This window comes from Zingiber officinale, chromosome 6B, assembly GCF_018446385.1.
Source record: "Zingiber officinale cultivar Zhangliang chromosome 6B, Zo_v1.1, whole genome shotgun sequence".
Classification (NCBI taxonomy): domain Eukaryota; kingdom Viridiplantae; phylum Streptophyta; class Magnoliopsida; order Zingiberales; family Zingiberaceae; genus Zingiber; species Zingiber officinale.
In genome coordinates, this window is record NC_055996.1 from 114,482,283 (window position 1) to 114,539,762 (window position 57,480).

Below are 57,480 nucleotides of genomic sequence, written 5' to 3' on the forward strand. Positions count from 1 at the left end.
AATGCCAAGACCTCAAACATTACAAGAACAACGGGTCAGTAAGGAAAATTTTGAATAAGGTTAGTAAATTTAATATTTACATAAATAATATGTTTAATCATGATAATATTTCTAAGAATTTTTATAATAATGTGCATGATAATTTTAGTATTTCTAAAAATTTTGATAAAAATTACGTATGATAATTTTTACCTTGTTGCTTTCATCAAATACCATATTTATGTTAATCATCACCTTATTTACCTTCGGATCTCGAAGCTTGAAACATGGAATCCTTTTCTGATAACCTAGAAAAATATACTATCTAAACTTTGCATCTAGCTTTGACATGTCTTCATTAGAAACATGCATGTAGGATGGACATCCAAATACTCTCAGACTAGAGTAATCAATAAGATTTCTCATCCATACCTCCTTTGAAACTTTGTCATCTAGTGTTGTCTCGGTGATCAAATCAAAAAACATGTCATGTTTACTATCTTTGCTAAGAAGTTCTTCACAATCCCTGTATTTAACCTGAAATATCGAGCTCTCTCGATTATTATCTTGTTCATCCTTTCTGCTACATCGTTTTGCTGTGGTGTCATATGAATCGTGAAGTGTCTTTTAATTCTATGTTGCTTACAAAATTCTTGAAACTTTAAATCTATGTACTCAGTACTCAGTATCATTATCTGATTTAAGACATTTGATCTTCTTTCAGTCTAGTTCTCTATTCCAGTTTTCCATATCTTGAACTTTAAGAAAGTTTCTAACTTGTGAAGCATGAAGTACACAAACTTTTCATGAGAAATAGTCAATGAAACTCATAAAATACATATGTCCTCCATGTGATGCTACACTAGTCGGTCCCTAGAGCTCTATATGAAAATAGTCTAGAGTTCCCGCCGTCTGGTGTGTAGTCGTCTTGAATTGCACTCTGCTTTATTTTCCAAGAGCACAATATTTGCAGAACTCAAGTTTGCACATCTTAATACTTTTCAATAAATTTCTTTTATGAAGATCTAGCATCTCATGCTCACTCATGTGACCTAGTCTCATATGTCACAAGACTGTCTTATCTAATTCAAATTCTATAGCGGTAGCTCCACCTACAATTGTAATATCGAGCAATCTATAGATGTTCCTTGCTAGTTTATGTTCCTTCATCACTATCAGAACATCTTTACTGACTTTTATTACTTAGCTCACAGATTGTAATAACAACCGCTATCATCCTACATGCCTAATGAAATCAGGATCTCTTTAGATATGATACATGTTTAACATCTCCCAACGTTATGATCACACTATCAAACATCCTGATTCTAACCTTTCTTATTCCAATGACTTTACACGATGCATTGTTGCCCATCAGAATATAACCAAAATTTACCAACCTTTAGGCATCATGTGAGCATGTTGAATCCAAGATCCAAGAATCTGACAATTGCTCTGAACTAGACAAAACAGAAAGCATGTCACCATCCCCACTCTTTGAATTTTCTTCTTCTACAATATTTGCAATCTTCAATAAACCGTCTTTACTCTTTGAGTGACTTGCTTTTTTCCTTGGATGATATCTCTTAAAGTGACCCTTTACTCTGCACTTGGCCTTACTCCTACCACGTTCCTGGTTACCTCTCACCATGAGTCTTTCACTTTGAGATGTCGCATCACTAACTTTTTTTTGTTGATAAATTTTAAAAGAGCACATGTGACTTCTTCTAGTTTGAGGGTTTCCTTTCCTTACATTAGAGTCATAACCAAAAACTTGTATGTAGGAGATGACAATAAAAAATTCAACATAATTAGCGTCTCGTTTTCGTTTTCGATTTTCATATCAACCCATTTCAAATCATTTACGATTTGATTGAAAAGGTTAATATGTTAGCTTAGATCTGTGCCATTTCTACTTAAGATAGAGCTATTTTGTCAGAGATTTGAATATATATCGATTTTTAATTCTTGCTAAACTTTCATCGGTGATTCCTCGTCCATAATATAATACATCACATCATTCGTTAGACAAAGTCTAATCATTGTTATCACTTTTGCTTGTGTAGTTCCTCCCAATCTGACCTTTTCATCGCTTCTAATTTCTTTGTTTCTTTTTGCCTAGCACCTTTATTATGTTTTGTTGCACCAACATATCTTTAACCCTCTCTTGCCACAAATTGAAATTTCTAGTTTTGTCAAATTTTATCATATCAAATTTCACAGAAGAGATCCCGAATATAATGTTTTGATTCTGATACCAATTGTTGAGATAGTACCACAACAAACAAGAAGAATCACTGAAGAAAAAATCGAAGAGGAAGATGAATTGAGAGAGGAGAGCAAACAACAACGAATTACCTGGTTCAGCGATGTATCTATTCCACAAATAGCCAAGAACTCTCTATTAGAATTAGGTATAGATCAATTGCAATTATTCTATTTATACAATCCAAGCTATACATGATAGTTTTGATCTTAAAATACCATATATTACAGGAAACACCATAAAATCCTACAAATCCTGCAACTTCTCGACGCCTCCAGCACAAGGCATAGCACGGTTGTGTCCCTGACCATACCCGTGCCATTGGCATGCTTGAGTCAGCTTAGAGTTCCAGAACGGGGCATGCCCGTGCCATGGGCATGTCTGCTCCAATAGATCTGGACGCAACTAATTCGTGTCCGGTGGCACAATCGTGTTTCTTTTTGCACTCGTCGAAGATCTGTATGGCACGGGCATTTCAGCTCCAACAGATTCGGGCACGATTAGGCTGTGTCCGCACGACCGTGTTTCTTTTTGCACTAGTTGAAGATCTGTATGTGACATGCCTATGTCACGCCCTCGCTAAAATAAGCACACTTTGAGTGTGCTTCCTAACACGCGCGGTCATGCCCGAGTTCGACTGCATATGAGCCATCTTCAACCACCTGCTTCCCGTTTGAACCTTATCTATTATACCTATAGTGGTTAATGAAGCTTCGAAAGAGTAGAGAGATAAGGGAGACACTAAAAATTCAGAGAAACAAAAACTGAATGCAATTTTAGTGTTGTATATAAATCAACAACTTAATCCTGGGTAGCAAGGTAGGGTGACTCAGGCATGACGTGAGCAAGTCAATATGATCTTTTATAATAGAATGCTTTAATACTTGCAAACGTAGAGAGAAGCCAAACATCTCGCTCTCAACCGTATTATTACAATGCAACGTACTGAGAAATCGATCTAAACAAGGCCTCAAAAAGACGAGAACAATTAGGAGGAGAGTTTTATATATAGTGGCAGCAGCTCTTGGAGCCTAAAAAATGGGTAGATTGTTCCTTCCTCAAAATCATAATGTTTTCCGTGGCCGTGCCTTCCATGCTTAGGTACACACGCCGTCGTTTCCTCGATCAATCTTCAAAAGTAAGCTGCGAACAAGAATATGAAGATTTCAGTGCTTCTCTGCATCCTCTCTTACTTCCTCGCCATTGTTGGAGCTCAGCAACAGCTTACCAAATTAACTGCAGGTCTTTTACGCATTAGATTTTTCATTCCCTGGTTAATTATTATTAGTATTATACAAAAAAAAAAAAAAAGTCAAATAAATTGTTGGGATTTATTTCCGACAGATTGCGGCTTGGATTTGAAGGCTTTCCCTTACAGTCCCGTGGGCGAATGTGTTCATCCAGAGTCTTGGCAAGTGAGAGTGTGGAACAACGTCAACACCACCCGATGTTGCCGCCATGGCCTCAATTTCTTGTCGAGAGCCGTCGCCAACTCCTCATCGCCTGACCAACCCATTCTTCTGGATTCGCAGCGGTGGGCCGAATGCACCGCCCTCCTTTCTCTCCGTGTCGATTCCTCCTTGACTTCCTGTGGGTTCGACCAACTCCACCAACCGAACTCTGCTTGCGCCGCCCTCACTCCCTCCTCGCTTACCGACATCGTTGCCCCTGCTTTCGACGTCATCGCCACCTGTTCGGAGATCAATCCTGTAAACTTTCTGACCGCTTGTTCGAACTGCACCGATAGTATCTCCGACGCGATACAGGCCGTCGTCAAGCATTTCAAGGTTGATGACAATGACAGCGAGAAGGCAGTTTGTAGCGTCGCCACCGTTACAGCAGTTGCCTCTTCTAGGATCGCCAACGACACTTGGACTGATGACTACTACCGGTGCTTGGCGGCCATGGATTCCCAAGGTAGATTTTTGTTTCGCACATGTGGACAGTTCCTGAGCTTTCGACTTCTGCTATCTAATTCAACAAGTTTTTCTTCTTGTTTCCTTTTAGATGACACATCGGCGAGTAGAAAGCGTAAGTGCCATGATTCACTGAGAGTCTTCCTCGCCATTATCATCGCATCTAGCAATTAATTAACTGTTCTCGTGCGTTTGGATTTCTTGCTTGCTCAGGTGATTTGGTCATATACATACTGGCGATCCTGATTGCAGTGATGGCGTTTTCCCTTCTCATCGCTTTGTACAGGATCATTAAGACTAGGAAACGGCGCGAACACAAAAAAGGTACTCAGGCGTGCTCATTCGGAGATTAGGAACATGGTTAATGATACAAATAGATGTTCTTAAGGTGCAGGCAGCGATGCAGCAGAGAAAGAGACCAGCGCATGGTCCGGCCTCTACCGATTCTCCAAAGCAGAGATTGAGAAGGCAATCAACTATAGCAGTGACGGATTCCTGGGCGCAGGCAGTGCAGGCCGAGTCCACCAAGGTGTGCTTCCCAGCGGGCAGCTCGTGGCGATCAAGCACATCTACACCGCCGCCACCAACCTCTTGTTCACTCGGGAAGTCGAAGGCCTCTCCAAAGTTCGACATCACAATCTCGTCTCCCTCCTCGGTTACTGCGATGAGAATGGGGATAGGTTTCTGGTCTACGAGTTCTGCTCCAATGGCAACTTGGCACAGAAATTGAGTATAGTCCTGCCATAGCAGTTGTTCTCAGAATGCATGGCGGAGCGGTACTGACTTGGTTTTCCTGCAGGAGGAAAGAGTTGTCTTCCGTGGGAAAAAAGGGTTGAGATATTGAGAGATTGTTCGGTTGCGCTGAGGTTTCTTCATACCCACCCTGACGGATGCATTGTCCATAGAGACATCAAGGTGGAGATTTTTCTGGAGCTTGTTGGATGGCAAACTTTCTAGTTGATTGAATTCGGTCTTTTGTGTTTGGTTTTCAGCTCACCAACATTCTCCTGACGGAGAAGATGGAACCCAAACTTTCCGACTTCGGCCTGGCGAAGATGGTGGGCATGAAGGAGACCCAGTGCTTCACTGACATCAAAGGGACCATTGGCTACATGGATCCGGAGTACATGTCGAATGGAAACCTCACCTGCGCCAGTGACATCTACAGTTTCGGAATTGTGATTTTGCAAGTTTTGTCAGGGCGCAAAGTGATCGAACTGAACACCCAGGCACGAGATTCTCTGACCAGAGCGGTATGAAACCAAAGTAGCATCGCAGTGTCTAATCTGTCAGCTGATCTGCTGATTGCTTGAAAACTATGCGTACAGGCCAGGGATGCGTCGTCAGGGAAGCGGCCGCTCACTGACTTTGTTGATCCGTGCCTCCAGGGACAAGTGAACTTGGACGACTTCAAGTCGATCTTGCGCGTCGCTGTTCTCTGTGCGTCAGGTTCGAGCAAAGGGCGTCCACGGATCAAGGACCTTGTTGAAGAACTAGAGAAAACATGCAGTAACACACAGAACAAAATGGTTGGATCAACAACGCTCTGTCTTTCTTCATTAAAATTTCTATTATTTCTACTGATATCTGTGTGATGATGGATTACTATGCAGCTTGAAGTAAGCAGACAATATCAATCTCCAGAAGTAATTGAGGTGGAGAAGTGATACAAGTTTTATTTTAGTAAAACATTGGTTTATCATGAATCTAAGATCATGCTGTTTCTTTTGGATAGGTTTGAGTTAGATTGGAGTGCCTTCGGATGAAGGAACGAATAAATGGAGGAAATCAGTGGAATCGCGCTTCCAGGGCTGAATTATATTCGTAGCTGAAGTTGAAGTGACTAGTGCTGTTCTTTTTGTTGGTAACAAAATTAGGTTATTTCTGGCTTCGTTGTCTGTGAATAGATGATTGAACTTTGATGATTAGGGTTTGATTTCCACTTTTTTGTTGTTGTGCTACACAAGTTTACAGTCTTTTGATGCATGGAGTAATCTTAAATTATACAGGTGTCTTGTTTCATATAAAAGAACATGTGAATAGTGCGTACAGACGATCATGCATCTATTGATTTGTTTAATGGGGTAATGTAATTTTCATTTGTATTATAGGAGGAGCCTTCATTTAGTAGATGTTTTTATTTAATTAAATTAGAGAATAACTGAAGAATTGGATGATGGATCACACATCTGATACAGAGAAACTTGTTTAGATTTACATTAGCTTGTCGTACTACATATCATTACTTCGAGATCGATAAGACATGGTTAACTATACACATACCTTGCGTTTAAAACCTCAAATATTTACAAAATCAAACTCGACTCGAGACTGGTGTTTCGACAGCTTCAACAGCTGGGATAGGATCATCACTAGACATCGGTGATCGCTAAGGTACATAACGCAATTCGGGACTAGATGGCAAATTTACACAGGCAATCAGGTCAAGATTTTTTGTTAGAAGAGCTCAAGCTAAAGCTGGTGCAACATGATGCTTCCCAGGGCTGCTACAAGCAAATCCTTCAATTCTCACCTTAGGACTGCCCCCAACTGAAGAACCACATGTTGGTGAGCCTCTCTCAAGTCTTCCAGCTTGCATCACACTGGGCGAATTGCCGATGGAAGAAGCGAAGGACTGGGATTGTACGACAAATTGGGGGTCATGGATAACTGGATTGTTGGCACGCACGGGAGGAGAACCACAGAAGAATCCATCATTGTCCCACTCATCCTGCCAGCAAATAAATATTTTATATTGTAGAACAATTACTAGAAAGGAAAGATTATGCAACAACAGTATGAGTTAGTTACCTGGTAGAAAGGAAAGATTATGCAACAACAGTATGAGTTAGTTACCTGGTTCAAAAGATCAAGAATCTCAGCAGCACAATCCATCCTGTACATTGGCTTCACACTGCAAAATAAAATAGCATTATCATCTGAAAGCTTTCCACTTTATAATCATTTTTTTCCTTTGGGAAAGTAAAACAATGATTGTGGAGTTTAAATAAAAAACAAGAAACAAACACAAGGTAAAATGAAGTCAATTTTCAAATTGATTAACTCAAACAGGAAGATATAAATATTTTTTTAGGAATTACATGTACTGTTTGATTCATATGGAAAAAAAAACTCCATATCAATATTTTATCTTATGGATTTAGCCTCTTCAATTACTAACACAATTCATAACAAATAAGCAACGTCACAGAGAATGAATCATCAGATGCTTAACATTTAAATTTTAGACACTTCTATATCACCACTCAATGCGCTTACAAATGGAAGTGAAATTCTGACTGAAATGTGAAGTTCTGTAGGGATGTATGTGAAAAAATTTGTCTTTGTAGGAAATTACCACAATTCACAAACTCTATAAAATAAAAGATGAATATTTCCCATAAATTGATGCTGTTACAAGATTCAAATTCTATTAAAAGTAGGCTAAAATTTGTTGCACATGATCATCATGTAAATCGTTATATACTAGAAGATACCAACTTTAGAAAGAACAAGCAACCTAATAAATTAATATATTTTAAACTCACCCCTTTGACTTTGAACTAGCTCTACTGAGAGTATTAGTTAAGCAAGACACTCTTGTAGGTCGACAAGGTTGAGGACAAATAACTTCAGATTTTGAAATTGGTTGGTTATCAATTTGCCAAAACCTTGATTTTCTATCAGAAATTCGATCAGGATAAAATTGTCCAGCACCATTAACTCTTCCTGGATAGTTCTCCATTTAAATGTTTCCTATATCACAAAACAAAGAATTATTTGACTAAAAAAACCACATGAAATGATATTGAAAACTTGTAACAAAATCTTACAGATTAAATGACACTATTAGCGCACAAAATATCAAGAGTTGTAGTTAACTTTGCTTGCCACTATTTTTTTTTTTTAAGAAATAGCTTTATCTTGTATTTTCTTTCAACTTGAAACATACATATTCATTATCAATTTAATCCATCAAAATCAAGGCTTAAAGGAGCTTAGCCCAGCAATAGATGATTTAGGACAGTATCATGATTTCATTTTCTTAGCTTGTGTTATTTTAAGATTTTTCAACTAAAAACCGTGGATAAATGATATAATTAATGGAACACTGTTCTTGGTAAACCAGGCTACAGAAGATTTCCCACCAAAAAAATACATCAAAACATCTTCAATAAAAATTCTCACCTAGTTCCAGTCAAAGATAGGACAAAAAAATTAATTATTCTATCAAGCAAGTCAAAAGATGATAAATAGATTAGTTGATAAATTAATTAATTACTACATATAGTACATCAGCTAACTCAACATAGGCGTAGAGATAAGATAAACTATAAATTAGGTAAAGAAACTCACACAGGCAGAAAACCTATCCACCTGTTTATAAAATTTTCACATAAAATAAACATCAAACTTCACTTTGTAAGGAAAAAAAAAAAATACAAAGACAACATCTTGTTCTTAATAATATACTGCTTATTGGAAATTATTGGTCTGACCCAAAAGTAGCAACCACTTAATTCTGACACAGACTATTACAGCTACTCGTAGCATGAGCCTTAGGAATAAAGAACAACGCATAGCCACTAGAAAGTTAGTTTTTTTTTTTTGTTATGTAAACCAATTTCAGATTTTTAAGTGAATCATCTGGCAGTGGAATATTGAATTATCAATAGAGTAGAAGATCCAAACTAGGGATCAGTCCTGTAGGTAACGCTAAGATTAGAAACATATCAGAAACTCTAAAAGAGTAACGCGAGATTTGAAACAACATAACAATTAACATATCGATAGCGGATCCGAGCAATTTTTGTCAGTATGCAATAAAGAATAACATGTATTCACCGCAGCTCGAATGCTCACAAGGAGAAAAAGAAGGCTCCCCTTCTATACCTTAATATCGAACCCAAACGCCTCCGTAACGCCAGATCTAGCTCTTCTTAGTCACAAAATCAGCAGATCTCGAGCCGCTGCCCGAAATCCCAACAGGATCTAAGAAATCGTACTGCGAAGATACCGATGCTCTTCATCGCACCCACCGAGAAGCCACTCGCAGGGGAATAGAGGGAGGGGGGAAGCTGGAAAAGCGTGAGGGAAGGAGAAACGAGGAAAACCTTCCCCTACTCCTCCTTCCCTTCTCTCTTCCTCGTCGCCGCAAGCGACGCCGAGATGCTCTCTCCCGTCGCCGCCTGACAACACCCGCAATGAGAGCCCCTCGTAGGTTATGCTTCTTCATATTCAAACAATCTCATAAATCTCTAATTTTTAACCCCGTTTTTAATGACAGTATTTGTGCTTAATTAAACTCGATTCGGCCGAGTCGGGAAGCGACTCGGTCGGCCACCCTGTTAGCCACGCGCGCGTGGCCGCGATACGATGATTCCACCACGGGGCCGTGCTCCGCCGTTACTTTTGATCAACGGCCGTCTCACCCCATTCTAACTGCTTTCAAATTGGGAGACGGTACGAAAACGCCGTTACATAAGCGTCAACGGAAAGAGAGCGCAGAATTGAAGAGGGAGAAACCGTTTGTGTTTGACTCAGTTAATTGGCGTGTATCCAAGAGTCATTAGGACGAGCAACAACTTGAGTGATCCGGTCTGCCAACTGTGTGAATTGATTATTGATAAAATGATAGGAGTGTTGGTGGAGAAAGAATTTGAGTTGCCAGTTGTGGACCTTAAGCTAAAAGTAGTGGACCTATATCTATATAGATAGAGTTAACGGGAATATTAAAATGAAAGTCAAGGAGAAGGTATCTAGCATAAATATTTTTAATATAATATTCATAATAATGAGATGTCACTTCTTCTAGACAGAGGAAGGTTCCATTATATATATATGTCAATAATAGAACATTCTCTGATAACTTTTTACAATTCTATGATAATATTATCTCTTAGAGGGAGTTCGATCGGCCTGGAACCGATTGAATTTAAGCTCGGAAACATGCCTATGTAAAGAGCGGGAAGCTGAGCCCAGTAGGGAGCTGAGCCCCATAGATCTGACCGACTCTGTTGCCGCTCGAGTTTATGCTGGGAGTCTGGAGCCCTACTTTTGAGGAGTGGGAAGTTGAGCCCTATAGATCCTGTTGGCTCTATGGGCGCTCGAGTTTATGCTAGAAACTTTGCCCATGAGAAGTGGGGAGCTAAGTCACGTAGGTTCGGCTAGCTCTGTGATCGCCCAATTTTATGCTAGAAATCCTGTTCATAAGAAGTGAGGAGTTGAGTCCCGTAGATCCGATCGGATCTATTACCGGTTGAGTTTATATTGCACGAGGACCGAGGAGCTGAGTCTCGTAGGTCCAGACGGCTCTGTGGCCAGCCAGGTTTATGATGGGAGTCTTGCCCATAAGAAGTAGGGAGCTGAGCCCCGTAGATCTGACGAACTCTGTGGTCGCCCAAGTTTATGCTGGTAACCTTGCCCATGAGAAGTGAGGAGCTGAGCCTCGTAGGTCTGCCCAGATCTGTGGCTGCCCGGGTTTATGCTAAAAGCTCTGTTCATGAGGAGTGAGGAGTTGAGTCTCATAGGTTCGACCGATTCTGTAGCTGGCCGGGTTTATGTTGGAAACCTTGTTAATCAGTGAGGAGTTGAGTCCCGTAAGTCTGGTCGACTCTATGGCCGCCCGAGTTTATACCGAGAATCCTGCTTCCGAGAGGTGTTTTGTTCAGATACGTACACCATGACTTTGACTACAACCTCACCTTGATTTTGACTGTCACGTCATCTTGACTATCAACTTCACATTACCTTTGGAGCCATTCATAACATGTCATATCATAAGGCTCTCTTTCAAGTCAATTCGAAGGAGACGCGAGTCTCACTGACTAGACAATCTATCATAAAGATTGTATGGCTCCCGACCACAAACTTAGACCATGGACTTGTTGCATAACATTGATCGAGTAACTATGGCGATACCGAGCGAGCGATAGTAACAGTGCCGAGCGAGTAGTGAAAACGATGTCGAACGAGCGACGAAAATGGAGAATGTCGAGCGTGAGGCGATTTATAAGTGTCGAGCGAGCAAAAATTTATTGATGAGTGTCGATCGGCTGTGTATACGAGTGTGTCAAGCAGGCAGTGATTTATGAGTGCAGAGCAGGCAGCAATTTGTTGATGAGTGTCCATCGGTGGGTATACACGTGTGCCAAGTGGGCAACATGTGATGATGAGTGTCAATCGGGCGGTGATATGTAAGTAGTGCCTAGCGGATGACGATATATAAGGAATGTCGAGCGGGTGACGATTTATAAATACCGAGCGGGCGACGATTTATTGATGAGTGTTGATTGGCTGGGGATACGCGTATGCCGATTAGGAAGAGATTTATAAGTATCGATCAGGCAGCGATTTGTTGATGAGGGTTGATCAGCTGGGGATACACATGTGTTGAGCGGGCGGTGATTTATGAGTGTTGATCGGGCTGCGATATGTAAGTAGTGCCAAGCGGGTGACGATATGTAAGTAGTGTCGAGTGGGCGACGATATGTAAGGAATGTCAAGTGGGTGGTGCTATGTGTTGAGTGTCGAGCGAGCAATGATATGTGATGAGTGTCGAGCGAGCGTAGATGGGTACCGGTCAAGTGGGAACCATGTTCAAGTAAATGGTTGCTGGGAGTCATGCCCAAGTGAAAATGCTGGGAGTCATACCCAAGTGAATTGATGTTGAAGGCCATGCTAAGTGAATTAGCACTAGAAACCATGCTCAAGTGAATAATTCACATGAGTCATGCACGTTTATAACTCGCAGCTTGGGTGAGAGTTTGAGACATAAACGCGAGGGCAAGATCACTTATAACTCGGCCGAGCAACATGAAAGTCTTGGGCATAGGCGCGAGGGCATGCTCGCTTATAACTCGGATGAATGACACGAGAGTCTAGGACATAAACACGAGGGCAATCTTGTTTATAACTCAGCCAAGCGGCACGAGAATCTAGGACATAGGCGCAAGAGCAAACTTTCTTATAACTCGGCTAAGCGGTACGAGAGTTGAGACATATACGCGAGGGAAAGCTCGCTTATAACTCGATCGAGCAACACGAGAGTCTGGGACATAGGCGCGAGGGCAAGCTTGCTTATAACTTGGCCGAGCGACACAAGAGTCTGAGATATAGGTGCGAGCGCAAGCTCGCTTATAACTCGATGGAGTGGCACGAGAGTCTAGAATATAGGTGTGAGGGCATGCTCGCTTATAGCTTGGTCAGGTGGAGCGAGAGTCTGGGACAGTCGATCGGATGGTCGTTGGGCACCTGAGTTGTACATGCTTATGACTCGCCTCTGGGGCGAGAGTTTATGGCATAGCCGCAAGGGCAAACTCATTTATAACTTGACCGAGTAACGCAAGAGTCTAAGACAACCGACCGAATAGTCGTTGGGTGCATGAGCCATACAGGTTTATAAATCGGTCGAATGACACAAGAGTCTGAGATTAAACCTTGGATATTGTAGCTACACAACATTGGAGGTACGGTGTAAGATTTGAATGCCTTGGAGAGTAGAGGCACAGTGTATGACTCGAATGCCTTGGAGAATGGAGGCATTATGTTGGAGGCACGGTGCATGACATGAATGCTTTGGAGAGTGGAGACACGGTGCATGATCCGAATGCCTTGGAGAGTGGGGCATGACATTAGAAGCATAGTGTATGGCCTTATTCCTTGGAGAGTAGAGGCACAGTGTATGACCTGAATGCTTTGAAGAGTAGAGGCATGACATTAGAAGTATAGTGTATGACCCGAATGTCTTGGAGAATGGAGGCACGACGTTGGAGTCATAGTGTGTGACTCGAATACCTTAGAGAGTGAAGACACTGTGTATGATTTGAATGCCTTGGAGAGTGGAGGCACAGTACTATAACCTTAATTCCTTGAAAGGTAGATCCGCTACCTTAGCGGCCCCCCTAGTGCCGGCCCCACGGATATGGAGGAAGGTTCATGCAGGTACACAGGTCATAGGCGCATGGCGGGGTAAACCCCAGGTCGTCAGTTCCTGAGAATCGACCCCTGACCATTACGCCAGAGATACCATGCGCCCACCGTCTGCGCTACGCCCTGGGGGCAACCTTAATTCCTTGAAGAGTAGAGGCATGGTGTATGACCCAAATATCTTGGAGAGTGGAGGCACAGTGTATGACCCGAATGCCTTGGAGAGTGGAGGCACGGTGTTAGAGGCTAATGTATGACCCGAATGCCTTGGAGAGTGGAGACACAATGTATAACCTAAATGTCTTAGAGAGTGGAGGCACAGTGTATGACCTAAATGCCTTGGAGAGTGGAGGCACGATGTTGGAGGTACGGTGTATGACTCGAATGCCTTGGAGAGTGGAGTTACAATGTTTGAGGCATGATATATGACCCAAATACTTTGGAGAGTGGAGACACGGTGTATAACCCAAATGTCTTGAAAAGTAGAGGCATGGTATATAACCCAAATGCCTTGGAGCTAAGAGCCACAATGTTTGACCTGAATGCCTGGGAGCTGGGAGGCACGGTCTATGACCTGAATGTCTTGGAGTTGGGAGGCACGATGTATAACTCGAATGCCTTGGAGTAGAGAGGTATAATGTATGACCCAATTGCTTAGGAGCTGGGAGGCATAGTATATAACTTGAATGCCTTGGAGCTGGGAGGCACGGTGTATGACCTGAATGCCTTGGAGCCGAGAGGCATAATGTATGACCTGAATGTCTGGTAGATGAGAGGTATGGTGTATGACCCGAATGTCTGGTAGATAGGAGTCATGGTGTATAACCCAAATGCGTTGGAGCTGGGAGACACAATATATGATCCGAATGCCTGGGAGTTGGGAGGCACGGTGTATAACTCGAATGCCTTGGAGCTGGGAGGTACGGTGTATGATTCAAATGCCTTGGAGCTAGGAGTTGTGGTGTATAATCTAAATGCCTTGGAGCTAGGTGGCACGGTGTATGATCCGAATGTCTTTGAGCTTGGACTTTTGTCTGTGCTAAAAAATAGGGATATATTTTAAATTTTAAAGTGAAAAAAATCAAATTTTAAACTTATCTGTCGACTTGAGCGAATAATCTCAAGTTGTTAAATAGGGATGAATAAGCTGCTTGGGATTACTGAGCTGCCGGTTGGAGCTACCAAGTGAATGATAGAATGAAATTTATCCCAAATGAAGATGCCAAAAGGATTTGCCGAATGAAATTGCCACAATTTAAAATTCCTATAACAGGAGCTATTTGGGAGCTATCGATCAGATTGAAAGTTTGGTCCTTTGGGATTTCTGATCGGATGCTCATTTTGACTTTTGCTTATCGGACCTGCTTTGCCAGTTAGATGTGTCCCTTTTGATTTTTCTGATTGGCTTTTACTTGGAGATGTCGACCAGACTTTACTTGAAGATGTCGATCGGTTGCGCTTTTGGTCAATTTAGAGAATCTGTTAATTTTGACCAATTTAGAGATTTAGCCGATTGATATTTCTTGATGGGAAATTTATCTCTTTTGCATGTGGTTTTGATGACAACTCAGATTTTGGGGCAACCCTCAGCAGACATTCATAAAAATGCTAAGGGGAACTCAAACGGTTGTTTTTACTTGTATCTTTTCTTAGACATAGGAAATTCCTCTTCCAAGGCAGCAAGTGCTCAGTGCGGGTGAGAATCCGCGGTCTGTTCTTTAGACAATGCTTGCACCTTGGCCCTTAGAAATAGCTTGTACTCCTCCGGTGTCAAAGTAACGTTGATTTTACCAGCTGCGCCCATCTTTACATTCTAGAACGGGTGAATATGTTCTCACAGACGGTACTAAATTTGATCCTGTCTGAAAGTTGAGTGGATGGACAGCTGGTGAAGTGACAGGAGTGTTGACAAAGGAAAGACTTTGAGATGGGAGTTGCAGACCTTGAGTTGGAAACTGCAAAACTACTCACACCACAAACAGGGCCAACAGAAATGTTAGAGCGAGAACCAGGGAGGAGGTTATTAGTGCAGACACTCTGACGCTCAAGTCAGAACAGTAATCGAGTAAAATGGAGAAGAAGGTTAATAGTAGAACAATAAATGTAGATGCATGGGCGTGCGTGTTGGAATAGGTTAGGTCGGCAAGAGGGGAGTGAATTGCCTGTTAAAAATAAAATGAACTTTTCTCGTTTTTTCAACTCTAGTTAGTAGCACAAGTCTACCAAACAGAATAATAAAACTGAATAAAAAGTAAGAGGGCAATCTATTATTTAGTTACAACCTAGGTGGTTGTTAATCCAAGGTGTTGAACAAAGTTCCACTAGAAAATCCTCCTTTGTTGAAGGCGGAGTAGCCTCTTACAAATGTTTACATCTCACAGAATGATTAGGAAGTGAATACAAGACTTGTAAATCAGTTGTTATATTTTTTCTAGGTCCAGGGGTTCTTTTATAGCCCCTCAACAAACTTATTCGAGGCTAGAAGATGCCTTCAATAGGGTGGAAGGCGCCTCCAGCGTGGCAAATCCTATCCGTGCGAAGATAAAGTTTATCTTCACAAACAGTCATTGTTTGAAGGCGCCTTCAAGGGGTTGAAGGCGCCTTCCATAGAGGCGCGAAGGAACCTTCAAGGGTTGAAGGCGCCTTCCTCCTGAAAGGTGCGAGGGTGCCTTCAATACCGTTGAAGGCACCTTCAGCAGTTGCTACCGAGCTCCAAACTTCTCCTTTTTCTCTTCCGCTGCTCTGCTCGCTTGGGTGATTTCGGTCATCCTGAATAGGGCTCACCCGAATCTATTTTCTGACCTTCTCCTCAAATAGGCTTCTTCCCTGGCTTCTCATCCCTCGAACATCGTGTACACCCTTCTCGTCTACCGATATATGTTGGTGTAATATCCTTAGGTCAATGTTGACCTGGTTGACTAAGCTTGAGTTGACTCAAGCTTGAGTCTCGATATTTGGGTTTCAATGTTTGACAATACATGAAGATTGCATATGCAATCGTCCATTTGGGGAGATTATTGATACAATTTCCCTCTGGTCAAGATTGACCAGTTAGATGTGAAGAAGAGTCAAGTAGGTCAAAGGGTTGACCGGATACTTGACTAGGAAAGTCCTAACTGGAGGTGAAATACCTAGTGAGTGAAACTAGGCAGTTGGAAAATCCTAGTGAGTGAAGCTAGGTGAAAGTAGGGGTGTAAATGAACTAAGCCGCTCGCGAGCTATTCGAAGCTCGATTCGATAAAAGCTCGTTTGAGCTTGTTTAATGAGGCTCGTTAAGATAAACAAACCAAGCTCAAGCTTCGCAATATTCGGCTCGTTAGCTCGTGAACGCGTTCGTTAAGCTCATTAAGCAACTTTTAAATAAAAAAAATAATAGTTTTGATATTGAATTTATAGATTTTACACTCTACTTATAAAAAATATGGAAAAAATATATTAAATTTATTTATTAGAATAAAAGTATAAATTTTAATAATAATATTATAATTTTATCTAAATATATAATTTAGTTTTTAATGAATATTTAAATTTATGATTTATATTTATTAAGCTTGTTTGGGCTCGATAAAAGCTCGAATAAGCTCGTGAGCCATGAATATATTCGTTAAATAAAGCTCGAGCTCGGTTCGATTATAAACGAGCCAAGCTCAAACATTCAAGAATTCGGCTCGGCTCGGCTCGATTACACCCATAGGTGAAAGTCCTGGTGAGTGAAGCCAAGTAGGTGAAAGTCCCAGTGAGTGAAGTCGAGCAGTGGGAAAATCCTGGTGAGTGAAGCCAGGTGAAAACCCTAGTGAGTGAAGCTAGGTGAAAGTCCTGGTGAGTGAAGGCAGGCAGATGGGAAGTCCTAGTGAGTGAAGCTAGGCAGATGGAAAGACCTGGTGAGTGAAACCAAACACGTGGAAATCCAGGTGGGTTAAGGTTGACCGGACACCTAGTATTGAGAAGTCCAAGTAGGTCAAAGGATTGACCAGATACTTGGTACGAGAAAATCCAGATGTGTCAAGGATGAACGGACATCTGGTGGAAGTCCAAGTGGGTCATGGATGGCTGGACACTTGGCATGAGACGGTAAATCCAAGTGGGTCAAGGTTGACCGGACACTTGGCATAAGGTGAAAATTCCAAGTGGGTCAAAGGGATTGACCAGACACTTGGTGAAGAAGTCCTAGCAAGTCAAGGTTGATCGGATGCTAGGCATGATGTCCCAACAGGTCACGATTTATCAGATGTTGGGTTTTGGGAACCTTGTGTAAGGGATCGGTGGCCGGCTAGAAGGGGGGTTGGATAGCTAGGTCACCCCCAACTTTGATTTCTTCTCTACACGGTTAGTTTGCGCAAGCGGAAATGAAACTAAAACAAGAAAGCAATGAGTAAGAACACAAACGCTAACACGATTCTTTTACGTGGTTCGGAGATTGCTTGCTCCTACTCCACGGCGTGTCCTTGAGGTGGACGAGCCCTTGATCCTTCGGTGGATCAGTCCCCGGCAATCTCCGGCTAGAGCTTTCTCCTTCTCGGTGGAGCAAACCTCTCACAAAGGATCTCTTCCTCTTTACAATGATGAACTTAGGTTTAGGAGGAAGAGAGTAGGCTTGGAAGCTTTTGGGCAATGACAAGGAGTTATTCAATAAGCATGAGTAACCTCCTTCAAGCCCCAAAGCTTCCCTTAAATAAGAGGAGAGAGTTGATCATCATATCAACTCATCTCGGCACCAGTCGACTGCTAAAACATGCAGTCGACTGGTGTTACCGTTGGAGGTAGCCAACGGCTACTTTCCAGCACCAACGGTTATATACCGATCATGCTAAAACTAGCAATGATCGTGCAATGATCGCGAAACCTTGCGATCGATCTACACCGACCGAACGAATGTAACCATTCTGTCACCAATGATCAAGAATGATCGCACTACCGATCGCTAAACATGCGCCGATCACACAAGATCGCTACAAGATCGCTACAGTAACGCTACAGTACTGCTACAGTAAACCCTAGAATTTATGTTTTTACTCCGAATACAATCTCTCGTGTACTCGTACCCTCACCCTTACGACTCTTTTGACGCTTCCTTTGCAGCTTTACCAGAACCTTCAAGCATACTTTCTTTGGCTCTCGTCCCTCGGATGCATTCAAGCCTGCGGCTCGTCCCCAATGTCATCCTTCGCGTATGCCTCGAAATTGCTTCCCTCGGCCTTTGTCCTCGCTGCCTTGTCCACGGTCCCTCGGATGCTTCATCCTTCACCGGACCCGAAGCCATTAACCTGAGTCACATGTGTATCTTGCGAACCTGCACAACTCAAATACACATATCAAATACAAGGATGAACCTAACTTAAACTCTTTGATACACACATCAAAACTATGATCGTACCGATCAAAACCTAGGTCGATTGCACCAACAATCTCCCCCTTTTTGATGTGTGGCAATATGTTTAAGTTAGGCATAAATATCAACATGAAAATTAGAAGCAAAGCATAATACCCAAGCTCCCCCTTAACATATGCTCTCAACCATAATTTTCAAGTTTTGCACATAGTTAGGTTTTTAACTTAAACCTTTGCATTTCTCCCCCTTTGACACCATCAAAAATTGTACCAAACATGTATACATACTATGGTATCAATGTGGACTTAAAAGTACCCAAAACCAGCTCTTGAAAGTGCTGGAAAACAGCTACCAGTCGACTGCTATCTGTCGCAGTCGACTGGCACAAACCAGCCCGAATTTCAGCATTTTACAGCCAACTTCAGAAATGCATAGAAAATTCTAGAAAATTCGAAAAATCATGAAATTTTGAACACATATTTCTTATAATGTTATTTAACAAGGAAAAATATGTTTTCATGAAAATTCATCATATTTTTGAAGTTTTGATAAAAACTCAAACACTTTAAAAATCAATCAAGTTTGTATCAATTTGAAACCTTGTTTTGCAATCATATGTTTCAAAATAGCTAAACCACAGTAAATAAAACATAGAATTGTTTTCAAAACATTTGAAATGTCCAACTATGATCTATGGGCAAGATGTCCATTAATTAAACATTTGCTTTCCCCATAGTTGGTCTATGATCACTAAAAATTGATACATTTCATAACTCATCAAAATGCCATAAGCATATGTGAATTATTTGTATCATCCTAGTATCTCACATTTATTGTTAGAAAATAATGCAAGTCATTGTGAGATAAAGGTAATCTCTACTTAGCCCTTTTTATCATGAATTTCTATCAAGGCTAAGTGCTCCCCCTTAAGGTCTCAAGTCAACCAAAAAATTGGAATTATGATTTCTATGGTTGACTTGACCTAAAATCCTCTAACCCTTGAGGATTGATTTTGGCACCCAATAGAAGTTCTCTCTAATTGGGTTGACCAAGTACTCCTTAGGGATCCATTTCCTATCTATGGTCTTTGTCTTTGATTTCCCCCTAGCAAGTAGACAATGATAAGTCTTTTCATTATTGGGTTCATTGTATCCTAGCCCATTTTTCTTAAAACTTGCCCTTTGGCTCCCAATAATCATGTTTAAGGTATTTGAGCCAATTTCAAATTTTCTAAGGGCTATGGTGAGGTATTCTACTTTTTCCCTTAATTTCCTATTTTCCTCTTCTAAACATGAATCATTTGAACTTGTAGAGGAAGCATGCAAATCATCATCCCTAATAGGCATGGATTCTAATTTTTCTTTAAGCATGCAAATGTCATTTTTCAAGGATTTGTTCTTTCTTTTTGCCCTAAATAAATCATCATTTGTGCTTGAAATAATTTTAATTAAGACATGAGGAGGAAGATTATGTACCTCACTTACCGAGATGTCCGAATCCGATGTTTGACCTCCCCCTTCACTTGAGCTCCCCTCTTCATCTTCACTTGAGCTCTTACCCTCTTCATTTTCGGATGAGGTGGAGGCTATATCATCAATTCCCATTAGCGCGAAGTTGACTACATGGTGCTCTTCTTCCTCCGATGATGATGAAGGATCATCCCATGTTGCTTTTAGGTTTTGAGCCTTCTTCCCCTTTTCTTTTGTCTTCTTCTCCTCCCTCTTCTTCCCTTCCTTCTTCTTCAAGAGAGGACAATCATCTCTTATGTGTCCTTCTCCTTGACAATTATAGCAAATGATCTTCCTTGTCCTACTTTTGCTTCTAGTACTTTTCCTAGCACGAGATTTGTTAGAAGAAAAAGATTTAAATGCCTTTCTCATCTTCCTTACCATATATGCCTCTTGATCGCTATCCATTGAGGCACTTGATTCTTCGGAGTCGGAAGATGGTGTTGATGAAGATTTCTTCTTCTTCCCCTTTCCCTTGTTTGCCACAAGGGCTACTCCTCTTGATCTATGAGCTTCTCCATCTAATCCTTCAACTCTTGTTTCATGAAGCTCCATTGTTGAGAAGAGTTCATCTAGAGAGGATTTCTCTAGGTCCTTTGATATGTAGTATGAATCTACAATGGAGCTCCAAGTTGTGGTTCTTGGGAAAGCATTTAGGGCTTTCATCATCATGTCTCGATTTGAAAGTGTCTCACCTACACTTGTTAGCCCATTAATAATTTCTTTAATTCTAGAATGTAAAATTGATACCTTTTCTCCTTTCTCAAGCTTGATATTGTTGAGTTGAGTTCGAAGGAGGTCTCTTTTTGCCAATTTTGCTTCCGATGTCCCTTCATGAAGCTCCACTAGCTTTTCCCACAAGTCTTTGGCACTTGTATAGTTTCCAATTCTTGTTATTTCTTGTTGTGGAAGAACATGTAGTAGGTGATGCATTGCCTTAGAATTTGCTAGATGCTCTTCTTTTTGTCTTTTTGTCCATCTTGTTATGTCGATTGTCTCATTCCGTTCATCCTTAGGTTCTTCAAAGCCACTTCTCATGATTAGCATAATGTCAAAATCGGTATTGAAAAATACCTCCATTTTCTTCTTCCACCATGAGAAGTCCCCTTCGAATTTTGGTGGATGAATGTTTGAGCCGGCCATTTTGATGAAGTGCTCTTCTCGGCGATTAGTCCGTTGAAGGGCGTCCTCGCTCTGATACCACTTGTAAGGGATCGGTGGCCGGCTAGAAGGGGGGTTGGATAGCTAGGTCACCCCCAACTTTGATTTCTTCTCTACACGGTTAGTTTGCGCAAGCGGAAATGAAACTAAAACAAGAAAGCAATGAGTAAGAACACAAACGCTAACACGATTCTTTTACGTGGTTCGGAGATTGCTTGCTCCTACTCCACGGCGTGTCCTTGAGGTGGACGAGCCCTTGATCCTTCGGTGGATCAGTCCCCGGCAATCTCCGGCTAGAGCTTTCTCCTTCTCGGTGGAGCAAACCTCTCACAAAGGATCTCTTCCTCTTTACAATGATGAACTTAGGTTTAGGAGGAAGAGAGAGACTTGGAAGCTTTGGGCAATGACAAGGAGTTATTCAATAAGCATGAGTAACCTCCTTCAAGCCCCAAAGCTTCCTTTAAATAAGAGGAGAGAGTTGATCATCATATCAACTCATCTCGGCACCAGTCGACTAGTGTTACCGTTGGAGGTAGCCAACGGCTACTTTCCAGCACCAACGGTCATATACCGGTCGATTGCTAAAACTAGCAATCGACTGGTGCAGTTGACTGCGAAACCTTGCAGTCGACTGATCTACACCGACCGAACGAACAGAACCATTCTGTTCGCGCCCAGTCGACTGCGCAATCGACTGCACCAGTCGACTGCTAAAACATGCAGTCGACTGCTACAATACTGCTATAGTCGCTACAGTACTGCTACAGTAAACCCTAGAATTTATGTTTTTACTCCGAATACAATCTCTCGTGTACTCGTACCCTCACCCTTACGACTCTTTTGACGCTTCCTTTGCAGCTTTACCAGAACCTTCAAGCATACTTTCTTTGGCTCTCGTCCCTCGGATGCATTCAAGCCTGCGGCTCGTCCCCAATGCCATCCTTCGCGTATGCCTCGAAATTGCTTCCCTCGGCCTTTGTCCTCGCTGCCTTGTCCACGGTCCCTCGGATGCTTCATCCTTCACCGGACCCGAAGCCATTAACCTGAGTCGCATGTGTATCTTGCGAACCTGCACAACTCAAATACACATATCAAATACAAGGATGAACCTAACTTAAACTCTTTGATACACACATCAAAACTATGATCGTACCGATCAAAACCTAGGTCGATTGCACCAACACCTTGGACTTGATTTAAGCAAGTCAAAGGTGGGTCAATCGATCAACCAATCAATTGAACCATAGTCCAATCGATCACTTGATCAATTAGATGTGTGTCGTGAAGAAGGTTTGGCCTAATCGATCAATCAATCGATTGGGAGCAATTGTCGCTAACACAGAACCGTTCCCAATCGATCAGCCGATTGATTGGGCACCTCCAATTGATCAGCTGATTGATTGGGGAGCTGGAAATCACACAATAGAGGCTGAATCGATCGGGCAATCAATTCAGGCATTTTCCATAGAGCATAGAGGCACTCTGAATCAATCAGCCGATCGATTCAAAGTCTCCCCAATCGATTGAGAGTCATTCAATCGATTGGGATCCAACCATTGCATAGGTTATAGCTTCTGGCGAGTGTCATCTTCGAAGCATTCCTTTCCAGCGACTACAATGTTATCTCAGCAACGATTCACAAACTTCTCCACACTTTCACAGCCAGTTCTTGAAGGCTCTTGGAGACAAGTGTAGTTACACTTCCAAGGTTCAAGAGGCAACAACAAGCAACAAGTAAGCAAGAAGAAAAAGTTTCCATTTGTATCTTTTATATTTTCTTCTTGTGGGTATTGTATATTGTTGTATGAGTTTGTAAGAGGCTTCTCCGCCTCCGGCTGCGACCGAGAAGGAGTGCTTTTATTAGTGGAGAGCGTGTCGTGTGTAGATCCTTGGATTAGTCACCTCTTCTTGGGGTGGATACCAAGTAAATCCTTTGTGTTAACGTTGTAAGTTTGCTTCGAGTTCATTCCGCTGCATATCATCATCAAAGAAGCAAGCAATCAAGTGCGACGAGCTATTCACCCCCCCCCTCCTAGCATATTTCGACCCTAACAAGTGGTATCAGAGCGAGATCGCTCTTTACCAGAATTATCGCCGGAAGGGGCAACAAGGCTTGAGGGTGAAGAAGTTGAAGCTCCGAAATTCAACAAGTCAAAGAGTTCATCAAGGCTCAACTTCAAATGCAATTCGGAGATGGATTCGGATTCGACACAAGGGTACCTCCACCATTCATATCAACAAGCTTCGATTCTTGGAAATCAAGAATCGAAAATTCCCTTATGATGGAGAGAAAACAATGGTTTGCTCTAATGAAAGGCTTCGAAGCTCCAAAGAATTCAAAAGGCAAGATCCTCAAGAAAAGCAAATGGAGTCAAGAGCAAATCCAAAGGTGTGAGGCAAATGACAAGGTAACCAAATTATTGATTAGTTTATTGTCAAGCACAACTCTATGTAAAATTGGAGAATTTGAAGATGCAAAAGAATTGTGGAGCAAATTGGACAAGCTTCATGAAGACCCGCCACTGCATCAAACCAAGATAAATCCAAAGAAGGCAACTTATTGGAGCAAGACCAAAAGGAGGAGGACACCGAGGTTGAGAGATGCTCAACATCGAAAGAACAAGAAGCTTCATCCTCAACGGAGTGCAACGAGAAGGACAAAGAGGAAGCATACTTTTTGTTCTATGTAGAGGATGAAGATGAAGAGCCCTCCACCTTGAGAATTGAGGGGGGCCGACCTTCGTTGACATCGGATTAAGAAGAAGGAGAAACTTCTACTTTCGGGTCAAGAGAAGAAGAAGATGGGGCAACCTCCACAACACAAGCAAAATCAAATGGAGAATTAAGTGTCATCCCTACCCGTGAAGGTATAATTAACTCAAGTAAAAATAAAAATCATATTATATGTTTTGAGTATAGGGAACATGGGCACTATACGAGAAAGCATCCCAAATTGACCAAAAAGAAGGGCCAAGTGGCATCAAAGGGCAAAGAGAAGTCCAAAGAGACCACCCCCACAACAAAGAAGAGCAAGGAGCACATAGTGTGCTTCTTGTGTAATCAAAAAGGACATTACTGGAGCCAATGTCCAAAGAGGAAGAAGTCGTTCAAGCCCAAAAGAGGAAGCACAAGTCAAGGGGGAGCTCTTAAGATCAAACCCAAGGTAACATTTATTGATGCAATTCCTCTTAGAAATGGTAAAGAGCATGCTAATTCTAGTTTATATCATTTTAATGTCATTTACCATAAAAATAGAAAACATGATAGCATTAAGGAAAACATGTAGCTCTTCATGTTAAAATTACCTCACCTAAGGTTAGAAAAGTAGATAACTACTTGGGCAAAATACTAAGGATAGTATATACAAGCTCAAAAATAGAAATGCTCAAGAACTTAAAGAAAAATCCAAAACTAAGGATTTAATGATGGAAAATCAAGTCTTGAGGTCAAGGCTTGATAACATGGAAAAGACCTTAAAGAAAATCAAAAAATTTCTTAAGGGTCAAAATTGTAGGACCGTTGGGTCGGCTAGGATGGGGTTGTTGGATATCCTGCTAACACAAAAAAAGAAAACAAGCCCTCCTCGAACTCTTTAGGCTAACACTTGCATAATTAAGTTAAGCAGATAAATTAAAAGCATAAAGAAAAGCGAGGCACAAAAGATTTACTTGGTTACAACCGATGTGGTTGTTAATCCAAGGAAGATTAAGCTCAATAAAACTCCTTCGGGCGGAGAAGCCTCGTACAGCGTTGAAGTGCAGAAAACAGAAGCTTAGACTAAAAGAGAGTGTGCAAGCACTGGATTTACAATCAGTGAGTTCTGTTTAAGCTTCTGGACCAAGGCTATATTTATAGTCTTGGTCCGGGTGCCTGGAAGGGTTCCGGGTGCCCTGGGGGGGATAAATTTTATCCCCCAACGGTCGGATCGAGTCAAAACTCGATCTGGTTGAAAAGTCGATTCCGGGCGCCCGGAAGGGTTCCGGGCGCCCGGAGCCCTAAGGTCAACATAAGTTGACTTTTCGACTCCGGTTCAGCTCGTCTCGATCCAGCTCATCTCGGTCCGGGTCTGTTCGCTCCGGCTCCGTTTGCTTGGGTGATCTCTGCCATCCGAAATAGGGCTCACCCGAACCCATCTTCCGGTCTTCTCGAGCGTGCTTCCCTCCGGCTTCTCGTCCCTCGGAATTGCCGCGTGTTCCTTCTCATCCACCAGGGTACTCATCCGCAGACTTCGTCCCTCGGTCGCACCCCGTGCCGACCTTCGCGCTAGCTGCGTCTCTTGCTCCCCGAGCAATCTTCCGCTCTGGCTTTCGTACCTTGGAACCACCGCGCGCACTTCCTTCTCGTCCGCCGGTGTACTCTTCCGCAGCACCTCGTCCCTCGGACGCACAGCGTGCCGTCCTTCTCGCTAGCTGCGTCTTCCGCTCGAGTACCTGTGCTCCTAAGCTCCTGCACACTTAGACACAAGGTTAAATACAACGCAGGACCTAACTTGACTTGTTGATCACACCAAAACAACCTTGGGGTTCCAACAATCTCCCCCTTTTTGGTGTGATCAACCCAAGTTAAGTTAGGGTCAAAAATAGATATGAAATTAAACAGTTTATTGCAATAACATGCAACATGATAGATAAAATTTAATTTTAATTTTCAATTTTCTCTACCTCCCCCTAGACTTATACTTTCTCTTCTCCCCCTTTGATCACAATAAAAATGGGGAACAACTAAAATCTAAGGGTTGACATTAAAAAAAAATTGAAAATATATTTCAATAAGTTTCAGGGAAATATTTCTAAGTCAAGACAAATTTCTAAGTCAAGAAAAAAAATTTCAAGTATTCGTCATCAATAATTAAACACTTTCTAAGCCGAAAAAATTTATGCAAGAAAATTTAAAAAAAATTGATAGCATGAAAAAAAATTTTCTATGCATTTATTTATTTTATACTGATACTTATATCAACAAGTTTTAAATTTCCATTTCAATTTTTCATAACTTCTCAAATTACACTTTTTCAAAATTAAAGCCACAAATATTAAACATGCAATAATTTGTATCATGTTAATTTCTATTTTTTGAATTGCAACTTCACAAAAATATTCAAATAGCATAGATTCTAACTTGATAAAAATTTTCGACAATATAAAAAAATTCTTTCGGCAATGTACAAAATTCGTTTGAAAGAATATTTTATAATTTGTCAGAATTTTTTAACAATAAGAATTTGCAGGAATCTATTAATAATAGGTTTCTTAATCCGAAAATATTTTTCGATGAATCAATTTCTAATTCATAAAACTTTTTCAATAAAGTAATTTGTAATTCCAAATTTTTAGGACCAGAAAAAGTTTTCGATAATATTTCTAAGTTGCATAATTCTTTCGAAAAACTTCTTTGTGATTCACAAAAGTTTTTTAGCAAAGTCTCCAACTTGCAAAATTCTTTTGTTAAAATATTTTGAAATTTGAAGAACTCTTTCGATAATATTTCAAATTTGCAAGATAAGTTTGACAATTGATTTTCTAATATAAAAAACTCTTTCGATGATTCGCAAAAATTTTTAGGCAATTCTTCGATTGAATCATTCAATTGATCAGAGGTTCGAGTCCATACCTGACTTACCTTGTCTGTAATTGATTCTCCCCCTATCGAGTTGCTTTCTTCCGAAGATTCTCCCCCTTCATCGATCTCGGGATGTACTTCGGCTGTTGTAGTACTTACCTCGATTTCGGACTCTTCTGTCGGTGGTTCGGTGTCTATTGAGGTGTCAGCTTTTGAAGGTTCTTCGTAGAGCTGCAAGAACTTTTCCCAAAGTTCTTTTGCGCTTTCATAATCTGCGACCTTTTTGAAATCTTCCTTTGGTATTACATTCAGAAGATAATATTTTGCTCGCTCATTTGCCATAGACTCCTCACGTTGCTTTTCGTTCCAGAGGCGTAGATCGAGTCCTTCTCCGTTCGTGTTCTTTGGTTCTTCATAACCAAATTTCATTATTAAAGAAATATCAGAATCTGAGTTAAGGTATACCTCCATGTTTTGTTTCCAGATGGAAAACTCCCCCTCGAATGCAGGTGGGTAGTCGCTAGCTCCGGCCATCGTTTGGTTGCTTCAGACGGCGGTTAGTCCTTCTGAGGCGTACTCGGCTCTGATACCACTTGTAGGACCGTTGGGTCGGCTAGGAGGGGGTTGTTGGATATCCTGCTAACACAAAAAAGAAAACAAGCCCTCCTCGAACTCTTTAGGCTAACACTTGCATAATTAAGTTAAGCAGATAAATTAAAAGCATAAAGAAAAGCGAGGCACAAAAGATTTACTTGGTTACAACCGATGTGGTTGTTAATCCAAGGAAGATTAAGCTCAATAAAACTCCTTCGGACAGAGAATTGAAGTGCAGAAAACAGAGGCTTAGACTAAAAGAGAGTGTGCAAGCACTGGATTTACAATCAGTCTTGTTGAGCTTCCGGACCAAGGCTATATTTATAGTCTTGGTCCCGGCGCCACGGCCGGGGGGATAAATTTTATCCCCAACGGTTCAAAACTCGATCTTGTTGAAAAGTCGATTCCGGGCCCGGAAGGGTTCCGGCGCCCGGAAGCCGAAGCCCTAAGGTCAACATAAGTTGACTTTTCGACTCCGGTTCAGCTCGTCTCGATCCAGCTCATCTCGGTCCGGGTCTGTTCGCTCCGGCTCCGTTTGCTTGGGTGATCTCTGCCATCCGAAATAGGGCTCACCCGAACCCATCTTCCGGTCTTCTCGAGCGTGCTTCCCTCCGGCTTCTCGTCCCTCGGAATTGCCGCGTGTTCTTTCTCGTCCACCAGGGTACTCATCCGCAGATTTCGTCCCTCAGTCGCACCCCGTGCCGACCTTCGCGCTAGCTGCGTCTCTTGCTCCCCGAGCAATCTTCCGCTCTGGCTTTCGTACCTCGGAACCACCGCGCGCACTTCCTTCTCGTCCACCGGTGTACTCTTCCGCAACACCTCGTCCCTTTGCCGTCCTTCTCGCTAGCTGCGTCTTCCGCTCGAGTACCTGTGCTCCTAAGCTCCTGCACACTTAGACACAAGGTTAAATACAACGCAGGACCTAACTTGACTTGTTGATCACACCAAAACAACCTTGGGGTTCCAACAAAAATGAGCATAATCTAGGGTTAGGGAGAGTTAGACAATAACCATCCAATAGTAGGAGGGGTTTGGGATACAAACCTCAAGCCAAGAAGGATGTTCCTTCTTATCATAAGGTTCCACATAGCTATGGAACCAACCCTAGGTCTAGTGGTCAAGTCAAAAACATAAGGGAAGCTATCCCTAGAAGTGTTTTTGCAAAGACAAAAGTGACTAAGACTTCTAATAAGGCTAATAAAGTCACTAAGAATGTCACAAATGAAGTTATTCCTAGAGTTGACCTAGGGAAAGTGATCAAGGCTTCTAAGAAGCGTAACAAGGTCACTAGGAAGGTATCCAGGGAAGTCATTCCTAGTGAATACCTAGAGCATCCAAGGAGCACAAATATGTTTTGGGTTCCTAGGAGCATTTTCTCTACCCCCTAAATGGGTTAGAGAGTGTCAACTATATTTGGAAGGGTGGTTAACCCAATTTTAATAAAGTTGACACTTGGAGGCATTTTCAAGATTTTTGTTAACTTTTGAAAATGTAAAGGATTAATTGTTTACTCTTTGGAAGAGTAAAATGTGTCAAAATTTGAGAAATTGGACTTAATTTAAATTGGCACATTTGAGAAAATGATAAGAAATGTTAAATTGGGATTTTGGTATTTTCTTAGGAAGTTAAGGGCAAGTTAGGCCTTAATTTAAAATGATTACTCTTTGAAAGAATAAAATGTGACAACCCCTGAGGAATCATGCTTAATTTAAATTTGCACAAATTAAGAAAAGTAAAAGAAATATCAAAATTGAGAGTTTGACATTTTCTTGAGAAAAAGTGGGCACTCTAAGATTTAAATTTAAGTTAGCTAAGGTTAAGGATACTTAGATAGGTAATATAGATATATTTTATTTATGCTAATTTGCCATGATTGTTTGCCCATCATATGCTATGACATTATATTTTGCATTCATGCTTATTATGAAAAATACAAAAATATCATATCATGTCATACATACATCATGTAGTTATAGTAAATTTTCTTTTGAAAATTATTCATTTTGATATATGTCATAACTCATCATGCATTATTTTTAATTCCTTGCAATTAAGGATAATGACATTTACTAACAAACAACATCCTAGGTGGATGTTCATAATCCAAAATGCCTAAATAGATATACATGATCCCTAGTTTAAGGTAAAATCAAACTTTACATCTTACAAAGAACTATAAGGTGACTTGTATGTGTTTTAGTACACATTAGATACAAGTGAGATGTTAGGATGATTAACAAAACTCAAGATGTTGATTTAGTACATTCTTTTTGAGTTTTATGTTCATCAAAATACATAGTTATGTATTTTCCAACCATTGGGAAAATTAATGTACAAATTATGTGCATTGAGCCCAAAGAATATGGTTGGATATTGATTTTGAAAATGATTTTAAATATACTTTGGAAAACCTTGGTGAAGCCTATCTTTTAATAGTAATCATCATTGAAAAGTTATACATAAACTAGAAAACAAATTAAAGTTTTTACAAGTTTTCAAGTTTGTATCAATCTTTGAAAATAGGAAGTATTTTCATATAACACTATTTTTCCATGATAGTATATACCCTAAGTAATGTCTACATGAATTTTCATGATTTTTAGAATTTTATAGAATTTCTAGGGCATTTCTGAATTTCGCTAAAATTGAATTTCAGGAAATCAAAAATCCAATCAATCAGTTGATCGATTGGAAAGTCTCAATCGATCAGCCAATTGATTGAGAATGCATTTTTCGTGACCAGAATGTCGCAAAATCGATCAGCCGATCGATTGATCTAGGCTGGATCGATCAGCCGATCGATTCAAGGGCAATTTTCGCGAACAGAAGCTCGCGAAATCGGTCAGTGGATCGATTGAAATGGTTTCAATTGATTGAGACTCAACTTCAATCGATTGAAAATGCTGATTTTGGGTGGAAAAGTCTAATTTCAGTATTTTAAACCATTTTTAGTCTAGGTAACCATTCCTAACCCCTTGACACACATTTGTATATATTTAGGGGGAGTTTTCATGATGAAAACATGGATGGATTGGTCAAGAGAGACTAAGTAGAAGTTTAGGTTGAGGTTTGATTTTAATATTGAAGTTTTGAACATCAAAACTTCTAATTTTGGTTTTCCTAAAGGTTTAGGGATTCCAAGTTATTGTTGGTACAATGACAAAAGTTTGGAGAATGTCTTTAAGGGGAGTCACTCACTAAGGACATGGAAATTATTTTTCAAAACCACAGAAGGTTGTATATCCTTAGCTTGAAAAATGCTCAAGGATAAACATTGGATACAATGAAGGGTATGAGACCTTTATTGTGTTTGTGAAGAGATTTAATGCTCAATGGTGGGCATTAAAGATAATGAAGGGTATGAGACCTTCATTGTTGGATTGGTTAATGTTCAAGGATGAGCATTAAAGATAATGAAGGGTATGGGACCTTCATTGTGGTGTTGTGAACAACGAGTGAAGTTGTGAATAACGGTGAGTAACTCTTTAGGGGGAGAGTTCTTTTTATGTGTGTCAATAGGGGGAGAATGTAGGGTTTAAGTTAGGCCTTCATTACCTAAAGAGAGAGTTTGCCTTCTAAGAAAGGGGGAGAATGAAGGAAACCCTCATTCATCATGCCTTGGCATGAAAAGAAGTTGAGGCTATGAGATTAGCCTAACTTAAAGTTATTGTCAAACATCAAAAAGGGAAAGATTGTTGGTGCAATATCCCTAGGTCAAGGTTGACCTGTTTGACTAAGCTTGAGTTAGCTCAATATTGAGTCTCGATATTTGGGTTTCGATGTTTGACAATACATGGAGATTGCAGATGCAATCATCCGTTTGGGGAGATTGTTGATATAATTTCCCTCTGGTCAAGGTTGACCGGTTAAATGTGAAAAAGAGTCAAGTAGGTTAAAGAGTTGACCGGATACTTAACTAGGAAAGTCCTAACTGGAGGTTAGGTAGTTGAAAGTCCTAGTGAGTGAAGTCAGACAGTTGGGAAATCCTGGTAAGTGAAGTCGGGTGAAAGACCTAGTGAGTGAAGCTAGGCAGTTGGAAAATCCTAGTGAATGAAGCTAGGTGAAAGTCTCGATGAGTGAAGCCCAGCGGTGGGAAAATCCTGGTGGGTGAAGCCAAGTGAAAACTCTAGTGAGTGAAACTAGGTGAAAGTCTTGGTGAGTGAAGTTAGGTAGATGGGAAGTCCTAGTGAGTGAAGCTAGGCATATGGAAAGACCTGGTGAGTGAAGCCAGGCACGTGGAAATCCAGGTGGGTCAAGGTTGACTAGACACCTGGTATTGAGAAGTCCAAGTAGGTCAAAGGATTGACTGGATACTTGACACGAGGAAATCCAGATGAGTCAAGGGTGCTCGGACATCTAGTGGAAGTCCAAGTGGGTCATGGATGACCGGACACTTGGCACGAGATAGTAAGTCCAAGTGGGTCAAGGTTGACCGGACACTTGGCATGAGAAGAAAAGTTCAAGTGGGTCAAAGGAATTGATCGGGCACTTGGTGAAAAAGTCCTAGCAGGTTAAGGTTGACCGGATGCTAGGCATGATGTCCCGACAGGTCACGATTGACCGGATGTTAGGTTTTGGGAACCTTGAACTTGATTTAGGTAAGTCAAAGGTGGGTCAATCGATCAACCGATCGATTGAACCGTAGTCCAATCGATCAATTGATCAATTGGATGTGTGCCACGAAGAAGGTTTGGCCCAATCGATTGGTTGATTGATTAGGAGCAATTGTCACGAGCACAGAACCATTCTCAATCGATCAGCTGATCGATTGGGCACCTCTAATCGATCGGCCGATCGATTGGGGAGTTGGAAATCGTACGATAGAGGCTGAATCGATCAGGCAATAGATTCAGACATTTTTCAAAGAGCATAGAGGTGCTTTGAATTGATCAGCCGATAGATTCAAAGCCTCCCCGATCGATTCAAAGCCTCCCCAATCGATTGAGGGTCATTCAATCGATTAGGATCTGATCATTGCGTAAGTTATAGCTTCTGGCGAGTGTCGTCTTCGTGGCATTCCTCTCCAGCGACTACAGTGCGATCTCAGTGATGATTCACGAGCTTCTCCACACTTTCACAGCCATTTCTTGAAGGCTCTTGGAGACAAGTGTACTTACTGTTAGGACCAAAAGTAGCTAGAGGGGGGGGGGGGGGGGGAATAGCTCGTCGCGTTCGCTCGGTGCGCTTCGTTGTTTGGCGTTGCTTGTTTCTTCTTGGATGTGCAGCGGAAAATACAGAAACAAACACAAAACGCTAACACTAGGATTTTACTTGGTATCCACCTCACAAGAGGTGACTAATCCAAGGATCCACACCAACGCACACACCCTCCACTATGAATAACACTCCTTTATGGTAACTACCGAAGGCGGAGAAGCCCTACAACACTCTCAATACAAGAAGAAGAAAGGGAAATACAAGTTAAGCAAAAGCTTACAAGATGTGCAGTAAAAACCCTAACCCTAACTTCTTCCTCTTGCAATAGATCCACCTCTTGACTTGGAAAGCCTCCAAGAACCTTCAAGAACCGCGATCACGTGCTTGTAGAGAGCCGTGGAGAAGCGAATGAATCGAGAAGAGCTCGTGAAGAGATGCCGAAGACCACGTCCGCCTTTAACGACGCCAACGGTCGGATCCCGATCGATTCAATGTTCCGAATCGATCGGAGAGGCTTGGATCGATCCACGGATCGTGCTGTTCGTGAGAACGCACCGGATCGATCCACGGATCGATCCGCCGTTATCGCGGCAAACATCGTCCCGAATCGATCGATCGGGACTCGGATCGATCCACGGATCGATCCGAAGCTTTCGTCACTGAAGAACCGGATCGATCCACCGATCGATCCATCTCGGATCGATCCACGGATCGATCCGACTTGGTTTTGCCCAAAACCAAGTCCTAAACTTCCTAACCAACATCCGGTCAACCTTGACTCGTTGGTACATCATGCCTCGTGATCCGTCACCCTTGACCTGCTAGGGACTCCCCACCAGTGTCCGGTCAACCTTTGACCCACTTGGACTTTTACTCGTGCTGCAAGTATCCCTCACTCCATTGACCTACTTGACTTCCACCGATGTCCGTCAACCTTGACCCATCTGACTTCCTTCCTTGCCAAGTATCCAATCAATCCTTTGACCTACTTGACTTCCCAACACCAGATGTCCGATCATCCTCGATCCATCTGGATTCTTCCTTGCCCGGCTTCACTCACCGGGACGTTCACCTAGCTTCACTCACTAGGGTTTTCCATCCGCCAGCTTCACTCACTAGGACTTTCACCAGCTTCACTCACTAGGATTTCCTTCCGCCTAGCTTCACCACTAGGACTTTCACCGGCTTCACTCACGGGACTTTCACCTAGCTTCACTCACTAGGATTTCCTTCCGCCTAGCTTCACTCACTAGGACTTCCTAGTCTATCCAGCCAACCTTGACCTACTTGACTCTTCTTCGATCAATATCTTATTGTCAAACATCTAAACCCAAACCAAGACTCAGCTTGGTTAACCAGGTCAACCTTGACCTGAGGGATTTTGCACCAACAATCTCCCCCTTTTTGATGTTTGACAATACCACAATAACACTTACAATCCCACATGTAAGTTAGGCTAATCCTATAGCCTTCTTCTTCATGCCACTAGGTAATGAACACATAAGTTAAGCTTTTCATTCTCCCCCTAAGAGGGCAAACTCCCTCTAGGTAATGAAAACCTAACTTACTTCCTTTCATTCTCCCCCTATTGGCACACATCAACACATCAACCCATGCTCCAATTTTGGGCACACTTCAACAACTCCATTTGTTGAAGACTCTCCCCCTGAAGAGTTGCTCATCGGGATCACAATTTCACTCATTGTGATCAACTCAATACTGAAGGTCCCATACCCTTCATTATTCTTACCCCTACATTCTCCCCCAATGTAGGCAAATGCCCATCCTTGAGCATTATCCAATGAAATCACTGAACAATGAGGATATACACTCCTCATTCAAGTTCAACCCATGCTCAACCTTGAGCATATTTTAAACAGAAGGTAAACCACCTTCCAAGGTTCATGAAACATAATTTTTCATGTCTTTAAAGAGTACCTCCCCCTAAAGACATGGTGGTAACTTCTGTCATTGCACCAACAATGACTTGGAATCCCTAAATCTTTAGGAAACCCAATTGTAGAAGTTTTGAGGTTCAAATATTCAAAATTTGAAACAAACCTCAACCTAAACTTCAACTTAGCCTTCCTTAACCAATCCATCCTTGTTTTCACATGAAAACACCCTCCTTATGTATACAAATGTATATTTAGGGGTTTGGAAAGGTTACATTGACTAAAATAGGTTCAAAGTGCTGAAATCAGGCTTTCCCAGCCAAAATCAGCAACTTGGATCGATTGGAGTTGGGTTCCAATCGATTGAACCTGGCTGAATCGATCCACTGATCGATTCAAACTACCCTGGATCGATCGACTGATCGATCCAGCGAGCTACTGCTCGCGAGAACTGCCTTCTGAATCGATCCATGGATCGATTCAGGCACTCCAATCGATCCATGGATCGATCGGAGCTCTGATAGTTGCTGAAATTCCATTTCAGTCAACTTCAGAAACCCCTAGAAAATTCTACAAAAATCCAAAAATTATAAAATTTCGTGTAGACATTAGTTAGGGCATATACTATCAAGGAAAAATAGTTTTCTATGAAAATACATCATATTTTCAAAGATTGACACAAACTTGAAAACTTCCAAAAACTTTAGTGTTTTCTTCAAGTTTGTGTCTAACTATTCAATGGTGATTACTATCAAAAGATAGCCTTCACCAAGGTTTTCCAAAATCATTTTGAAAACATTTTCAAAACCAATATCCCACCATATTCCTTGGGCTTAATGCACATGACTTGTACATTAGCTTTCCCAATGATGGGAAAACACATAACTATGTGTTTTGATGAACCTAAAACTCAAAAGAATGCACTAAATCAACATCTTGAGTTTTGTTCATCATCCTAACATCTCACTTGTATCTAATGTGCACTAAAACACATACAAGTCATCTTATAGGTCTTGTGAGATGTAGATTTTGGTTTTGCCCTAATCTAGGGATCATGCATATCTATCTAGGCATTTTAGATATATATTAGACATCCACCAAGGATGTCACTTGTTAATAAGTGTTGTTAAATGCCATTTGTCCTTAATTACAAGGAATTAAACTTAATGCATGATAATGTTATGGCATACATCAAAATAAAATAACTTTCAAAAGAAAGATATCCTATAGCTACATGATGTATGAATGTCATGACATGGTATTTTTTGTCTTTTTCATAATAAGTCATGAATGCAAAAATAGACATGATGTCATGGCATATGATGGGCAAACAATCATGGCAAGATTTAGCATAAATAAAATATACCTAGATTAACTATCTAAGTATCCTTAAACCATTAGCTAAACTTACAACTTAAACCCAGATTGCCCTAAAGTGCTTCAAGAAAATGCCAAAACCTAAATTGGCATTTCTAATTCCCTTAATTTATTTATGCCAATCGAAATTAAGCATATCCTCAAATGTTGGCATATTTCATTTTTCCACAAGAGTAGCACTTCAAAGTTAAGGCCCGGATTGCCTTAAATTTAATAAGAACATACCAAAATCCCAACTTGGTAGCTCTTATGAATTTCCCAATATGTGCCTTTTAAGATTAAAATCAAATTTTCACCACTAGGCACATTTTACTCTTTCAAGGAGTAAATAATAGTTCCATTTCATTTTCAAAGGTTAACAAAAACCTTGAAAATGCTCCTTGAGTGTCAATTTCCTCAAAGTTGGGTTAACTACCCTTCTAATTGGAGTTGACACTCTCTAACCCATTTATGGGGTAGAGAAGATGCTCCTAGGAACCCAAAACCTATTGGTGCTCCTTGGATGCTCTAGGTACTCACTAGGGATAACTTCCCTAGATGCCTTCCTAGTGACCTTGTTGGGCTTCTTAGAAGCCTTGGTCACATTTTCTAGGTCAACCCTAGGGATAGCCTCCCTTGTGACCTTGTTAGTGACTTTCTTAGACTTCTTAGAAGTCTTAGTCACTTTGGTTGCAAAAATACTCTTAGGGATGACTTCCCTAGTATTCTTGACTTGACCACTAAACCTAGGGTTTGTTCCATAACTATATGGAACCCTATGATAACTAGGCACATCCTTCTTAGCATTTGGTTTGTATCCCAAACCTCTATGGCTATTTGATGGCTTTGACTTTCCTAGCCCTAGGTTTTGCTCATTTTGCCCTTTTAGGATATTTTCCATCCTTTTTAGGGTCTTTTCAATTTTATCAAGTCTTGATCTCAAGACTTGATTTTCTATCATTAAATCCTTAGAATTTGGTTTTTCATTAAGTCCATGAGCATTTTTGTTTCTAGGCTTGTATCTACAATCCTTAGAGTTCTTGCCTAGACTTTTACCTACATTCCTAGCCTTAGGTGTAGTAGTTTTGGCATGTAGGGCCACATGCTTTTCCTTAAAGCCCTCATGCTTCCTATTCTTATGGTAAATCGCATTAAAATGATAAAAATTAGAACTATCATGCTTTTTACCATAATGTAAAGGAGTAGGCTCAATAAATGTTACCTTCTTCTTTACCTTGGAGGCTCCCCCTTGCCTAATGCCTCCTTGAGCCTTGACCATCTTCTTCCCCTTGAGGCATTGACTCCGGTAATGCCCCTTTTGATTGCAAGAAGCATATAATATGCTCCTTGCTCTTCTTTGTGTTGGGGATGGTCTCCTTGGGCTTCACCTTGCCCTTTGTGCCACTTGGCCCTTCTTCTTGGCTAATTTAGGGCACTTGCTCTTGTAGTGCCCATGTTCCCTACACTCAAAACATATTATATGATTTTATTATTAATTGAAATATTTATACCTTTGCTTGTAGGGTGGCACTTGTTTTGGATGTAGAAGCTTCTCCATTTGATTTTTCTGACTTGTGGAGGTAGAAGCTTCTTCCTCTTCTTGATGTAGAAGCTTCTCCTTCTTCTTGATCCGTGTCACCAAGATTGCTCCCCTCAATCCTAGAGGTGGAGGCTTCATCATCTTGAATATGAAACAAGGAGTATGCTCCTCCTTGTTCCCTTCGTTGCATTCCCTTGAGGATGAAGCTTCTTGGATTTCCTCTTCTTCGGAGGTTGAGCATCTCTCAACCTCGGAGTCCTCCTCTTGGTCTTGCTCCAAAGAGTCACCCTCTTTAGATACTTCTTGATTCGGTACAGTGGAGGGGATCTCTTCATGAAGCTTGGCCAATTTGCTCCATAAATCCTTTGCATCTTCAAATTCTCCAATTTTGCAAAGGATGGTGCTTGGCAATAGATTGACCAAAAGCTTGGTCACTTTGTTATTGGCCTCGCACCTTTGGACTAGCTCCGGGCTCCATTTGCTTTTCTTTAGAACTTTGCCCTTGGAATTTGTTGGAGCTTCGAAGCCTTCCGTAAGAGCAAACCATTGCTCTATCTCCATCATAAGAAAGTTTTCGATTCTTGATTTCCAAGAATCGAAGCTCGTGGAGGTGTATGGTGGAGCCACCCTTGTGTCAAATCCAAGTCCATCTTGGAATTGCATCTTGAAGTTGAGCTTGATAAAGTCTTGAACTTGAAGAATTTGCTCCAACTTCTTCACCCTCTAGCTTTTCTTGATATGCTTGACCCTTGGCGATGATTCGGTGAAGAGCAACCTCGCTCTGATACCACTTGTTAGGACCAAAAGTAGCTAGAGGGGTGAATAGCTCTCATGCGCTTCGTTGTTTGGCGTTGCTTGTTTCTTCTTGGATGTGCAGCGGAAAATACAGAAACAAACACAAAACGCTAACACTAGGAGTTTACTTGGTATCCACCTCACAAGAGGTGACTAATCCAAGGATCCACACCAACGCACACACCCTCCACTATGAATAACACTCCTTTATGGTAACTACCAAAGGCGGAGAAGCCCTACAACACTCTCAATACAAGAAGAAGAAAGGGAAATACAAGTTAAGCAAAAGCTTACAAGATGTGCAGTAAAAACCCTAACCCTAACTTCTTCCTCTTGCAATAGATCCGCCTCTTGACTTGGAAAGCCTCCAAGAACCTTCAAGAACTGGCGATCACGTGCTTGTAGAGAGCTGTGGAGGAGCTGGAATGAATCTGAGAAGAGCTCGTGAAGAGATACCGAAGACCACGCTCGCCTGCGGCTTTAAACCCGACGCAACGGTCGGATCCCGATCGATTCGAATGTTCCGAATCGATCGGGGAGGCTTTGGATCGATCCACGGATCGATCCAGAGCGCCTCTGTGCTCAGGAAACGCGCCTGGATCGATCCACGGATCGATCCAGCGCTTATCGCGCGGCGAATTCGTCCGTCGATCGATCGATCGATCGGACCTGAATCGATCCACGGATCGATCGAGCTTCATCATTGAAAGAACGGATCGATCCACCGATCGATCCACATCTGGATCGATCCACGGATCGATCGACTATTTTGCCCAAACCAAGTCCTAAACTTCCCTAACCAACATCCGGTCAACCTTGACTGTTGGTACATCATGCCTCGCATCCGTCACTCCTTGACTGCTAGGACTCCCCACCAAGTGTCCGTCAATCCCTTTGACCCACTTGGACTTTTACTGTCGTGCCAAGTATCCGGTCACTCCATTGACCTACTTGACTTCCACCGATGTCCGTCAACCTTGACCCATCCGACTTCCTTCCTTGCCAAGTATCCAGTCAATCCTTTGACCTACTTGGACTTCCCAACACCAGATGTCCGATCATCCTTGATCCATCTGGATTTCCTTCCTTGCCTGGCTTCACTCACCAGGACGTTCACCTAGCTTCACTCACTAGGGTTTTCCATCTGCCTAGCTTCACTCACTAGGACTTTCACCTAGCTTCACTCACTAGGATTTCCTTCTGCCTAGCTTCACTCACTAGGACTTTCACCTGGCTTCACTCACCAGGACTTTCACCTAGCTTCACTCACTAGGATTTCCTTCTGCCTAGCTTCACTCACTAGGACTTCCTAGTCAAGTATCCGGTCAACCTTGACCTACTTGACTCTTCTTCGATCAATATCTTATTGTCAAACATCTAAACCCAAACCAAGACTCAGCTTGGTTAACCAGGTCAACCTTGACCTGAGGGATTTTGCACCAACACTTACACTTCCAAGGTTCAAGAGGCAACAACAAGCAACAAGTAAGCAAGAAGAAAAATTTTACATTTGTCTCTTTTGTATTTTCTTCTTGTGGGTGTTGTATATTGTTGTGTGAGTTTGTACGAAACTTCTCCGCCTCCGGTTGCGACTGAGAAGGAGTGTTTTTATTAGTGGAGAGCGTGTTGTGTGTGGATCCTTGGATTAGTCACCTCTTCTTGAGGTGGATACCAAGTAAATCCTTTGTGTTAGCGTTGTAAGTTTGCTTCGAGTTCATTCCACTGCTGATCCGGCAGTAAGAATGGGGGACCCACTTCCTGAAGGGTCTCAGCTTGAGGACCGATGAAGGGCTGACTAAGCGGTTAACGGCCGCGCCGAGCAGATGGGTAGGTCCGAGCGGAGCTAGAGATAACCCATCCAGGGGCTTGGGTTTCCGACGCCAAGGTAGGAGGATCAGAGGGCCGAGCGGTAGTCCGCTCGGCCGGAACTAGGCTGTCGGCCAAAATACTGGCGAGGGTACAAAGGTGGCCGAGCGGCCTATGCGCTCGGCTCGGGATATGATATCAGATGACTAGGCCGTACACAAGATCGCACGATGGAGGATCTTGCCGTCACATCATGGAAAGGTTGATACGGTAGCAGTATGGTCTCATGGACGTCGCCTGACAGATCAATATTTGGGCATGGCCTTCCGTGAACCCATACCGGCATGGTCAAAGGCGTGGTTGCTTGATCGGGCGCCCAGCTTCTTCGAGAGGTCTATATAAGGCCTCCGTTTCTTCACCGGAGGTATGCAAAATCTTCATCTTGAAGCCACCTATTCGTTATTCCTCGCGACTTGGCGTCGGAGGGCCGTCAGGAACACCCTCCCGCTCGGTTTTATGCGAGTTCGCCGGAGCGCTCGAGGATCCAGAGGAGCGCCACGTGCCTGTCCGTTGACTCTGGTTCGACAGATCAAATTGGCGCCGTCAGGGAGCCTTTCTCGAACAAGAACGATGGACGAGGTCGGACGACAACACACGGTGGCGCTTTCGACGGAAGAACTCGAAGCTCTAGTCGAGATAAGGGCCGCCAAACTTGTGGAACAAAACAGCGGCCGAACGGCAGGAGCAACAAGCAACATCTGCGTCGGGGCCGAGCGGAAGCACCTCCCGCCACCGTCGCATTCCACCGGCCTTATTTCGACTCAAGCCGCACCACGGAGAGATAAAGGCTCTTCTTGAACGAAATGCCAAGGATGATGAAAAGGAAAAGCTCCCTGACGGACTCATCTCCGAGCGGATCAATCGCAATTTCTGAGGCTATTCTACGAGACCCTCTACCCAGCACTACGTGCCTCCGACGATCGGCGAGTACAACGGAACAACGGACCCGGATGATCATCCGGGTAAGTTCGATAACACTGCTACACTCCATCAATATACAGATGGAGTAAAGTGCCGCGTCTTCCTTACAACTCTCTCGGGATCGGCTCAGCGGTGGTTTCGAGGTCACGGACGGATCCATCGCTAGCTTTAAGGACTTCCGAACGGCCTTCCTCCACCACTTCGCTAGCGATCGGCGTTATCGGAAGACAAGTGTCAACTTGTTTGCCATCAAGCAAGAGCCAAAAGAATCGCTTCGAGCTTACATCCAGCGATTCAACCAAGTGGCGATGGACATCCCAACTACCACATCGGAGGCGATGATGAACGCCTTCACACAAGGCCTTGTAGATGGGGACTTCTTTCGGTCGCTCATCCGAAAGCCTCCCCGAGATTATGATCACATGTGCATCGGGCCAACGAATACATAAATGTGGAAGAAGCGCAAGCCGCTCGGAAAAAGGAAACTCCAACCGAGGCACCTGTTCGAATGAGTGAGCGGGTGGAGTATCCCACCAGGAGCCAAAGACACATGTCGTACTTGTGGCAACTAGTCGCTCGAGGGTCGTAAAAGGCAAGGTATGGACGCCACTCTTCTGCTCCTTCCACCATTCGGTGACACACAACACGAGGGATTGCTATGATCTACCGACCGTAGCTAGCAGACCAGCTCCACGTGGATACCGTCGTCGATCACATTCTCCTAATCGACGACACAGACGCGGATTTGCAGGGTAGGGAGGAGGAAAGGAGGACGACTGAGCCATGTCATCATCAATTCTCGCGAAGGAATAACACAAGCCCTACTAGAGCATCTGCTGAGCGGGTTAGATCGTCGGAACGAGAGGAGAACCATAGCAACGTCGCTCGAGGAGAAATAGGAATGATCGTGGGTGGGTCGACTGGTGGTGATTCTAACCGAGCGAGGAAGTCGCACGTTCGGTGACTCGAGATTCATGCTGTCGGCTGCAGCAAAGAGAAGGCCGAAGGACCCGAGATCAGCTTCGGCCTAAGAGATTTGGAAGGAGTGGAAATTCCTCATGACGATGCACTGATCATCCGAGCGGTAATTGCCAATTATACAATTCATCAAACTTTTATTGATACAGGGAGTTCGATGAACGTTATATTCAAGAAGGCGTTTGATCAATTGTAAATCGACTGGAGCGAGGTGCTGCCGATGACGATCCCGCTCTACGGCTTCATAGGCAACAAAGTGTTGTTGATCGGCCAGACCAAGCTGGCCATCTCACTCGAAGAGGAGCCCCTAAAGAGGACAAAGACCATAAACTTCATCGTGGTGGACGCACCTTCGACCTACAACGTCATCCTATGTCGACCGACGCTCAACGAATTCTGAGCGGTGGTGTCTACCTATTGTTAGAAGATCAAAATCTCGGTGGATGACAGGGTGGGAGAATTCAAAGGTGATCAATTGGTCGTTCGGCGATGCTACGTCGAGATGATCAGAGCAGAAGCAAAGGCCGCTTAAAAAAATCCATGCTTTGATTTATGATGAAAAGGAGGAAGTTCAGATCCATCGAACCGATCGGAGGCCACAACTTTATCGCCCGATGCGAAAAGGAGCGAAGGAGGAGGCGATCCGTGCCTCCAACGAAATCATGATGTCTTCGTCTGTCGACACATGAGTTGCAGGGTTCGCCAAGCCCTGGCGCAGATGAATTGCATGTCCGACCGACGCCCGGCGGAAGCAAAGGAAAAGGGATTTCAGCAGAATGCCATCATCCGGGCGGAAGTAGAAAAACTTCTGGAGGCCGGCCACATACGCGAGGTGCAGTTCCCGATCTGGCTGGCCAACGTGGTATTGGTCTCCAAGCCGGGCGGCAAGTGGAGAGTCTGCATCGACTTTCGGGACTTGAACAAAGCATGCCCCAAAGATTTTTATCCCTTACCCCGGATAGATCAGCTGGTGGACTCTATAGCCGGTTATGAATTGATTTGCATGCTCGACGCATACCAAGGCTATCATCAGGTGCCGCTCGCCCGTGAAGATCAAGAAAAGGTTAGCTTTGTGACTGCCGACGGCACGTATTGTTACAATGTGATGCCGTTCGGATTGAAAAATGCTGGGGCCACCTATCAACGCTTGATGAACAAAGTGTTCAGGGAGCAGATCGGGCGGAATCTGGAAGTCTATGTGGACGACATTCTCATTAAGTCCGTCCGAACGGCCGATCTTTTCAAGGATATGGAAGAAACCTTCCGAACACTGCGCAAATATGGAGTCAAGCTAAATCCCCAGAAGTGCCTGTTCGGAGCAAAAGGAGGGCGTTTCTTGGGGTACATAGTGACCGAACGGGAAATCGAAGCAAATCCTAGCAAGGTGAGAGCTCTGCAAGACATGCCGCCCCCAAGAAATACAAGAGAAGTGCAGAGGTTGACCGGTCGGATAACTGCTTTGTCCAGATTCATCTCCAAAACCGCCGACCGGAGCCTTCCATTCTTCAAGATCCTGCGCAAGGCTACTAAGTTCCAGTGGGACGAAGAATGTGACCGAGCGTTCGGAGAATTGAAGACGTATCTTAATTCTCTGCCAGTGTTAGCCAAGCCGATCGGGGGTGAGTCACTTTATATTTATTTGTCATCGACTGAGCATGCTGTAGGCTCAGCACTTGTGAGGGCAAGCGGCGAAGAGCAGCCGGTGTATTTTCTAAGCCACATTTTAAAGGATGCTGAATCTCGTTACACCGGGCTCGAGAAGTTGGCCTTTGCTTTGGTTCTAGCCGCCACGCCTTTGACCGTATTTCTTTTGTCACACCATCATTGTCGACGATCCGTCCACTCGGAAGATCTTGTATCAGAATCCGGCGTCTGGACGGCTCATCAAGTGGACGGCGAATTAAGTGAATTTGACATCCAATATCAGCCCCGCCGCAATCAAAGCCCAATCCTTGGCTGATTTTGTGACCAAGTGCAAAGGCCAGGCCGGAAGCTATGTGGAGAATATATGGGGACGGTTTGCTCGGAAGTGGGATCGAAATATATTGCTCTCACCTCAAGAAGAGAAGATGCACCTATCCGTCCTGGATTACAAAGCTACCAACAACGGAGGAATATGAGGCCTCATAGCCGGATTACCAAGATATGGGTGCCTTCGGTGACTCTCTAGGATTCACAGCGCTCAACAACTTTCGCACCTTTGAAATCAATAGTGTTCGCTTAAACTCTACGTTGAGGCCTTTGAAAAGCTCAAGCTACTTTCCGAGAGGTTCTTATACAGAAGATCCCCGAGCGGAGAACCAGGCAGCAGACAAGTTAGCCAAACTCGCGAGCTCAATAACACCGGTCGCCATTCAGCAGTCAATTGAAAAAGTACTGTTGGTGGCGCACGTCGACCAGATGGAAGGCCTCACGTTTCCAAGTGACTGGCGGACACCCATCATAGAGTTCCTCCGCTCGGGCGCCACACCATCCAATGAGAATGAAGCTCAGCTGCTAAGGAGGAGAGCCGGTCGGTTCACACTCATCGGAGATCAGCTTTACAAGAAAGCTTTCTCGCGCCCGTTGCTGAAATGTGTAAGCTTGAGGACTCGGCACATCCTCCAAGAAGTACATCAAGGATCATGCGGGGTCATCCGGGCGGACGCTCATTGGCCAAGAAGATCCTCTTGGCGGATACTTCTGGCCAACTTTACAAGCAGATGCCGCTCGGACAGTATCTACAGCCTTTCCAGTATCACAACTTCTCCCACCGACCGGCCGAAGAAATGAAGGCGTCAAGCGTTTCATGCCTGTTCGACCAATGGGGAATGGATATTGTCGGTCCATTTCCGATGGCGGTCGGGCAGAGGAAATTCTTACTAGTGGCGGTAGACTATTTCTCCAAGTGGGTGGAGGCCGAGCCGCTAGCAAAGATCACTGAACAAATGGTTAAAAAATTCATCTGGCAACACATCATTTGTCGGTTCGGCATCCCTCGCCGACTAGTGTCCGACAACGGGCGGCAGTTCACAGGGAAGATGTTAGAGGATTGGTGCAAAAGCTACGGCATTGAGCAACATTTCACGTCCGTGGCCTATCCTCAGAGCAACGGTCAAGCTGAAGTGGCCAACCGGGAAATTCTCCGTATTCTGCGCGCTCGGCTCGACCATTTGGGAGGAAGTTGGCCGGATGAAGTGCCGAGCGTCTTGTGGGCCATCCGAACGACGCCAAAAGAAGGGACAGGAGTCACACCGTTCCATTTGGTATATGGCGGCGAGGCCGTCATTCCGGTTGAAGTCGGCGTGGAGTCCGCCCGGATCCAGAGCTACGATGAGGACAACGCCGAACGGAGAAACATGGAGCTGGATTTGGTAGAAGAGGAGAGGGCAAAGGCGTCCGTTCGGCTGATGGCGTACCGTCAACGAATGAAGCAAAACTATAACCGGCGCGTCATTCCCCGATCATTCCAGGTCGGCGACCTTGTCTGGAAGAAAGTCAAGCCGGTCGGCGACGTCGGCAAGCTTGAAGCTCCATGGGCAGGTCCCCTCAGAATCATCGAAAAGCTCCGCTCGGGCGCGTATTATCTGGAGGATGAGGAAGGTCGGCAGCTAGATAGGCCGTGGAGCGCGAACCACCTCCAGCCTTACCGGGCAAGGTGAAAGGTGTGCCTATGTAAATCATCTTGTGTACTTTTTTCGACTGAATACTTGAAATGCAGAAACGAAAAATCAAGAGAACAAATAAGACATCGCCAACAAAAGAACGAAGGCCCCGAGCCGCTCGGCCGGAGGTAAATGGGTCGGGCCAAGCGTTCTAAAATTGAAGGCCCCGTACCATTCGGACGAGGTATATTATCCTAGCCGGATGCTCGACGGACCACGAGCCATTCGGCCAAGAGTCGTTATCCGAGGGGTGAAAGGAACCAAAAGTGATAAAAGGGAGGGCAAAGCTTCGCCGAACGGAAGCGTCAAAATTAGCCAGCCCCGACGTTAAACCGAGAGCCGCACCGACCGGCTATAAACCGAGCGGAAACCGACGAGCACCGTCGTTAAAATCGAGAGCCGCGCCATCGGCTATAATATCCGCACCGACGAGCACCGTCGTTAAAATCGAGCCGACCGATCGGCTATAAACATCCGCGCCGACGAGCACCGTCGTTAAAAATCGAGAGCCGCGCCGATCGGCTATAAACATCCGCGCCGACGAGCACCGTCGTTAAAAATCGAGAGCCGCGCCGATCGGCTATAAACATCCGCGCCGACGAGCACCGTCGTTAAAAATCGAGAGCCGCGCCGATCGACTATAAATATACCAAGCGGAAGAACGAATATCAGAGTAAGAAACCGCGGAAACTACAAATATTAAAACATTCGAGCCCGATTGGGGGTTGGTCCTTCGATACTCGGCGTTTGTTGACTTCACGCAAGCAGGATACGTGCAGAGCGAGTAGGTCTTGTCGCTCGGACTTTATGCAATGAGCCAAGCCGATCGGACGCGTGAGGGAGAAAGCTTAAGAGCATGACTGGCAAAAATTTTACAAGCATCAATGTTAAGCAAACAGAAGAATATTACGGACAATGAGTAGGAAGACAGGAAAAGGGGCATCGTTTCATTAGAAGAAAAATTATGCCGAACGGCACGTACAAAAATTTTACATCCGCCGAGCGGATGAAGTACAGAAAGTGCTTGAAATAACCCGCATCACTCCGGATCCTCAAAATTAAAAAAGGTGTCCGGGATGTCGTCAATCATGGCCACCAGTTCGGGAGGGGGAATGCTCAGGTCAGCAGGAAGATGCCCCCCCTTTTTGAAGTACGCCGTGGTGACCTTGACCGCCTCGAGGAAGGTTGAGGAGACGTTGCCACCAAACTTTTCGCCAAATCGCTCCGAGCGGATGTATTCCTGGCGCGCTGCTGCTAGCCGACTTGGCTCGCCCTCCTTATATTTTTTGAGTGCCGCTCGGGAAGCGGTTAAGGTATCTTGGACTGCCTTCAAGTCCATCTCAGCTTTTGTGCGTTCGGCCGAACGGATCTCCCGCTCGGCATCCAACTCGGCCCCTAGCTTCTTAGACTGCTGATCTAGGGCCTGGACTTCGACTTTCATTTTATCTAGATCAGCAATTGCTCGCCTCTTCCGACCAGTGGCGCGCTTCACGTCCCCGTCCCACTTCTTCACCAAGTCTTCGAGTCGGGCCACCTCTGCAGCCAGATCGATAGCCTTCTTCTGTTCGGCCTCAAGAGCTTGTTTCTCCCGCTCGGCCGTGGGACCTCCCGACACTTGGAGTTTTTCTAGGAGATCCTCCAACTCGGCTAGCCGATGGCTCGTGGCGATTTGCTCAGCCCAGCGCTGTAAGGGAAATAATAATGTCAGGAATCAAACAATAGCATGACACGGGAATGAAGATGGGTTTACCTGAGTGGCCTGCTGCATATTGTTATCGCCGAGCTGCTTGGGTGTCATAAGGGCCACCTGAATCGCGGCCAAGAGCTGGCGAGCGGACCGGTCAGGTTATTTCGTGAGCGGGCTCGATGGCCGATCAGACGATAGAATATTCCTCGGCGGGAATCGGAGGTGGTCTTGATGGTAGGGTGGCGGACGGCGCTTCTCCAGTCGCGGGACTCCCTATGGTGGAAGTTTCGCCCAACCGACGAAGCGTGGCGAGTTCGGGAGGAGAGCGGGAGGGTCAGGCGAGGCCACAGGGTCCCGATCTGCGGGGCGTCAGCGGTTACGATCGGCTTGTGGTTCCCTCTTGGGTCGGAGGCTGGGGTCTTCGACGCGTTTCCGAACCTCCAATGGTGGATCTCCAACTGGGAACGCCCGGCCGGGGCCGAGGAAGCAGATCGCCTCAACCTCCGTTAGGCGGATGGGCGATTCTTGTGGCGATGCGCCCCTCCCCTCTCCGCATCCGGCGGCGGCGGGATGAGTCCCAGCGAGCTCTTTTTCGTAGCCGCTTAATCTCCACGGACTTCAATTTCAGGTTAGCGGTAGCCTTGCGCCACATGACTTTAGCTGCAATAAAAGAAATTAAAATCAATTAGACAAAAAAAGACCAAGGGAGTAAAGGGTCCTTACTCATGCGGAAGGGGAGATTTGCCCGAACGGGAGACAATCCGAAAATATACAACACCCCTTTGAGCAGCAACTGGTCGATCTTGTATCGCTGACCGGACAACCAGTTCGCCGCATGAAGATAGGCTGGGTTGCTTCTGAACTTGCCAAGCTCCGACTGAGTCGGCACAGCGGTCTGCCATCTGGTTCGGAATGCTGGCCGCTCGGGAAGTCGGATGTAAAAGAAAAACTCCTTCCAGTGTTTGTTGGAGGTCGACATATTATCAAAAAATTTAAAGCCTATTCTACTTTGGAAAATAAAAGTGCCCGGCTCGGATTGTTTGGGGTAGAAGAAGAAGTGGAATATTTTAGGGTCAAGAGGAATACTGTGCAACTTAAAGAGGACGACCACTCCGCTCAGCAGCCTAAAGGAATTCGGCACAAGTTGGCCGAGCGGGATGCGGAAATAGTTACAAACCTCCAAAATAAAGGGATGGGTAGGAAATCTGAGGCCGCCCTGGAATTGATCTAAAAAGAAACAAATTGTGCCGATCGGCGAGTCATGTGGCCGGTCGGTCGGGTCGGCTATAATTATTTCGTGGTCATCAGGAATCTCATACGTCCGAACCAGGCGCCGAGCACCCTCCTCATCAAATCGGCTCTCCATGGTCAGGTACCAAGGGCCCTGAACGCCAACAGCGGGTTCGGAGGAGCTTGCCATCTCGGAGAGGCGAAAGAATAGCAAGAAATCGAAGGAAGGGAAACGAAAAGGGCGAAATGAGCAGGGAAGACTTAGTAAGTGAAGGAAGGAGACTCACTGGGAAGGAACGGGTGGAAAGAATCACCGATGAGGTGATCGCCGCCTAAAACCAAACACTAGATCGCCGGAGGCCGCAGCAACAGAACGAAGCAGAAGGCAACGCGCGAGCGAATATGCGGCCAAAAAAGGGACGGAGGCTTTATACGGCCGAGGTCGGTCAGCCTCCGCCGTCCGATCCAGGTCACGAGAAACAAGGACGCCATCGGGCCGTCCATTTCAAACGGGGGCGTCCCATCGTAAGTGACGCCGCCGCCACACAAGGGTCGACACGTGGCGCCCTGTCACCGAGTGCAATTAATGCGCCCATACCGCGCATGCTCCGACTTAATGTAGAGGATTTGCATGATTTTCGAGGAGATCTAGACAAGCAAATATCAACATTAAGCGACAAGACAACCAAAATAAAGAGCCGAGCGGCTGAATTTGGCAGAAGGGCCGGACGGCCCCAGTGATATTATAAGCTACGGAAAAGCGGCGACCGCCCGCTCGGACACATATAGTCCAGTCAGTCGGACTCACTGCCTCCTTCGACTAGACTTGAAGGGAAGGCAAGTGATCCGACAGTAAGAATGGGGGACCCACTTCCTGAAGGGTCTCAGCTTGAGGACCGATGAAGGGCTGACTAAGCGGTTAACGGTCGCGCCGAGCAGATGGGTAGGTCCGAGCGGAGCTAGAGATAACCCATCCAGGGGCTTGGGTTTCCGACGCCAAGGTAGGAGGATCGGAGGGCCGAGCGGTAGTCCGCTCGGCAGGGGCCAGAGGGCCGAGCGGGTTGTCCGTTCGGCCAAAATACGGGCGAGGGTACAAAGGTGGCCGAGCGGCCTATGCGCTCAGCTCGGGATATGGGATATCAGCAGAAGGATGACTAGGCCGTACACAAGATCGCACGATGGAGGATCTTGCCGTCACATCATGGAAAGATTGATACAGTAGCAGTATGGTCTCATGGACGTCTGCCTGACAGATCCATATTTGGGCATGGCCCTTCTGACAGACCCATACCTGGGCATGGTCAAAGGCAGGTGGTTGCTTCGACTGGCGCGCCCAGGCTTCTTCGAGAGGTCTATATAAGGCCTCCATTTCTTCACCGGAGGTATGCAAAAATCTTCATCTTGAAGCCACCTATTCGTTATTCCTCGCCTGACTTGAGCGTCGGAGGGCCGTCGTCGGAACACCCCTCCCGGCTCGGTTTTACTGCAGGTTCGCCGGAGCGCTCGAGGATCTAGCAGGGAGCGCCACGTGCCCAGTGTCCGTTGACTCCTGGTTCGGACAGGATCAACTGCATATCATCATCAAAGAAGCAAGCAATCAAGCGCGATGAGCTATTCACCCCCCCCAACCCTCTAGTATATTTCGACCCTAACAGTGTACTCTTCTGTAGCACCTCGTCCCTCGGATGCACCGAGCCGTTGGCTCCTTTTCCGTGCCATCCTTCTCGGTAGCTGCGTCTTCTGCTCAACTTCTTGTGTTCCTAAGTTCCTGCACAGTTAGACACAAGGATTAAACACAACAAGATTTAACTAAACTTGGTTGACCACATCAAAATTATCCGGGGAACTTACAGTGCGTATGTGTCCCTGGCCAATGAGAGGACCCCCTTTTATATTGTCTCTCCCAACCTTCGTAATAATGAGGTGTCAGAAAATATCAAGTGTCAAAATATGTCAAGTAATGGAGGATATACGGCAGCCTTCCTCTAGGCAGAGGAAAGTTCCATTGTGTGTATATATCAATAATAGAATATTCTCTGGCAGATTGTTACGATTCTCTGGCAATGTTATCTCTTTAGATAGAGTTTGATTAACCTGGAGCCGACTGTGTTTATGTTGAGAACAATGCCTATGTGAAGAGTGGGGAGCTTAGCCCTGTAGATCTGACCAACTCTGTGTTCGCCCAGGTTTATGCTAGGAGCCCTACTTCTGAGGAGTGGGGAGCTGAGTCCCATAGATCTGGCTGACTCTATGGCCGCTCGAGTTTAAGTTAAGAGCATTGCTCATGAGAAGTGAGGAGTTGGACCCTATAGATCTGGTCAGCTTTGTGGTCGCCCGGGTTTATGCTGGGAGTCCTGCTTTTGAGGAGTGGGGAGCTGAGTCCTGTAGGTCCAGTAGACAATGTGGTTGCCCGGGTTTATGCTAGAAGCCTTGCCTATGAGATGTGGGGAGTTAAACCCTATAGATTCAGTCGGCTCTATGGTCGCTTGGGTTTATGTTGGGAGCCATGTTTTTGAGGAGTGGAGAGCTGAGCCTTGTAGATCTGGTCGGCTCTGTGACCTCCCGGGTTTATGCTGGGGGTGTTGCCCATGAGAAGTGGTGGAGCTTAGCCCCGTAGGTCCGACCGACTCTGTGGCCGCTCGAGTTTATGCCGGAAGCCCTATTCATGAGGAGTGAGAAGTTGAGTCTTGTAGGTCCAACCGACACTATGACTGACTGGGTTTATACTGGGAGCTCTGTTCATGAGGAGTGAGAAGCTGAGTCTCGTAGATTCCGCTGGCTCTGTGGTCATCCAGGTTTATGCTAGGAGTCATGTTCAAAAGGAGTGAGGAGTTGAGTCCCGTAAGTTTGGCCGAATATGTGGCCGGGCCGATTTGTATTGGGAACTCTGTTCATGAGGAGTGAGGAGCTAAGTCTCATTGATTCGACCGACTCTATGGTCGTCCGGGTTTATGCTGGGAACCCTGTTCATGAGGAGTGAGAAATTGAGTCCCGTATGTTCGGTTAGCTCTGTGACCTTCTGAGTTTATAATGGGAGCCCTGCTTTTGAGAGGTGGTTCATTCGGATATGTATACTCTGACTTTGACTACCACCTTATCTTGACTTTGACTGTCACATCATCTTAACTATTGACCACACACTATCTTTGGGAGTATTAATAATACATCATATTATTGAGCAACACCAATGAAGAAACATCGTTTAAAGTATACTTCGACTGAACTCTTCTAGGTGATAAATATTCACCAATTACATCGGATGATGATGTTGTTTAGTCATTTCCTTCTTATAATTTGCTGTAACGATCACCATTGATGTTTTGAAGCTTTCTTCCTTGATGAAGGTCGTAGGAATTGAGTACAAATCCAAGATGGCTCCAATATTGTGCCCTATGATAGATGCCCTATTCTTGTTCTCTTCCTTTGTTTGAAGAGGGAGGGCCTCTCACATTTCCATGGTTGCCAATTTAATTTATGGTTTCCCTGCTTCTAACTTTGCACTGTAGTTGTGGCAGACACTTAAAGAGGAGCATCTCGAGGAGGCTTGGCCAGAGGTTGAGCTTGAAGTTGAGGTTGCAATGTTGGAGCAGTCAGAGAATCAAATCATGCTTACAAAGGCAATCGGAACAACCATGGATGGCCTGGAGGTGGTTGGTTCACCATTATAATTTAATTAGAGCTAGCTTGGAGATATGCCGATGGTGGGGAATTACATTTGTGATATTTCTAAAGAGGAGATAAGAGACAATATTGGATTGAGTAGTGTAAAAAGAACACCATAACAAAGACAAAATCACAAAAGCAAAGCATATATTGTCCACTTTGATTTTTCAATACGGAATCTTGATTGTATTCTAAACTCCTGAGGAGTGTCATATTTTTGTGGGGAGTTCCCCTACTATTATTCGTATGGTTCAGACTTTCCTGTTCTGATACTATTTGTTGAACCAATAAAGTTTATATATTTCCATAATGGAATGATATTGTTCACTTTTAACTTAAGCTTGTTAGGATTAGTAGATCTGCTAAAGGGGGGAGGGGTAAATAGCCTAAAATTATAACTTACAACTTCTCTTACTTTCTACTTAACGAGCAAGGATACATTGATTAATTAAAAATAAATAATATAAAAGTAAAGTAAGAGATATAAGATTTACTTGGTTTACAATCAAAAAAATTATTAATTCAAAATAATGGAAATCGCACTAAAGATCTCTTTCTTTGATAGAGGTCGGAGGCGGGGAAGCCCCTTATAGCATGATCTTGCACCAAAACTCTCGAAGTACAACTCACCAATGAACTGGCAAACACATTGACCACACCCTCAAATCCTGAAGATGAACAAAAACAAGCCCAAAGGGTTAGAAAGACGTCAGAGATTTCCTTGGCATTCCCACTCTGACGTTCAAGTCAGAAGCAATGATAGGAAGAGAAATTAAAATAAAGGGGAATCTAAAGATGTTATCTTACCTTACTTACTTTGCACTTGGTATATCCTTTTATACCTTTTCAGCGACCATAAATGTCTAGTCCTGATGAGACCCTCTACATATAAGATATGATTGCTCGAGAGGCTTTGTCTAGGTTGGTAGGGTCGCTCTCAACCCGGCCAGGGAGTCTGGTCTGCATAAAGTCTGCTTGGACAAGGAGTCATTGTTGGTGCAGAAAGCATCCGACGATCAAATCTTAGTTTTGATAATGGCAAAAGGGATTTAAAGTTAAGTTTAATTGTTATCTAATGAACTTAAATAAGTTTACAGGAAAGTCCTAACTGCGATTAGGCAGGAGAAAAACCCTAGGGGGTGGTAACCCTAGGTCCTAGGGGTAGTAATCCTAGGTGGAGGAGAAATCCTAAGGGGGGGGAGGTAACCTTAGGTCCTAGGAGGTGGTAACCTTAGGTGGAGGAGAAATCCTAAGGAGGGTAACCTTAGGTCCTAGGGGGTGGTAACCCTAGGTGGAGAAAAATCCTAGGGGGCGGTGACCCTAGGTCCTAGGGGATGGTAACCCTAGGCGAAAATTCCAGTCAATTTGGAGGATCGAACTGACATCAGGTATTATCTCCTGAGTGGAGTAGGTGAGGGCGCGTTCCCCGGAAGAGGGAACATTAGACATCGGTTCGACCTAGGGTTTCCGGGTGGAAATCCGAAGTCAGAACCGGACAGTCTGATGACTGTCAGACTTTATATTTATGATATTATGTGCTAACTTTGTGTTGCAGGGTATTTTTTGGACTAACGTATCTTGCAAGTATAAAGGAGCAACCTTAAGCCTCAGATGAACAGTGTCCGAGGCGCCTCTATGGAGCTTGGAGGGCCTCGGGTACAAAGGAGTAGAGCTTGTGCGTGGCAAAGTTGAAGGCGCCTCGGACTGAGTTGGAGGCACCTTGGACTACAGATTGGAGGCGCCTTGGACTGGCATGGAGGCGCCTTCAAGTGGATCAGAGGAGAAGTTTTCAGCGTTGATCCACGCGGCCGACTCGGCAACATGGAGGCGCCTTGGAAGGGGTTTGAAGTGCCTCAAGCAGGCTATTTAAGAAGGGTTCGAGCAACACCTTATTCAATCACCTGAAAAGCGATATTTCATCAACTTGCTGCTAACGAGACATTCCGATTGAGCTACAAGGAGACTTCGATGACCTAAAGCTGCGACTCTTCTAATTCTTGTTGTCGGTATACTTTTTCAGTATTATTTTTCTAATAATCTCTTGTACATTTTGCGCGATTATAGTATTGCCCAAAGTAAACGCTCAACGAGTGTGGACCTTAGAGTAGGAGTCGTCCTAGCCTCCAAACCAAGTAAAATCTTGATATGCTCTTTTCTGTTTGTGTGTTTTGTTTTATTCCGCTGTGTTAGTGGTAAATTTATGAAATGCGTGAAAGTCACGAGCACTATTCACCCCCCCCCTCTAGCGCGATCTCGATCCAACAGTCATGCCCAGGGAAAGTGGGGAACTAGGCCCCGTAGATCTGACCAGCTCTGGGATCAACTGGCTCGGACCTAGAGTCTGGTTGGCCAAAGAGCATTGGGCATCTTGAGGACTTGGCCTATTTCCATTATGCTTCACTAATCAAATTGTTTTTCTCATGTATTGGAAGCGAATTAAGTTCTCACTATTTATGTTCAAACTCTTAGTAAAGCAAACATGCCCTGTTGCTGTTAGTCACTAAGTGTGTCTGTCTTTATGCATTATAAATAAATATTTCCCTATTGGTAATAGGGAGTCTATGGAGACATGTATCAAGGTTATGGATATCCTGCATACAGTGCTTATTCTTCTAATGGGACAACAGCTTCATCAATGGGAATGATAGAAAAGTTTATGACCAGCAACAACATCGATATCCACTTCCCTTTCTCTAGAAACATCAGAAAACTAGTTCAAGTCATCAAGGAGACCCTTTTGTCTCTATTACCTCTGGCCAACTCTCAATCCCAGTGGATGCACATACAAATAGTGATATCAATGGAAATACAAATAATTGTTGGGTATTTCGGACCGCAAAACCTCTTTTTGCGTTGCGTAAACCCCGAATCTCATGCCACCGGATCCGTGCAAAGTTATAAAATAAAAAATTTTCTATGTGTACGAGTTTCTCTAACCTAGATCTACACTAGATCTACAAAGAAAAGAGATTACCCTTGATGCGAAGCCCTTCGCAAATCTCGCTCGTCCAAGGTTCGCCGGATCTCAAGGTTGTCAAATGTACAACCCTCTATGTGTATCCACACGAACAAATCGATGGAGAGAACCTCTAAAGATGTGCTAGCAACCTTAGAGGATCAACAATGGGGAAGGAGAGGGAGAGAAGAAAGGTAGAGAGGAAGAAGAACGAGGTTACCCAAAACAAAATGAAACTCACCATTTTGAGTTAAAGTGGTCGGCCACTTTAAGAAGGCTTTTAAACCTCCATGGGATATCAAGAGTCATAACTCTTGATCTCCCTCATGAGGTGGCACACACATGTGCTAGCCTTGATGATGTGACACATCATCATTAGTCCACTTAATGCCAACTCACAAATGAGGTGGCAATGGTCAAGTCAAACTTGACCTTTCATCTTCCCTCTCAAGTCAAGTCAAACTTGACCACTTCTCTCCCATGGTTGATCAAATCTAACCATTGGTTCAAGTTAATTTTAATTTAATGAATCTCTATTCATTGAATTAAATTGGCTCAATGAGTCTAAGTCCAAATTAGACTCATTTAACACATGAACCAAATTGAGTCCAACTCAATTAGTTTACTTTGGATTACTCTTAATCCAATTTGGTTCATAACATGAACCTAATCCTCTTGGTTCATCAAATGAACCTAATCTCCATCTAATTGCCCTTTGTGTGTGACCCTATAGGTTCTTGTAATGTTGGCAATGCTCCTAAACCCATTTAGAAGCATAAGTAATGAGCGGTATCTAGCAACACATCCTTACTACCCAAGTTACAAGAATGTTGAGATCCAACATCACCTTGTGACTACTAGTTGTGACCCTTCACAATATATGACAAGTGTCCTTCTATCCTTGACATCTAGATTGATCAATATGAGGTATAGACCGTGTCATCCTCTAATCAATCTAAATCTTGAATCCCAAGTAGAATCACTCAATCAAATGAGCTCAACATCTCATATTGACTCATTTGGGCATGACCATGCACTTAGTGGTCTCACTCTATCAAGAATAATGATGTCACTCTCGTCATATAGGAGGGATAGATCTCCCATCTACATCACTCACATCCCTCCGCATAATTTGTTACATACCCAGTAATCGCCTTTATAGTCCACCCAGTTACAGGTGACGTTTGACGAAGCCAAAGTATGTAACTCATTATGTAGGGAACCATGGTGACTTCAGGTCCAAGGACTAATAGTCATACTAATAGTCACATGAGAAAGTATATGACACTTATATAATGATCCATGATACTTTCTCATGGCGGGTCATTCAGTATACATTCTCCAATGCATACCCATGTGTCAACTTGATATCTCTATATCCATGACTTGTGAGATCAAGTCATCGAGTTGACCTACATACTAATCTCGTCGCATTAACATTGTCCCTGAATGTTAATACTTGACTAGGAATGATTAAGAGTAGCATTCCCTATATCATCTCACTATCGATTCAACCAATCGATTGATATAGGTAAGAACCTTCTACTCAAGGACGCTATTATACTTAGTTATTTGGTACCAATACAAGTAAGCATAATAACCATAAACAAATGCTTTTATATACATAAGAATATGATACAACGAGTTCATACAACAATCATCAAATGATTGACTCTAGGGCTCTAACTAACAATAATGGGCTAGGAACCATGAGGTCTAGCCACCAAAATTTACAAAATGCCTTAGAAAGGAATGGAGGTTCTCAAGACTCTCGATATAGTTCTGATGAAATTTAGTCAAGTAAAGTATGGTATGATTATCTACTAATATATACATTTCCTATTGAACTGTTATGACAATTTGATTATTAATATGATGCATTATTAATGAATTAAGTCTACTTTACGAGATTTCAGATTTTTTTATTATTCATAGCCATTTAGTTCAAATCAAGTGATCTTTCTTTATCTTCTTCTTACAAGTGGAGTTTAAACAGTTCACTTCAATCCAAGTACAATGCAAACATGGCAAGGATGAAAAAGATGAAGGATTAAGAGAATTAAGAAGTAGTTTTTTGTTACTCTTCTAGTGTTGTATATGGCAAAAGTAGTTCAAATGATCCAACTCTTCAAAACTGGATATCAGGATTAAGATGTTGTGTTACTCTTCTAGGATTAGGATGTTGTATTGCTCTACCTTTATTTTAGTAGTGTCGTTAGTTGTTATTTTATTGGTTGCTTATGAAATTTCTTCAGAATATTGTAAATATTATTTTCGAATGTTAGAAAATTATATATTAAATTTTATTTTCAAATTTAGTATTTTGAATGATTTATAATACTGGAAAAATGTATATTAAATTTTAATATATTTTCTATTTTTATCTAAAAAAGACAATGATTTTTCACCGTTGATATAGGCAGTTTAAAACTTTTGTTGAATACCTTGTTATTAAAGGCACGCGCTCAAAGACAATGGTGAAAAACTGTTGTCTTTGAAGGAAAAGACAACAATTTTTCATCATCGTAAAACTGTTGTCTTTGCCTTCAAAG

At 43.5% G+C, this 57,480-nt stretch overlaps 2 protein-coding genes across 4 annotated transcripts; one reads left to right on the forward strand and one right to left on the reverse strand.

Moving 5' to 3' along the window:
• Positions 1-3,279: 3,279 nt before the first annotated feature.
• On the forward strand, positions 3,280-6,258 carry LOC121989038 (leucine-rich repeat receptor protein kinase HPCA1-like). 3 transcript variants are annotated; one of them, XM_042542844.1, is made up of 10 exons: positions 3,280-3,487; positions 3,590-4,162; positions 4,253-4,276; positions 4,375-4,485; positions 4,550-4,891; positions 4,961-5,076; positions 5,154-5,414; positions 5,490-5,690; positions 5,775-5,816; positions 5,897-6,258. In XM_042542844.1, exons 1-10 carry the CDS (start codon positions 3,403-3,405, stop codon positions 5,900-5,902), a joined length of 1,761 nt encoding a protein of 586 aa, XP_042398778.1. In that variant the 5' UTR covers positions 3,280-3,402; the 3' UTR covers positions 5,903-6,258. The 3 variants fall into 3 exon arrangements, with proteins under 3 accessions (XP_042398778.1, XP_042398775.1, XP_042398777.1); XM_042542841.1 differs by having other exon boundaries at positions 3,590-4,276; XM_042542843.1 differs by having other exon boundaries at positions 3,590-4,276; positions 4,556-4,891.
• A 72-nt stretch (positions 6,259-6,330) lies between these two features.
• LOC121989069 lies at positions 6,331-9,420 on the reverse strand. Its single transcript, XM_042542888.1, has 4 exons — positions 9,055-9,420; positions 7,710-7,917; positions 7,018-7,075; positions 6,331-6,892 (listed from the first exon to the last, which is right to left on the reverse strand). Exons 2-4 carry the CDS (start codon positions 7,904-7,906, stop codon positions 6,629-6,631), a joined length of 519 nt encoding a protein of 172 aa, XP_042398822.1. The 5' UTR covers positions 7,907-7,917; positions 9,055-9,420; the 3' UTR covers positions 6,331-6,628.
• Between the last annotated feature and the right edge of the window lie 48,060 nt (positions 9,421-57,480).

Bases quoted from the DNA above. Each gene is read 5' to 3' on its own strand.
- LOC121989038 (XM_042542841.1), top strand. From the start codon at position 3,403: ATGAAGATTTCAGTGCTTCTCTGCATCCTCTCTTACTTCCTCGCCATT. The intron at 3,488-3,589 runs GTCTTTTACGCA...TATTTCCGACAG, and splicing joins GCTTACCAAATTAACTGCAG to ATTGCGGCTTGGATTTGAAG. The intron at 4,486-4,549 runs GTACTCAGGCGT...GATGTTCTTAAG, and splicing joins ACGGCGCGAACACAAAAAAG to GTGCAGGCAGCGATGCAGCA.
- LOC121989069 (XM_042542888.1), bottom strand. From the start codon at position 7,906: ATGGAGAACTATCCAGGAAGAGTTAATGGTGCTGGACAATTTTATCCT. The intron at 7,076-7,709 runs GTGAGTTTAAAA...TTTATTTTGCAG, and splicing joins GCTAGTTCAAAGTCAAAGGG to TGTGAAGCCAATGTACAGGA. The intron at 6,893-7,017 runs GTAACTAACTCA...ATTTGCTGGCAG, and splicing joins TTCTTGATCTTTTGAACCAG to GATGAGTGGGACAATGATGG.